General features: G+C 40.1%; 1 protein-coding gene across 8 annotated transcripts; it reads right to left on the bottom strand.

Annotated features, from left to right (window-relative positions):
* Positions 1–18,644: 18,644 nt before the first annotated feature.
* Positions 18,645–63,234, bottom strand: USP12 (ubiquitin specific peptidase 12). 8 transcript variants are annotated; one of them, XM_086739470.1, is made up of 9 exons: positions 58,800–58,899; positions 49,830–49,910; positions 40,998–41,211; positions 36,545–36,771; positions 31,292–31,368; positions 31,004–31,087; positions 28,414–28,611; positions 25,258–25,336; positions 18,645–18,678 (listed from the first exon to the last, which is right to left on the bottom strand). In XM_086739470.1, exons 1-9 carry the CDS (start codon positions 58,866–58,868, stop codon positions 18,673–18,675), a joined length of 1,035 nt encoding a protein of 344 aa, XP_086595596.1. In that variant the 5' UTR covers positions 58,869–58,899; the 3' UTR covers positions 18,645–18,672. The 8 variants fall into 8 exon arrangements, with proteins under 8 accessions (XP_086595596.1, XP_086595593.1, XP_086595597.1 ...); XM_086739467.1 differs by lacking the exons at positions 18,645–18,678; positions 58,800–58,899 and adding exons at positions 20,516–23,181; positions 62,968–63,234; XM_086739471.1 differs by lacking the exons at positions 18,645–18,678; positions 58,800–58,899 and adding exons at positions 20,516–23,181; positions 62,968–63,234 and having other exon boundaries at positions 40,998–41,071.
* Positions 63,235–72,089: the final 8,855 nt, after the last annotated feature.

The following is a 72,089-nucleotide window of genomic DNA, read 5'->3' as shown; positions in this document are numbered from 1 at the left end:
TCTCTTTCGTTCTGCTGGTGAAAATCATTACTCAAAATACAATTTAAAAAAATTCTAAACAGACGAATGGAAGAAAAAAGCTACACATGACATCAGCAAAACAGTTACTAATAGACAGATATCAAAGGGATGCTGCCTTCAGCTACACTCGAAATACTGCTGACGTCAATCTGGGGCACATTTTAGCCTCCTGTGCTTTGCATTTAGGAAGCTGAAGTACATTACATATAATTGGTTCCACCTACATACAATTTGCTGAAGAAAAAAGGCAACAAGATGCAGGTTCTCACCAGGACTGTAGGCACAAGGCTTATTCCTGACACCCCAGCAGCTTTCCTGCAGCCCGGCCTCAGGTGAGCTCCCACGGGGGAGTGCTGGTAGGAGCTGCCACAACTCCCAGCCATCACCTCCTGGTCCTCCCCGACCTGAACCGCAGGCAGGGACTGACCTCAGTACAGACACAGGAGGGACCACAGTCTCATACCTACATACAGCAGATGACTGAAGTAAATAATATTACTACATTACTTACAGCTGCACTAATGCCGTCCCAGCAGGCAGGTCAGGATCCCTTGTGAGCTGATGGGAGGAAAGGGAAGGAGATAGGGGCACGCTGCTCTTCTGGTGGACTGCTCTTCTTAGTAAGAGCCTTGCAGTGAGGGGCTCCATGCTGGCAGGGAGCTGGCAAAAGCTCTGGCTTGCCAGGGCCCCCATTCTCCTAGCAGGTCAGAACATAAATGTTTTCGCACACTTACAGCGTGCTGCAAAGCCTCCCCCGAGGCCTCCAGCAAATTTGTGTAGCAAGAGTTATTGGCCTGCTCTTGCTGTGCTGTCTTGTACTCCCCACGTGGAGACAGCAATGTCAGAGGGTTTCATTAAAACCTTCACTCTTATCTGCACGTTTTGAAGCAGCAAATGCCCAGTTCTCTGAGGTGATCCCACTGAATTCATTCCCCTAGAGATGTGGGGGATGCTGAGGAGGGCTGCAGAGAGTTAGTGTGAAGACTTTCTGTCTTCCCACTGCTGGGCTGCTCCTCCGGATGAGTTGCAGCAGGATATTCCACTCTTGCTGTCTCATTTTAAGGTGCTCCTCCTCTCCCCTCTTTCCAGTTGCTGTTTTTCCCTCCGGGCCTCTCCAGCCTCCCAACAACAAGAGCCTTTCTTGGAGGAGACACTGGTGGGCTGACTCAGGGAACCCCCAGAGAGTACCTGGTCTGAGCTGACAGGCCCTAGTGTTTGTGTGTTGTTTCTCCATGTCATTCTCCGATGCTCCCCTGCAAAAACCCACAGCGGCCCATGGTTGCCTTGCGGTCATCAGCTTTCATGGCACTCATGCCAGCAGAGCTTCTCCTTTCCTCCACGCTCCCTTCCAAACAGCCGCATAAGGGTGAGCACTCCTCTGCCCGATCTCGCATGACAAGGTGTTGTGGTTTTGTTTAGTGAGGGGGGGCCTAAGGTGGCAGCTTCTGTAGGAAACTGCTAGAAGTCGCTCCCCTTTGTTCACTGGACTCAGCCAGGCCTAGGGCGGACCTGCTGCTGGCCAAGGCCGAGCTGATTGGTAGCAGAATGTTCCATGATAACGCCTCTGCGATAACGTATTTAAGAAGGGGAAAACAGAAAAAAAAAAAGAGAAGATGTGAAGAAGCTGAGCAGGGGCAGAGGCGCAGAGAGGGAGGCGCAGGCCTTGTGGGCCTTGCAGGCCTCACACTCTGGCCTCTTGCTAGGCAGCCGACTGGGCCCAACTCGGCCTGGCTCAGCTGCAAGAAGTGGAGAGGAGATGAGAAGTAAATAGGATGTAAAAAGGATCCTGAGAGGCGTCTGCCAGCCTGTTGGGAGGAACGACTGGAGATGCCAAGGTCAGTGAAGAAGGAGGGGGAGTAGTAATGCGGCTCCTGGCCAAGATTCCCCTGCAGCCTGTGGTGATGACCATGGTGGAGCAGGTTGTCCCCCTGCAGCCCATGGAGGTCCACGGAGGAGCAGAGATCCACTTGGAGCCTGTGGAGGACCCCACACCGGGGCAGGTGGAGGCCTGAAGGAGGCTGTGGCCCATGGAGGGCCCACTGGGGCAGCTGTTCTGGAGGGACTGCACCCTGTGGAAGAGATGACCCATGCCGGAGCAGTTTCATGAAGGACTGTGGCCCGTGGGAGGGACCTCACGAAGAAGCAGGGGAGGAATATGAGGAGTTCGTCCCCTGAGGATGAAGCAGCGGCATGAAACAACGTGTGATGAACTGACCGCAACCCCCATTCCCTCTTCCCCCCCATGCTGCTCAGGGAGGGGGGAAGGTAGTAGAGATAATGTTAAGCTTGGGAAGAGGGAGGGGTAAGGGGAGGTTATCTTGTTCTCTGTCTCATTATCCTGCTGTTTTTAGTAATAAAAGAATAGTTTTCCCCAAGTTGAGTCTGTTTTGCCCGTAACGGTAACTTTAAGGATTTCTCCCTGTCCTTATCTCAAACCTCGAGCTGTTTTTGTTATATTATCTCTCCCTATTCTCTCGGAGGGTGGGGGGAGTGAGAGAGAGACTGCATAGTCTGGTCCTGATTGGTGCTGAACACAAGGGATTTTGGGCCCTTGCAGAGCTACAGAGAAAAGGCTGTACATGCGGTGTACGGGCTCTCTGACTCTTCACGCACACCAGGTGCTCCTGACCTTTGCTGAAGGCAGCAGGCGATTCAGGTAATTTGGGCTTTGGAAATCAGAGCTTTTACCGTTCAACTGTATCTAAAGGGAAGGTGGCCTGTATCTGAAGACAGCAGGCAGAAGAGGGAGGAATTAAGTTACATTTGTGCTCCATCTGACCTACTACACCAAACAGTCCAATGTGAGTATTGCAGTGTAGTCCTATAGACTTGGATTTTAAAAAAGAGTTTTGAAAACCTTCCTGTAGGTCTTGCTGAAACTTTTACTTGTCTGTGCCTTAAAATATATGTGCTACTTTAGCCAACGCAAGCTGGGTCTGGCTCTCTCTTTGGGGAGATTCCAGCTGAGCCTCTGGAGAGGAATGTTACCTCTGCTCTGTCTGCTGGGGGACATGAACACCCTTGTCCAGACCAGAGCTTGGCTACCGGGCCGTGGGCCCAGGGCGGCAGCTGGGGCTCTGCAGAGCCGTAGGGAGATGCCTAACACATGCCCGCCCACAGCCAGCCCCAGCTGCCTGGTGTCGAGCTCCGCAGGGCTCCCGCGGCTGCAGGCAGCACCTCCCGCTCTTGCCTGCGGGCACTCATTACCACACCGCTGTGTCTGGGCGCCCCCATTCTGCGATTGCATCTCTCGCATAATACACCTGAAATAAGGATGTTTCCTGTGAAGCAGGAATAATTCACAGAAAGGTCTGGTAAGCGGCCAAGGCACTTTCAGTGCAGACTTCCAGCACCTGTCCATATCTCTTCCTACCCTATCCACTTATCTCTCTTCCTCCACTGGAATAAAATACACTCCATGGCATAGACAAGAGCAAGGAAAAGATGCTCAGACCCAGAGTTCTGCCCTCTGACCAGGGAGCTGCATCGAGCAAGGCAGCAGAAAATGCTGCAGAGAGACCCAAACCTGCCATCTCTTTTCAAGGCTCCTGTCTCCAACCTGTGAGGTGATGCTCGTGTCCACACGCGGCTCGGTGCTCTCACTGAGGCATCGGACAGGGGATGGGGGGCCGGCTGAGTGTGTGGCCTGAGCACTCCTCATGCTGAGCTGGGACACAATACAACAAATAATGCAGCACACAGGTGGAAACCGAGAAAGGGGAAACCTCATACCTACCTGGTGTTGCCCTCTCAGTCAGAAGGACAGAGGTCCTGTTCCTGGTCTCTGTATATAGTTTATACATAATAAACCTGGGTAGAAATGCATCTGCAAGGGAGACAACGGTTGACTTTAACATTGCTTCCTGCAAAAAAACTCTGACAAGGCTCTGGGGCACTGGGTAGGAGCACTTTGAGGTGGAGGCCTTCTTCACCCCCATCCCCGAGGACTTTTCATTTCATTGCAGATGGAGTACATCCCCCCCTCAGGTTTCAGTATCACTGTTAACACTGCTTGAAAACAGTTTTTAGCATTTTCAGATCAACCTGATTCTCACAGAGGCTCTGACTACTAGAGGAGAACACTCTGGCAGCCGCTATGTGTCAAATGCTGCCCGTGCTATCCCATGCTCATCAAGGCCCAGAGGTCTTTTCTTGCTTTCTTTCTGGTATTTCTACCTCGAATAACAGAATCATCCATCTCGATAGTCTGACAATTTGTCAAACATCAATCAATTACCTAAGAGGCGGGTTAACCACACAGACCTGAGCCATTGCGGTGCTAGTGTGCCTGTCCACTAGCGCGACCACTATATTTTTGCCTGGAGAACTTCTCCTCTCCCCAGTACTTCCCTGCAGTCATTAATTTTCTAGAAGCATTTGCCAGAAGAACAGGTTATTTTTTCCAGAGTTAAAGAGGGGAACAGTCCATTTTGCTAATGGCAGCCCACAATCCTCAGCTGCTTGGGGACTGATGAAGAGTCCCGGTCCCCAGTCTCTGCTGCGTCGAGTCCCTCCTCCTCCCCGCCGATGGCAGCGATCCAACAGACCACTTGTCTTTCCCTTGCCTCAGTCAGGGGCTGACGCAAGGCCATCACCAAGCCAGCTGGTGTAAACCATGGCAGCAAGGATCCTGAGACATGGTGAAAAGGATTTATGACTGGAAATCCAAGTCACTGCCTACTCCAGACAAGCAAACTGTGGCAGAGTGGGTGAATAATTCATATTAAGTGGAAAGATATTGATGGACGCAACCGCAAAATCCTTTCCATGGGTTTATCATCAGCTCTAAAAATAAGTGTCTGCCTACTCAGGTCTTCCTGCCTTTGATGGAAGCTGTAATATTTGTGGAACTTTAATACATACATCTAGCCTCAAAGCAGGAAATGCAATTTACAGGGTTAGAGGAGCATCTAAAGAAATGGAAAAGCCAGCCGGACTTGGCCACTTCGGATCACTGCTCAGCACAGCTGGGTGGGAAGTGGAGCTGGCTCTCGGCTTTGTGTGGAGCTGCAGTACGGTAGCACATCCTTGAGGCTGCCCTAAGGCAGGTGGGCAGGTCTCAGCCAAGGTATTGGACTTGGATGCTGACCTTAATTTCAATGACATTGTGCACAGCAGAGGGTTCGGAGGTCAATTGAGCTGCAGATTCCTGGGATATTTACTTAAACCAAGAGTATGCCCTAGTTTAGGATGTTTCTAAGAAAGCTACACACTAGCCGAGCACTGCAAGGTAGATTGACCAGAACTAAGGTCCTCACACTGGTACCAGGTCATACCTGGAATCAAAACATCCCTGTCATTATTTAACCCTGCCCCACCTCTGAGCATCCTCCCCGTGATGATGTTTAAAGGCCCCTAATGGAAGCTTCTCAGAAAAGACCTAGCATAAATGTAATGAAGGACTATAAATAATCAGGAAAAAAAAGAGTGCTGACGTGTGTTTTGATAGAGCTATTGAGGAAAGTTTTTTTAAATGGAAAACCTGAACTAGGATCCGAACCTGAGCTGGAAGACAGGGATGTGGAGCAGAATGAAGCCCATATAATCCAAGGGGACATGGTTAGAGACCTACTACACTACTTAGAGACACACAAGTGTATGGGGCCAAATGGCATTCAACCAAAGGTACTTGAGTGTGTTGGTGGAAGTGCTTACTTTCTATCATTTATCAGCAGTCCTGGATAACTGGGGAGGTCCTAGTTGACTGGAGGTTAGCAAATGTGATGCTCATCTACAAGAAGGGCCAGAAGGAGGATCCAGGGAACTACAGCCTGTCAGCCTGGCCTTGGTGCCAGGGAAGGTTATAGAGAAGATCATCCTGAATGCTATCAGACTTGATATACGGAAAAAAATTTTTACAATGAGGGTGGTGGAACACTGGAACAGGTTGCCCAGAGAGGTGGTGGATGCCCCATCCCTGGAAACATTCAAGGCCAGGCTGGAGGGGGCTCTGAGCAACTTAATCTGGTTGGAGATGTCCCTGCTCCTTGCAGGGGAGTTGGACTAGGTGACCTTTGAAGGTCCCTTCCAACCCAAACCATTCTATGATTCTATGATTCTATCACATGGCATGTGCAGGACAACCAGGTGATCAGGCCTAGTCAGCATGGGTTTATGAAAGGCAGGTCCTGCTTGACCAACCTGATCTCCTTTTATGACAAGGTGACCTGTTTAGTGGATAAGGGAAAGGCTGTGTGTGTTTTCCACCTGAACTTTAGTAAAGCCTTTGACATTGTTTCCTATAGCATTCTCCTGGAGAAAATGGCTGCTCATGGCTTGGACAGGTGTACTCTTCGCTGGGTGAAAAACTGTCTGGATGGTCGGCCCCATAGAGTTGTGGTGAATGAAGTAAAATCCAGTTGTCAGGAAGTCACAAGTCATTTCCTCCATGGCTCAGTACTGGGGCCATTTCTGTTTAATATCTTTATCAATGATCTGGAGGAGGGGATCAAGCGTACACTCAGTAAGTCTGCAGGCAACATCAAGTTGCAGGCACTGTTGATCTGCTCAAGGTAGGAAGGCTCTGCAGAGAGATCTGGACAAGCTGGACCAATGGGCTATGGTGAATTGTATGAGATTCCACAAGATCAAGTGCCGGGTCCTGCACTTCGGTCACAACAACTCCATGCAACACTACAGGCTTGGGGAAGAGTGGCTGGAAAGCTGCCCAGCAGAAAAGGACCTGGGGGTGCTGATTGACAGCCGGCTGAACATGAGCCAGCAGTGTGCCCAGGTGGCCAAGAAGGCCAACAGCATTCTGGCTTGTATCAGGAACAGTGTGGCCAGCAGGAGCAGGGAAGTGATCATGCCCCTGTACTCAGCACTGGTGAGGCCACACCTCAAATGCTGTGTGCGGTTTTGGGGCCCTCAGTACAAGAAAGACATAGAGGTGCTGGAGTGCATCCAGAGAACAGCAGCAAAGCTGGTGAGGGGTCTCAAGCACAAGTCCTGTGAGGAGAAGCTGAGGGAACTGAGATTGTTTAGCCTGGAGAACAGGAGGCTGAGGGGAGACCTCATTGCTCTCTACAACTACCTGAAAGGAGGTTGTAGTGAGGTGGGTGTTGGTCTCTTCTCCCAAGTAACTAGTGATAGGATGAGAGAAAATGGCCTCCAGTTGCACCAGGGGAAGTTTAGTTTGGATATTAGGAAAGGCTTGTCAAGCATTGGAACAGGCTGCTCAGGGAAGTGGTGGAGTCACCATATCTGGAGGTGTTCAAAAGACGTGTAGATGTGGCAATGGTTTAGTGGTGGACTTGGCAGTGCTCAGTTAATGATTGAACTCAATGATCTCAAAGGTGTTTTCCAACTTCAATGATTTTATAAAGTACAAACACAACTCCCCAAATAACATCCATTTCACAGGAAATTTTAAAATCTAAAAATTGGTGTGCTGAGGCTTTCTGACTCAGAGGAAGTTTCCAACATTTGTTCTCAGCTGGGATAGAGAGGAAATAAAATCCAAATATCAAAATCTCCCACAAGCTCGTAACATCCATTTTGCCCAGCGCAACAACCACCAAAGCTGTCAGAGGCTGTTAGAGGTAGGACCAATGTCTGACATCTTCATCCTACCTACAAATTAGAAAGTGTGGTCTGTTTGTCTCTGCCTCAATTAATACCAGGTAATTACCACATCCCTACAGTAATGCTGCACAGGCATCAGCTGGAGGGAAAAATTACAGCTCAGGAGCCGATTTCCCAAACAAGCCGTGGCAGGCGCGCGGCACAGGCTGGGGCTGGAGCCCAGCCAAGCGAGGAAGCGGCGCTACTGCCATCGGCCGTGGGGAAATAACAAGTGCAATTTTCAGCAACTGTTTATAAAAAAGATAGCAATGTATTTTCATGTTTCAGTGCAATTGGAATGAGTCCTCTTGGCTTTGCCAGAGACTGTTCTTAGATGTGTAACAGCTTGAAGTGAATGGGTTTTGCCATAACTTTAGGTGATTACAACTGAATGTCACTTTATTTATTCATCAAGGGAGATTTGTCAGGGGAGGAATACCACATTTTGAATTATCACTGGAGAGAGAGGTGCTGACAACTGTGCTCAGGTTTTTAGTACCTAATTAGCAGCATGCTGGAACTGCACCTCCTCTCATTAGTCCTGATTACAGCCTCATGCCATTTTGCAAAGAATTAGCGCAATGTTTATAAAACCCTTCCTCAAGAGTCTGTTTCTGAGGTTTCTTGCCTTGCTGCCAAGCTGTTCTCCTCCCCTGGGAGGGACAAGAGCTGATATTTTGACAAGGAAAAGGGATGTGGTGCTGGGGAGATGGTGGTTAGCCATCCCGGGGGAGCCGCCATAGCAGCTGGCTGGAGAGGCAGCATCCCATGAGCAAGTGACTGGGAAAACTCCATCTCTCTTCATTGAAAACCAGTGTGTCGAACTGGAGCGTTGTTTGGATGAGAACAACTCATTCCCCATCATGAACACAAAGGCGTGACTTTTCAGGGATCCATCCTGCATCCCCTCATTACTCGCCAAGAGGAAAACCAAAAATTCTCAGCGCTGGTTGTGCACTCTTTGTTAGGCAGAAGGCGATCCTCTAGCAACCTCTGTTTGTTGCTGCAGGAGAGATGAGACAGGCCTGCTGTCAAACCCAGCAGCAGTAAGACAGCTGTATGCAGAAAAGCTGTTGTAACACGCAGTTTGCTTTATCGCAGCTTTGCCTCCTCCGGCATCTGCCAGGTTTATGGGTGATGCTGTTTGGGCAAGCTGCCCTGCCCTGAAGCCCTGCGTCCACCTCCGTGGGATCCCCCACAATGTCCCCAGCCTCCACCATGGCTTAATTACAGCAGCAGGAAACCCCAATGTGGCCGCTCTGCAGGACAGAACATTAAAATGGCAACGCATTACATGGAGCCGAGAATGAGGAGTCCCACAGCAGATGGAAATCATCACCACCACCAAAGGAGGAAAAAAATAAAGGAATTAGATATAATACTGAACTAAATTAATCACAAAATAAAAAGTATATCTTCTGTCACTGTCATGGGGAATACAAGTATAAATCTGAGCTCAACAGTAAGGAATGCCTCCTATTTGGGTGTCCGACACCCTCCGTAGATAACGATTGCTATGATTGACCTCCCACAGCATACAGGGCCCCAGTCCCACTGGACCCATGCTGTACAAACAGGTGCTGATAACCCGGGCCCCCCTACAATTTCAGGATAACACTGCGAGATATCAATGGGTATGAGCTGTGCAAGTCTAAAATTAGAAAATGAGGAAAATTATATTATTAGCAGCAGACACAGCACAGCAGATGATTTTACAGGTGAGTTTCAAGGATAATTTTGCTTAGCAAGGAGATAATGAAGTAATCTTGCCAGTGCTTTTGGTTTACAAATGACTAAACTTTAAGCAGAGCACTCATGCTATGCATCAATGAAGATGAAGGAAAGGGTATTGTGACTTTTTTAAGAAAACTAAGCTGACGTGATTGTCAAAGCCAGAGCTCAGGCAGAGATGAGGATCAGACCACTGACAGGTAGGAAGGCTTGTAACTAAAGCGCATAACTTTTGTACTGTACAACAAAACCACTGCACAGCAGAGGGGGAGTCCAGGCTGAAAACCGAGTAAGTGGCAGTGTCCCCTCTGGCAGGCAGCGTTGTGCAGGCCCTGGCAAAGGGTAACCCCGTGTTACAGGAGAAGAGTCATAGAATCATCCAGTTCTACCTACCTTGAGTCTGTGAATTGGCAGCTCTCAAAGGTGGGACTCGAGTCACAAGCCAAAGGCCCAGGATTGGGGGTCCGACTTGAATCTGCAGCAGAAGCATGCTGCTGCTAAGGCGGGTAAGGAGAGGCCAAGCACTCCTAGGCAATGGAACAAGTCTGAGACCAACTCCAGAGGAGAAGGGAGAGAGAGCAAGAGGAGAGCAGGACTAGAGCTGGTGGAACGAGTCAGGCTGGGAGTCAAGGCTGAGGAAGGCAGAGGGAGGAATGGAGAGCAGAACCATGTGGGTGCAGACATCTGCCCTGAGATGCAGGTAGAACTGGGAGGTGTGGAGCAGGTTGTATGGAAGCTGAGACTCACACACACAGACAAACTGGAACCAGAGTCAGTGAAAGTGAGGTGAAGGCAAACATGGGAGGGAGAGACTAGTCAGACAGGAGGGGAGGAAATCGCTGGTTCAGACAGACCATACATGAGGTAATATGAGAAGTACAAAGGTAGCAAGAGAAGGGTACTGAGTTCAAATTCTGAGTCTGGTTAGAAACACCAGCAAGAGGGACCTTAAATGAAGAGTCATGTACCACTTAGGGGTGTCCCACAGGAGCATCAGGCTCTGGAGCCTGGACTGAAGATGATCAGAGGGCTGGAGCACCTCTCCTATGAGGACAGGCTGAGAGAGTTGGGGCTGTTCAGCCTGGAGAAGAGGAGGCTCTGGGGAGACCTTATAGTGTCCTTCCAGTAACTAAAGGGGCCCTCTAAGAAAGACGGGGAGAAGCTCTTTCGCAGGGCCTGTTGTGATAGGTCAAGGGGTAACGGTTTTAAAATAAAGGGAGGTAGATTCAAACTTGATATAAGGAAGAAATTCTTTACAATGAGGGTGGTGGAACACTGGAACAGGTTGCCCAGAGAGGTGGTGGATGCCCCATCCCTGGAAACATTCAAGGCCAGGTTGGATGGGGCTCTGAGCAACCTGATCTTGTCTCTGCTCCTTGCAGGGGAAGTTGGGCTGGATGACCTTTAAAGGTCCCTTCCAATCCAAACTGTTCTACGATTCCACGATACTATGAAATTTATAGCTCTGTAATACACAAGAGATCACTTTAAGTAATAATAGTTCTCTGGTTTTAAAACATGGCAAATGGAAGATAAGCTATTCTCTGTGGTACACGGGGCGAGGATGAGAGATAATTGTCACAAATCGAAGAGAGAGTAGTTCAGACTTGCAAGGAGAAACTTCTGCATGGGGGACAGTCAAGCAGTGGCAGAGGCTACCCAGAGAGGCTGGAGAGTCTCTGCCTTGGGCGTTTTCAACACCCAAATGGAGAAAGCCCTGGGCAATATGTTCTGACCACAGACACTGCCTCAACACAGCGTTGGGAAGGGAATAGAACCTGCTCAATCACTAACCAACTGTTTAACTCCTCAGAGTTAAAAGCAAAAAAAGAGGATGGCATGGGAAAGGAATTTTTAAAAATTGCCATGGGCAGGCACGAGACAATGGAGTGTTAAGTGGGAAACAATCTCCTCCAGCCTGGAGAGTCAGAAGCTTGCTCTAAGATCATCTATTTTCTTCAGAAAAGTCTCTGTGAAGCCCACGTGCTATATCATATGATTCTTTTTTTTTCATACCAAGCAGTTCAGAAGATAACCATCCTATCTATTGTTCCAGTAGCTCAAATGCCTTTTTTTTTTTCAGACAGATTCAAAGTTTCCTGTCCTTCTAGGGACTGATAAATTATCAGCACAAGAGAACACCTCTGCTTCTCCCTGTTGCCTTTCATTAAAATTCAGAGAGCTACAAACAAACCCCAGTGAATAGTATCATGTTTGTAAATTCAAGCATGCTAAGGGTAGAAATGGGGGGAAGGCAATCTTAATCCAGCCTCCTGGTGCATATGCAGTAACACTGAAATGCTCAGACTGAAGCCACTGTAGCTCGTGGACATCTTAAACAACCACAGCAGCCTCAAGATATTTATGTTGTCTTAAACCCTCATGACTATCCAGTAGCCTGGTGGGCTAAGGGCTCCAAGTGGGATCTACCACTGAAGAGTTCACATAGCAAAGTTATGCCAGAGTCCTAAAATCTGGGCTCCCCATGAACCTGTGCGATGAGCTGGGAGGCAGGTAAATCGATTGCTCTCCTTGCTCTGCAGCTTTCACCACAAATTGGTGAATGACATTCCCATAAAACATTTCTGTTTTCACAAATCACTGATTTCAAACAAAACTATCTTTGCTGGAAAATTCCTACCCTGTCGTAGCCCTGAACACACAACTGCACAAGCACAATAGGAGCTGACCTTCAGAAAGCTCCATACCCCACTGGTGGATGTTACCCTGGCCCTTGATGGTTTGGTTAACTCCATTGCTGTAAACTCTCATGACAGAGAAAAGGATGAGGTTTGAGAAAGGTTAGGTGCATCCCACTGGCACTCTGAAGACCAGAAGTGGTGCGATGGATCTGAGCCAGGACATTACTGGAAGCTCGCACAGGGCTCAGAGTGCCAGGGTGTTATGTTTACCGTGACGAGTACGGCTTGGTAGGTGGCCCACTGCATTCTCAACAAGCTGGAACTTCTCCAGAGCTCCCTCCTGCAATCCCATTGTTTGCCCAAGCAAATTGTTGGATTTCATTTTTGACACCGAAAGAGAAACATGTTTCAACAGAATTAGAGTCCCTCTTCTCACCAAGCTGTTCCAGTCCTGTTTTTAAAAGTATGTATCAGAGACATGAAAACAACTGCTTTTCCTCACAACAGGCACTGTAAGCCAAAAAATCCCTAATACACAATCAGTCATCAATGAAACTCCAGATGACAGTCAAACACTTAGCACATATCGTATGTGGCGTTGCCTAGGGAGGACTGGTTTCAGGAGAGTGTTTGAATTCTGCAGCAGTGTAATGTTCTTCCTCTGACAAGACAGCCAGCACTGTACCTGGAGCCCCGGTAACAGGGGATCCTGGTGGGACAACCTGCTCTCTCCAGTTGGCATCGCTTGGGAGTCACTGAAGGTGAGACACAGGGTGAACGTTCAATTGCCTTTTAATGAAATCATGAATGTGGATAAATCTGTTCCAAACACTTAGTGTTTCAGTTTGCCTTGTTCTTCAGTAATACGGGGCAACACTAATCACGGTTTGTATGAAATGGAGTAGACATGAACAGTGCCAGTATACCTCATAGTTTACCAGTTCTAATCCAGCAACAGCAGATTTATTCTCAGGGCTCTTTGAAAAGAGCACAAGACAGGCATTAGGGAAAGGCCAATATTTACATCCGGCAACCAAAGCATGACTTACAAAACAAAACCCCAAACCTTCCAGTCAGTCAGCCAGCCTATAGCTCAGAATTGCACTTCATTAATCAACATCATCATCAATGTTTATTTCAATATTTAATCAAAGACATACAGAGTTTCACAGAAATACATGTATATATTTAGGAAATGTTGTAATTTAGTTTATTATACATCATAGAAGGGGGCTTTTCTTCTCAAATAGCATGTATGCTTATCAAAACCAAAAAAGCTAAGGTCAGCACTCTAAGAAAACGGAATAAGCACAGTTCTCCAAGTAATATTAATTCAGTTCTGAAGATTTAAAATCCTGTATGTAATAAGAGAGCTATTAGTGAACTGTGAATGAACTAATTGTAACTGTATTTGACTGCATTTTTGAACTTAGTTTTAGTTTGAAATTCATTCGCGTTTATAAAGGAATCTAAATTTATTATGAACGTTTTCTGCAAGCCCCAAACGGTATTGGAAGGAGACTAGATTAAATTCTGGTGAAAGATTTGTGCAATTAATAGAGCACAGTATAGTTATGAGCAAAGACTGTTTTCAGAGGACTATTTAAAGAAGATAGAACTTCTCTCCCACACGTAGTTTATGAAAGCTCTTGCAGCTGATGTTAGTATTTTTGTATCACTAGCATTAATCATCCATAAACACAAATCTGTGCTCGCACAGCAATATGCTATGCTATTGTGCCACACTTAGAATATTCTTAACACTTTGACCATTGCTACTACTAGCTCCAGTGATTTTAAGAAAATTGGGATTTAATAATGCAAAAACTTGTTTTGAATTATATGGCACTGTAGATTTCCACCATGATCTATGAGATGGATTCTTCTATTAACAAATCAGGCCCAAATTGTCAACTCTGTGTAAAAAGTAAGGCTTCCAACTCTGTATTGGGCATCTACATTAAAATGACCTTTCCAAACACATTGAGATTATGTAGCTCCTTTCCATTTTAGGGGACTTTTACTGTTAACACTGAAAAAATATTCAGAAGACAAGTACAATCTTAATTCATATTGAGGTGATTAGGTTCAGGCACTTGCATTTCAAAAGTTTTTGTTTTTAAATACATAGCCTGTTTTCCAGTATAAAAGTAGCAGTTTGAAAAGATCCATAGTTAGATACTGCAGCGTTTAAGTATTTGCATGTCTGCATTCAGCTTACATTTGCACAAATACATCAAAATATTTTTTAATTCCTCCTCACGCTTTAAGAAAAATGTTCAAGAACTGACAGATTTGTAGAAAAAGACCCTCAAGTTGGCCATTAGCAAGAGCCAGTTATTTACATATAATGATCTAGACATCCACAACAGACCGATCTCCAAATAAATGGAATGCTAATGCAACAGCTGACTTCTAATATTCACATCTTCCTTACTAATTTAAAAAATAACAGCAACAATGGGAAATCAGCATTGATATAAGGTGACTTAGAACTTTAATTCTCCTAACTTAATCATCTATGAGAAATATTTCAGTAAATTATTACTCACAAAGCATCAAACTACTTTTCAGTGAAAAACCTCTCCAGTCTCAAAATTCATGTAGACCTTGCTTACAGAATAGGAAAAATGCTTCATTACTTTCCATTTCACCAGAAAAGGTAAGTCATCTGCATTGAATCAGCATCTCCAAGACTATGCTCTGGAACAGATGTTGCCTTTTGAGGGTCCATATGCTCTTACAGAACACTTGAAAGGTTTTTTCTCGGATATCCAAGGCCACAAACTTTCAGCACTCCTTGCTTTCGTGGGAATTATTACGGCTTTTGCACTATACTCTCTGTGGTCCTTATTGACAAAGGTGTTTAAAATACAGAACTCCTGTTAAATTTAACGATTATTTCAATTTTTGTGATCTCCCTGTATGCTGACCCCTACGATCTTACCCAGCGCTTGGTGGAACTGAATAGAAAAGGCAGTGCTGCTCTTAATACTGACGTAAATGGCCATGAAACATCAGGAAGTGCTTTCTCTTCGTGCCTCGCCAGCAATGGAAATTGGAGTCGGGTCATGGTTTAATGAGATAATCCTCATGAGCAGATGCTAAATGCCCCAGCCAGAAACCACCAAACAGAGCAAGTTAGAACAATGACTTGAATACGAAACCCACCAAAGATATGAGTAAGTCCAAGAAGCTGCTGTACCTGTTGCACACAAGTGGAAGAACAGGCAACTAGCTTATGCAGCCTTCTACCCAGTCTTACCTCTAATTTTGCCAGGAATGTTTAATAAGACAGAATTTTTATGAGCACGTCATGTAGGGGGCACAGTGCCAAATTCAACAGCGGCTGCCATGCTAGACGGCAGTGGAGTGACAGGCAGGTCAGGGTGCTCCGGGGAAGATTTGGGGCAGCTCTCTGAAACACACATATTTTCTTGAAGGGAAACACCAAAGCAAGACTGAATTATTCAAGATTCTGGAGAATGACACTCACCATCCCCAAAAACCCAAGATTTCTCTTTTTTTTAGGGATACATGGTAGCTGTGTTTTCACACTATTCCTTCTTAATTTCCAAAACTGAAGCTGATATGTATGCAGTTAAAGACAAATATTCATATGCTGTAAGTATCATCACAGGTACGTTCTTTACAGAGGTCTTCCGTTGAATGAACAGCTGTGTGTTCTGATATACGTAGATGTACCTGACACACAGCGTAAACATCAGGAGTTGCCATTTTTTGGACACGCAGGCTCATAGTGCAGGCTGGTATCTGTATGATACAGACCACCCCTATCAGCCTGCACAAACAGGTTTTTTTCTTCCTTTTTTTTTGTCTTCCAGTCTGGCAGGATGGTCACTGTTTTCAGAGGATTTCAAGGCTCTCGGGCTTTTTTTCACCTCACTCTAATCCTTACTAATAAGCTTTCAGTATGCTATTATTTTTTAAAGTTACCAATTTGGCCAAAAAGGCCAAATTCACTGCTTTATATTCTTTAACAATTACTACTACTCACTGAAGCACAAAATTATCATGCATTGTATCTTTTTTAAATGCCCAAGTTCTTTTTTAACCTTTTTTTTCCCAAAAAAATATATATTATCTTGCACACAATCTCATTATGATGAAACACAAAAGACAGTTTAGGAACTATATTCACTTTGTCTCATTTCTCCTCTGGTTAATTATGATTTTTTCTACATGCAATATATAGAAAAGAGGCTAATTGGTGTTGCAATGTGTGTGGAACATACTTCTCGATCTCAGCCTGTAATCCCTTCCCCTAATACTTGGCAATTCAGGAAAAGTTACCAGAATTTTATCACACACACACACAAAAAAAAAAAAAAAACCCAAAAAAAGAGTGAATACATAGCCTATACATATCAAAATTCTATCTTTAAAATAGTCCATGGGAATGAAAAGGAGCCATGGCCAATCTCAGGGCCTTGTACATGCATAGCAAGTACAGTCCTACTAAATGCAGTTTTTCCTCTAGATATTCACTGAAGGTTCTTGGTGGGTGCTCTGCAAAACTTGTGTCCTGCTAGAATACACCAGGATTAGCAAACACAGTGATAGCTCCTTGGCACCTAGCTCCTAACGGGTCTTAGCACAACCTGCTATTCATTCTGATAGATCTCTGTGTAGTATTGCCATGCCTCCACACTGAACGCTAAGCAAACTCAAAAATAATCTATAGAGTATGTCCTATAAAACAACTGTTTCCTTTTTCAAATATTGTGTAACAATCTTCAGGAGAAATGCTGAATACCTTTCAGAGGCTCCTTAAAAAGAGGAAGAAAGAGGTTTATCAAGGTTGTATTTGTTCAATCCTATGACTCCAAAAAAGTGGTTTTGATATTGAAGAGTACTTTCACCAGAGAGGCATGAGGATTAGAAGACAAAAGGCTCCATATATTTTCAGTGCAAAAATCTTAAACATTGATCTCATCTCTGAAATACAGCTCAGTAATTGAGCAAACATTGCCTGTAGCTGTGTATCAGCAGTCTTCCTTGACATGAAAGATGCAGAGAGAAGACTGACGTGACATAACATTAAGACAATCAGCTTCTAGAAAGGCAAATGTGCACGCATGAAAGTATGTAACACGAGCTGAACGTTGTTAGCACATCTCATGAGAGCTGATTAAAGCAGTCATTACAATAAAGTAACATTTAGTGAAATTGAGTTGAAATAATGTAATGATCACAGCTCAAAGCAGTTGATGTAGATCAACTTGCATTACGATGTGATGACATTCACATTCTGAGCAGCCAATACTTGACAGCAGTGAGATTTTTAGGCATCCATGGATATTGAATCACTCAATAATATAATACTGCTAATAAAATTTTAGAGCTTTTCCTAACTGAAAAACAGTAACAGAAAATACAAAAATGGATCCTAGGGAATAGCTGAAAATGCTTTGTAGATCAGACCATTAAAGATTACATTCTATTTGATTGACATATATGTATAAATTGTTTCTGGAGGAGCACTCATCAATACAATCATATCAACCTAACAAATCTGTGTACAGATGGACATTTCAAATATAGGCTTAAATAGCAAATTAAAAACACACACAAAGGTATGATTCTTTAATAAGCAAAAAAAAAAAAAAAGCCTAGAATGGCAGGAGGTTTTGAGCACTCCCTGAATTCTCCAAACACCAGAAATCTGCACTAAATGTAATATTTTGTCTTTTAGGAAATGCTGCTTTTATATCTAGTATGTTACTAAAAAATTGTAAAGTTACTACTCCCTGTTTCCTGACAGATCCTGCTGTATGTTTTCTCTCCTGGATTACATAAACTGCGGAATGCAGATCAAGGACACGACTGATGATCCTTCCGTAATTAAAGCTCCCAATGCTGCCAACATGAGTTCTATACAAAGAGCTAGGTACAAAGTACCTTGCCCTTTTCCGAGCCCTTACAATCACTTGTGCAGGCAGCAATCACAAGACATTAGATGAAAAGACAGAATATAATTTATTTGTACTTCTGGGAAAAACACTGGAAGATTTCATTTTCATTCAAACAGTTCATTTTCAAAACTGGTGATGTCTACAAACAATTCTCCTTATATATTCAACACATTCTTACACAAGTTTCACCGAAGGGGTGCATTAAACATAATAGCAGATTCTTAGGTTTAGCCTAAAAATTAACTCACTTAAGAAAAAAAAAAACGGCAAGAGGCAGACAATATTGCAGACATTGGTTAAATACAGACCAAAGAAAGTTTATTTCTGCCTCACCATACTGTATCATTAAAACTGGAAACAATAGATTTCAGAGATCTCTGTGCTTAAAAGATGAAGCCTGTGTTTGTTTGCATGGTGGTTGACCTGCATAGTTCATTTATAACAATCAATCAGTAGCAAAGCTGCTGCAAAATGAACAGCCTTGAATACAGATTATGTAGAATATTAATTCCAGTAATAATGGAGTACTTGGAAGCCTGCATGTAAAGAGACTCATGTATTAAACATCTCACGTTATGCTGTGAGAGGTTAGAGGACTGTGAATCCTTAGAAGACAGAAACCATAAAGTGTACATTGCATTATGAACAGGAAAACAAAGACTGAATGTCTAAGACACACAAACTTTAAGAGAACTCAGACAAACATGGGAGGAGAAGTGGACAGCTTACCCTGTAAAGTCACTCTTTGCGAGCGAGCAAACAAACTGTATCTGCAATATTTAAACCTGTAGAAAAAAAAAATCACAGAAGTATCTGCAATGTAATACTGCAAGCTACAGACTATTAACATGTACTGAAATGAAGTTCGCTCCTCTTACAGATAAAGGTAACTGAAGAGATACAGGTTCTGCTGGTGTAAGCTATTAATACATCTAAAAGGATGACAAGGTAGTGTCAAATAATTGCTCCCAGGCAACTTAAAAGAAAATCCACCCAAAAATAAAAAAAAAAAAAAGAAAAAAAAAGGGAAAAACCAAACCCAACTCTTTTTGGCATCCTCAGTTGTTGATTCATTTGCAACCCTTTACAAATTTCCCACTGGCAGCCTTTCAGCGCTACTGAATTTGGTCACTGAAGAAAGCAGTTAAACAGCAAAAAAGATGTCACCTCTTCATGTGCGTAAGTAGACATGGCTTTGTGTAGAACTGAGTTCTTCCCTGTTCCTGTTGTAGAGGTACACTACGCTGAGGGGCAACTACTAAGTTTGAATGAACAATTGTGAAGAAAGTTATGAGGAAAGTTACAAGAATGTGTTTATGACATTAACTGTACACAGTTAAGATTTTTCTGGTAAGGCAATTGGAAATTTCTGTAGAAAAAGGTAAGAAGAAACAAAGCTGAGTAAATTCTGGTAAATGAAGAATGAAGATTTCACCTATCAACACTTCTTATAGTTACAAGGATGAGGTTCCTAAGACCCTACATGATCACCTTAAACGTACAGCTGAGAGACTGGCTCAAATAGTACAAGATAAAATTTATTTGATTGTAAGAAGGGAGTTAGGAAATTAACTAGAGGCCTCAGATACTTCAAGTCTTAAACTTTACAAACACCACTGCAAAAAAGTAACCAACCAATACAGACTTCCACCTATACATGCTCCAAATAAAGAACATGCAACAGTGCTTGTGGAAACACTGAGACAGAGACACGTGCAACAAGTCAAGATGTCCTGTCTGGCTTCAGGCTGCTGCTTCAGAAGGATGCAATCTTCCACGGATCTTGTGTTATACCTGCCAGTCTACGCAGAGGTTAAAGGGTATGGCAGAAGATCTGGAACAGCATCAAATCCCTACATGCTAACATCTGAATGTGACCTGAAGATCCCCAAACCGATTTACGACTAACTTCTGAAAACACAATTCAATTTAACCATTCACACAAGTACCTGAACACCTAGAAGTCACTATTTCCATGCAATGAAAAGCTATGGATGTGGTCGTCACAACTACAAACATGGAAGGCATGAACTGTTTGTAAGACCATAACCACATATATTCACTACGAACAGTGGTGGTGTATACTCCAAGTGAAGAATGACTTGACACCAAATCATACATGGATGCTGTAACCAGTAATATATTTTCCTTCTGATGTTGGACTCCCATTCTTCAGTCACTCTCTCTCGATCAGTGCTGTAAACACTCCTATTTTTCTTTCCTTCTCTTTTCCCTTCCACAAGGTGGCAATCCAAGAAATCCCTTAGATAACTCAGATGTATATTTTATAGCAAGATACAGATTTTTTTTTTGAGGAAATGGAAGTCCAGAAATAACAGCATTTCAGAACACTCCCTTCTCCTCTACCTCAGAAACCAACAGCTTACTTAAAAAGTAATTCTAGAGAAGTACACCACCAAAACCATGGCTGCCACGGAACTATTTTCATAGCAACACATCTAGAAAGACATATAATGTAGTGTATTTAAATACACTTCTCTCTCCTTGGCTCAGGGCTGTCAGCTTAATACAGGAAATTCCAGATATTTTTCAGGTTTAAAAATACTGCAAAGCACAAAAGACAGCTGACTGACCATTCAGGCTCCAAAAAGGATACAGTACTTACCTTTAGAGAACATACTTTATTTAATAGAAGTTTTTTGTTCCAATATACAAAATAGAGGACTGTAGTCCCAATTAACATTTACATAGTTACACAGCAAATAATTTCCACCATTTACAACAACTGACAACTTTCCCATACTCCCCACTGTATTACAGCCAAGAAAAAAATCCTATAACTTTTTACATACCAATCAGTTATATTTTGTACTTCCCTGCCTCTTTTCTTTTTTTTTTTTTTCAGTTACAGTTTCTGACATCAGTTTAATTAAGAACTTACAATTATTTCAGCTGCACTAAAAGAAAAATGAAATATATACTTTGGAATACTATCTCAAAAAACCCTATACAAAATAAAAGTCAGTATCTTATAAAAATACATTGCAGGAGTAAAACCAGTGAAACAACAAAAATGTTTTAAATTTTGCTAGGGTATAAAATATTTAGCAACTAGCCTCAGCTTTTAACTACATTTAAAAAAAAAAAAAAGAAAAAACCCCACAAACATTTTCAATTAGCAAAAAGTAATGTGACAGTTCTTTTACAATACTGTACCTTTAGTATGCAAAGGACTTCATCCTTCTAACATGCACCATTATCCAACTGATTCACTCCTTAACCCTTTTCCCACTGAAAGCTGAAAAGGGTTTTTTAATTATTTGAATCCTTTTAAGAAAAATCCAATCATATTTTCTGCATCTCCCACAATATTTAAGCTTTATTTTACAATGCTGGTAGTTTAATCATGACACATAATCTTATATAAAAGAATTATAGCCAAAACAAGGCTTTAGAAACTTTGCATTTTACAAAAGCAATTTGTTACAGTATGACAGTTGCTAAATAGCCCAATTTATTTAGTGACCCTGTTAAAGATTTGTTGAACTGAGTGAATAGGTGAAGTCATTTCCTGAGCTAAAAGATACAGGTGAGTAAATAGTCAGTTATAGCAGCAAACAGGAGACATTCTTTTTAAAAGTTGTAACAGTATCAACAAAATAACCTTAGGAAATTACAATAATGTAAAAATCACTAGCTGAAGAGGGAGTGACAAGGACATCCAAGACCTGATTGCCATAATCTGGAATGCACATCCCATGACTTTCCAGAAATTACATTCAGCCACTGTCAAACAACATACTGGTAAATGGAAGAATGTCAAATCACAATAGTTCACATTTCTTACAGATCAGGCGTTTTGTCAAGATCTAATTCTCAACACTGTTTATAAACCTAAAGCAATGTAAACTGCTTATTTTCAGAAATTTTCACCCTACAGGACTTTTAAAGGAATGTGGTATCCCCAGTCTCATGAAATTCCAAGTCTATTTCTTTTTATTACTCAGACATAATTTATACTTGAGACCTTGAGTGGTTTTCAAGGTAGTCAACCATGCCACTGGGAACAGAACTGGATCCATTTTTATGAGAGGGAATAATATTCTGAAAATGTTTCACTTCAAGCCAAATCATTCTAATTTGCTTAGAGTACAAAAAATTAACAAATTATTAAAGAACGATAAAGACCAGTATACCACCACTGCGACACCATTTTCTTATGATATATATTCTTAAAGTCTTCTATGCAATAGTTTGATCACTTTTTTTCTCTCACTAATGGAAAGACGATGTTCTAATTCAATTAAATGAAGTACCTCACTTAGATACCAGTTCCTCCAGAAGGAAATCTCTCTTCTGTGTTACTCATTTTTTACAGGCATTGTAGGTATTTTTTTAGAATTTATAAATTATCCTTTGTAACATTTAAACATAATTAGTTTTAATTCAAATTAATATATAAAATTTCCAATACTTGTTAGAATAAAGGACAATACACAAGATCCTAAGTTACAATATTTTATAAATAAAAATAAACTATCACAAACCAAATCTTTCCCCATACGGAGATTAAAAGCCATAATCTTGACTGATTGTTCCCGATCATACATTATAAATAACGTAAGCTTCTTCAGAGAAGCAAAACATACTTGCCTCCCTGACACCAGTTTATATCTTCAGTTAAACTACTACCATCAAGAAGGCAATTGTGTTGGGCCCAGATATATCTTCTTGCTTAAATGTTAACCCTCCCAGCCTCATTCTTTTAAACTTAAGCACAGGAAATTAGGTTCACAAAGAGTCCTTCACCTTTTAGACACAAAGTCTGTATAAAATACAGATTTCTAATACTCCTATTGCACCAATCTGGCAGTGCAGTTAGAACTTGATTCAAATTCCACTGAAGTCCACAAAAGGTTTTCCAGTGACCTTAATGGGCTTTGAATAAGGACCACAGAGATAGCATTACCTAACAGAAAACTCCTGCAAGAGTGCCTGGTATCTCTCTTTTTGCTTATGGGATGCAGTGGAGATGTGTATTCAGTATGATACCTGAGCAAATAAAATGAAAATGATACAAAGGTTTTAAGAAACCCAAACTCTTTGCTCTGTGCAAACTGTGCTACTGCCTCTGGAGCTCCCGGCTTTCCTTTTTTTCAGTGCTTGCTCCATTCCACTTAGAGAAGACGTGAGGCATAAATATCTCTCTCCACCACAGTTCCCCCTCAATCCCGAGACTGATAGAAGAGGATGTAACCAGACTCAGAGTTCTTTGAGATGTCTGATGTCAACCCGTAGAATTCTTCAATAGCTTGTGCATCAATTTTCTGCATGTAAAACCCCCCAAATTTAAAGTAAGAATATATTGCATAACATATACATGGCATTAAGTTCCACTCTAAAAACTACTGTCAAACAAAAATAACTTTCACATAATTACATAAAGTAATAAAATCAAAATAATTTTAAAATTTGTTATGTTTTGGTTTCCCCTCTGCCATCAACTGCACAGAGGGTAGCGGCTATATATATTATATATATATATTTTTAAAGTATTAAGCAAACCCTCTCTAAGTGCAATCTTATGTGCATTGCCTGCACAGGTTTCACACAGAAAAGTTTTGAAGACAATGATATCCCACTGAGACTTTATATCAATATGAAGAATGTAAGTACAAACTATCATTTCTAACCTTAAGTAGTGTAAGCCAATCAAATGCAAAGTAAAATAAGGAGAAGGTAGAGAATGAAAGCTAACTTTTTCTATATTTTTCACACAGAATGTTTGCTTGTCATCCTGTTAGCTTAGAAAGCCTTCTATAGCCAAGATTTTAGGGGAAAGATGCAAAAGTTCTGTTCAGAGGTGAAAAGAGTATTGTCTGGTTTTCACTATCATCATTTTCAGCTACGAAAGAAACTGAAAGTGAAAGTAAGCTCTTGCCACATTTAAAACCAAGGCCAATTAGGTTACAAACAACAAAAAGGCAGAAAGATAAATTTTCCTTCACTTAAGCAGATTTTATGTAATTTCATGCTCATTATTTGAAATAAAGCCTCTCTCACAAAGTGAGCCATTTCAACTCGATGAACTATGGGCCTAAATGTCAAGGAGATGTTTTAGATTTAACAACAAAAAGATTATTTCCTTCCTCTTGAGGAGGGCTAAGAGAAAAAATATATTAATGCCAGGTGTTAATGCTCTGGAACTGCAGAGATTGTCCCTGATGTTTGTGAAATTATGTGAGATCTACTACAGCTCTCTGTTTTCCCTGGAGGAAAGTGAACTTTTGACCCTATCGAGACATTTCAATTTATTGTATATCTTGATAAGACACAAAGACAATTCTTTTACTTTCCCAACAGCTCTGTGTATTTCCACGTTTGTCATTCCCTGTGTGAAAAAACGTCCATAATGTGGCTTGGAGAGCAGAACTCTTCAACACCTTTGACTCATCCTGCCAATTAACAATGTAAGTTCAATACCTGTCTCACTCATTTTTCTTCTTTTTAATTATGCAGATTTTGTGTATTGTAAGGAAAATGTAAAGTATTCATTTTATAGATTTCATTAATTCAAGTAAAGTCAGGAAAAGGACTTGGACAGCACAGTCATACTTCCGTTCGTGCATATGCATAGACAAAGAGAAAAAAAAGGAAGATGACGGAACAAGTAAAAAAATGGAGATTATATAATATAGGGACATCAGCAGTTTCTGCTCTTTCTCTCAATGAAGAATAAAAGATAACTGACAAAACAGATGACAAAGTCAAAACTGGGTAAGGGAATACTGTTGTTCCAAGAAATTAGTTAGAAACTTTTTTTTTTTTTTAAAGAAAGCATAAGTCCTGGAAGCACAGCTAATATTAGCAAGAATACCACCAGAAGCAAAAGGCTCCTGTTTCAGGGATTAACTTTTAAATTTTAGGGTGAAATCTAAAAAAAATTTTAAGTTTCTGCCTATTTTGATATTTGTTACACCTTCACCTGCAACAATCCAGGATACTCAATAAGACTGATCCATTCCATTAAACCTCCCTAGGAAATATGAACAAATGGCTTGCTCCAACACATTGCCCTGAGAAAACAATTGCAGTAAACCCAATTTAGCTGTACCTTTATTTGCCGTGTCTCCTAGCCACAGGAATGGCTTATTAAACAAAGGTGAAACACAGCGGCCATAAACAAGAAGCTTCTTTTAAGAACTATAAAAACCAAAATGCAATGCAAAGTATTGTACAGTAAGGTGCAGCTCTGCAGTCACAGTTACTGCTCATTGAGACTGGAGTTGAATCCTCTTTTCATTAGCATACCAGTCCTTTTACTTTAAGCAATTACACACACAAGGGGGGTGCATGCACTCTAGTTGGTATGAGAAAAAAGTCCAGGGTTATACAAAGCTTACCTCAACAATATCATCATCAAAAAGCAACCAAAAATCATGACTCTTCACTATTGCAATATAATGTCCTCTGTTAGGGCCACTGTAAAATAAAATTAGAAGAGAACACAGACAATAACACACGTGTATGTTGAAATGTATTTCATTAAATTGCTTTTTTATTGTAAAAAAGCAATACTTAACAGTAATTAAAATGGTTACTATTACAATTTGTTTGAATGTTTCTTTTCTTTTTTCCCCTCCACTTATATCAACTTCATAATAAGGTCTTACTTATCTCTACATTTAATATTGTGCTAAAAAAAAAAAAAGGATTATAAGTTCAAATGAGGAACAAGCAGCATAGGCATTGAAAATATAAACGAAATTTATACATAAGCATGGCCAGCAGGTCAAGGGAAATTATTCTCCCTCTCTACTCTGCTTTGGTGAGACCTCACCTGGAGTACTGCGTTCAGCTCTGGAGTCTCCAATGTAAGAAGGACATGGACCTGTTGGAGAGGGTCCAGAGGAGGGCCACGAAGATGAGCACCTTTCCTATGAGGACAGGCTGAGAGAGTTGGGGCTGTTCAGCCTGGAGAAGAGAAGGCTCCGGGGAGACCTTATTGCAGCCTTTCAATACTTAAAGGGGGCTTATAAGAAAAATGGGAAGAAACTTTCTACCAGGACATGTTGTTATAGAACAAGGAGTAATGGTTTTAAACTAGGAGGAGGTAGATTTAGATTAGACTTTAGGAAGATATTTTTTACGATGACAGCAGTGAAACACTGGAACAGATTGCCCAGAGAGTTGGCAGATGCTCTATCCCTGGAAACATTCAAGGCCCTGATCTGGTTGGAGATGTCCCTGCTCCTTGCAGGTGGGTTGGACTAGATGACATTTAAAGGTCCCTTCCAACCCTAACCATTCTATGATTCTATAAATCTAAAAAAAAAAACCAAAGAGAGACAGAGAAGTGAAATCAAGAAAACATTCCGATGTTTCATAGGGACAGAACAGATCCCAAACTGTTTCTGACCTTAAGAAAGAAAAAAGCTGTAGAGTCGCTGTTCATCTATAGTCTCAATCAGGAATCTCTTTATCTGGCCCACTGTAAACAAAAACTGAATTAGACTGACAGTTTAGAAGTCTCAGGAATCCTCACAGCAATGAGAAGGGCTCCCAATTAAATTTAAACTGTTACAATGCACAGCTCTTCAGTTTATGGCAAACAAGAAATTTCTCCACAACAGAAAAGAAGAACCCCAACTTTAAAAATGTGTCTTATTTCTAACCAGACTTGAAGTAAAGAAATAATAGACTTTCTAAAATAGCTGGATCTTACAACTTAAAGTGAACAACTAGTTAAAGCAGTTCTAGAACTGCCCTAACCAGCTAACAGCACTCATACAATTTTTATGTCTAGATAAGAGAGGGAAGTTGTCATCTGTGAGGGACATGTCTGTGTACCAAATCACAAAACTCAATGAAAACACGGTTCATTTCCAGCGATGGCTCTGAGAATGGATAAGTTCCCAAGACTGCAGCTTGAATGAGGGAGACAGAAATGGTCACAATTGGACAGAACGGTCAGAAATGTACTGAATGTATTTTCCCTAAAATCCAGAACAAAAGTGTCCAGAAAACTATAGCACAAAGGCTTATTTTCCAAAATTGTCCTGACCAACTTGAGATCTAGTCATCTTTATTGTAATCCTAGGTCTACCTAGGGAGAAATGGGAGTGTGGGTAGAACAAAGGTCAGTAACCGGCAACTAGAAGGCAGGTCCACCATTTTGAGGGACATAAAGTTGGAAGGATGGGCTGATAAGAACCTCATGGAGTTAACAAGTATGAATGCAAAGTTTTGTGCTAGACTAACTCCATCCAACAGCACCAGCTGCAAAACAGGTGGCTAGGTGGGCCCAGGAGGTCAATAAGATGAGGTGTTAGCCAGCAGCACATCATTTTGGTGACAGGGCTATGAATATGTGGAGCTGTACTGTAAGAGTAGAGCCAGAAGTGAAGCGACAATCCTCACCACTCTGCGTTCTGGGGCCCAGAACTGGACATGGGATTCCAGACATGACCTTGTCAGTTTAAGGGAGAGACTGATAAACTGGAGGAAGTCCAGTGGCAGTCCACTACATTTGTCAGAGTGCTATAGCACCAGATGGATGAAGACAGGCTGAGGGATCTGGCTTTATTCAGCCTGGAGAAGACTAAATGAGGAATCCAACTGCTGTCTGCCACTACCCAAAAAGGAAGAGTTATAAAGAAATCAGAGCCAGGCTCTTCTCAGAGATGCACAGTGAAATGACAAGAGACACTGGTCGCAAACTGCAGCAAGAGAAATTCTGACTGAATATAGGAAAAATAAAAAATAATAATAATAAAAAATCACTGTGCTGCAGAACATTGATGCACTGGAACAAACAGACCAAAGAGGAAGTGAAATCAGCATTCCTAGTCACGAAACTCAGCCCACTGCAACCTAATCTAACGTCAAACTTAGTCAAACAGCTTTAAGCAGTTGATCTCAAAATGTAAATTATTCTATGATGGTAGATATTAAATCATAACTTACAACTTCGGGGCTTTTATCTACTCAATCAGCAGTTTATAAAGCAGCCCTGACTTTAAGACTTGAAGTCACAAGAACATTTGTTGAATATAGCAAAATCAAATACAAATCTAACAGTCATATTTTGAAAGCAAGGAAACAAAATAATTAACAAGACTCATAATATATGACTGTATTTCAGAAAACGTTGCTTAAGCCTTAAAAAAAACCAAACACACTATAAAGGAAATGCTTTAGAAAGGAATTTGTTCTATAATGCTTTTCTTCCTAAGAACTCTTTTTAAAAAATAATCTTTAAATGTTATTAGAGTTATATGACATTGCATGTTTTGTGGGGTTTTTTAAACATAGTTAAGTTCATACAAAGACCTGTGATGTGAAATAAACTGTTACCACTTTTCACAATAAACTATCACAGCAAAGCCATAGATTCTGTTAGGATTGGTAGCATCTCTCCACAATGCCTTCTTTCCTACGAAACTTTTATTTTAAAAGGTCTTTAAATGTTATACTTACGTGACACTGGCTGCTTTGTTTTGTTTTTTAAACATAGTGATGCTTAATCAAAAATCCCTTACAGAAAATAGAGTTATTACCTTCCACAATGAACTACCACAGCAACAAGGTCATACATTCTGTCAGGATTGGTGGCATCTCCTGAGGTGTTAAATAAACGAAGCTCTAAAGGAAAAACTACTCTATAAGAGAGTTTTGTGTATCGATGCAGCTGATCCATGTATTTAAATCTCTTCAAATGGAGAGCTAGAATCATAGGCAGCTTTTTTACTTTCATCCTGAAAAAAAATCCACAACAGTATTTCCAATATCCATCCAAAACATTAAAACATTCAGTTGGTATCAACAAACAGAAAACCTGTCTTACTGAAGTCTTTAAAAAATTTTGCAAGCATTAAAATCAATTCAAATAATCTGTTTAATAAATATGTCCTTTGTTAATAACTGAGAAAATTGCAAGTGTATTTAAAATAATAAGCTATCAGATACAATAAGAACAGCTATCATGAACTCACATAATAATTTAGACATAATGACCACATAGCACAGAATTTAATTTTTAAACATACCTAACCCATAGCTTGCCACTTGGTATACAGTAGAAGTATTGCAACAAAGTTGTTCCAGAGATGCTGTTCCAGTTGAATTTCTCAGTAAACCAACCAAGTAAAACAAGCTTTTTAAAATAAGCCTTGTTACACCACTTTGTTACAAATCTATTACTCCAAATTTTCATATCAAGCCACTCATTTAACATTGCCACAGCATACAAATAGTCCCCTGTTATCACCTTACCTCATGCTACCAAAACAACATAATGCTGAGCTTTAGTACAATAATTTTGTACAAATGTTGCAGCATTATTTTATGGCAGTCAAAGCCAGACAGTGATAATCTAGTTTTACTGAGGGCTCACTGGCCCCTTTCCCTGATTTGAGGTATTGAAATCTCGCATCAGTGCCTACAAATCCTCATCAGCCAACCACAGATGGCCTGGCAGCAAACACAGACTTCCACTCTCTGGGAAATAAATTTGCTCATACTAACAGAGCAACCAAGGTAGAGTGCTCTGCCTCTTGGCACAGCTAATTGCCTTATATCAGCACTGTGCTGAAGTCTTCAAACTGCCTTATGCCCAAAATGTAGCTTGAAAGTCTCAACAATACAGCCCAGGCTTCAGACATGTCTTTAAGACTGTACTTTCAGAATGTCAGGAAATATGTTTGTAGAAGACAATCCTTTTTCAAAAGATAGGGGGGCTGGGGAAAAAAAAAATCCTTGAAAACTCACCTTCCTTCCCTTTTTCTTACTAAACTTAGACTGATAGTACCCTGTATGAAACCCTGCTAGACTCAAATTTTCTTCATGGCCTGCAAGGGAACTAGGAAATGAAAAAAGCAGGAGAAGGACAGAAGGATAACAGAAGCAACTATTTTTAGGGAGAGTTACATTCTTATTATATTACTGAGATACAGATACAATTTCTGCTCTATTTCCTTTCTCAGAGTGAAGTCCTCCTCTTATAATGCAGCTGGTGAAGAAATTCAGTACACCACCTTTGCTAGTTGAGTAGATGCTATTATGGATAAGCTCCACGTTACAGAGATGGAAGAAAACTATGACTGTAGTGAAACTAAAATTAAGCCCCACATGAAAAGCAAAATATAAACAATAAAAGCTGTGTTTTGCCAATATGGCAGTGCCTACAGTACAGGCAGGTTTATGTCAACACAACTTATACTGGTCAGGGATCACATTACCTCCCGCACAGAAAAAGAGCTACAGCAACAGAAAACAACAGGACAGACCTGGCTTCACAACCCTCTAAACACACCAATTAGTAAGCTTAGGCAATGTATGAAGGCAGACTTTGCAGATGAGGTGTGCCAAAAGCCATGTGCGGAATCTACGGTAAACCAAATCACCAGAACCAGTGGTAAAACCAGTAGGGTACACCAGTGTTCCCACTCCTTCAACCAAATACTTTCTCAAATAATAAATATCACATAGTACACAAAATCAGAGGTTTTTCAAAGGTGTAAACAAAGCTAGAAGAATTATTAGGCAGACAAGAATTGGTTTTAAACACAACAAATTCCAGGCTTCCACAGAGTTTCTGATGCTTTTCAGAAGTGCTCTCAGGCAGAAGTTTAGCAAAACAAACTACATGCTTTTAAAAATCCAGACACACAGTTAAAAGAATTACAAGCCTCATTCTGACTGAATCAGAAAAAAAGTGCTATCAAACAGATTCTTACAGCAACTAGAAAAATTATTATCAAGACAAAATCAAGTTTTAAAAGTCACATTAAATCATTGACTTTTAATCGCTACCCATAATCTTTGATTAGCCACTGGCAATTTGTTTTAACTTGTCTTTTAAATTTATTTTTGGTCTTAAGACCATTTTTTTTCTTGTTTGTAAAATAAATAATGATCAAAGGGGTCCCAAAATGCTTTACATGGATTCTCCTTACTCATGGAAGTACGCTCATTGAATTTGAGCAAGAGGAATGCAACCAAGTTAATCTTAAGTGGAAGAAGAGCGAGAAAAAATGAAGGGAAAAAGAATATTCTCCCCCTGCCTCATACACACACACACACAAGGAAATACAAGAGTATTTTCATGAAATGCAAGGGTTATTTTTTCCCTCCCTGAGTCTGATGTACCTTTTATGTGCTTCTTGCTTACTGCGACATTCTTCACAGTAATATTTGTATTCACTGCACAGAGTTTCTGTATTGCTGAAACCCCTGAATATAAAAAAAAAAGAAATGCTATAGATACTAGTTTCTTATCTGAAATATACTTATAAACACATACAATATAAACATAATTTTATACTCTAAGTCTACATATGCTAGAATTTGCTAAGCTTGTGAGATTTTAGTTTTACTTCCTGCTTTCTAGGTAACAAATGGAAGAGAAATTACAAAAATTCAGATTTTTGCATCTACCTTAAACAATGAGTGATCGAAGTATTCTGCTCCACATCAACTGAAAGGTCTAAGAAGTCTTCATCTTTGCTGCTTATCTGCAAGAAAAAAAAGAGACAATAGATTACAGTTAAAACAAGTTATGTTAATTTACCTCTGTTTTTCAGCACGATTTTCTATTGATAGAATGCATCTTTTACCTTTTAACAGCCTTTTAAAAATTCTTAAAAGTGGCCTTTCTATTTCAAAGATTTGCTAGATCTCTGTTTCTGATTTTGTCCAGGAAGAACAAAGTGTATATGTGTCTAAAGGGGTATATAATGCCAGCTGTCACTATGCTGTGATTTTAGTCCAACAATATTAATGCCAAGTTCCTTCTATCCCACTTTTTTTCCAAATAATACAATCACTGGGATTCTTCTATTTAGTGCTCTCACCTATGTTCTTCCCCTATGATTCCCTCCAACTTAAAGTTATGTATTTGCATAGCATAGTGTCCCTACTAAAGAGTACAAATATTTTGAAGCCTCTTCCTGGTTAGATTCACACTGTTAAATGAGGAGCAGATAGCAAATTTGTTGGTAAATGAAAGCTTGGGACTTGGTCTCATAGAGGCAAAACAGTGCAGAGCCATTTTTTATGAAAATACAAGAATAACAGTCAAAGTAAAAAAGAAATTCCTAGAGGCAGAAAATAAATTCCACCACAAATCCTAAAAAACAGTGATGGATGAAATTCACAGCTTCCCTGAAAATCAACTATGTTATTAAAGGTTTAGGAAACACCAATCTGCAACCTTAACTTTCATCTGCTGGCGTTTCCTCTCTGTATCTAGAGATACTCGGTGCCACTGATGAGAATGTCCTCTGCCTTTCATGACTCGTAGGTACAAAAATAAATGCTGTTAGAAAAGATGCCTGGCTGCAGTTTCTTGATTCAAAGCAGGAAAAATTAAACAGCTAAAGGAGAACTAATGTAAGTTGATCTTTAAAACATGTATGATTTATGTTCCCTTTTCAACTCAGAATAAAAATAATTTGGAAAGTTGTTCTCTGATTATCAAGAGATGAGAAAGACATAGTTCCTAAGGGCAGCATACATGGGAGAATAAAAAGAAAAATATAGGTGGTCAAGACAACTATTTTTGAGACTATCATAGGGCAAATCCAAAAACCTAAAAAATTAAGTTAAAAGCTTCTGTTAATATCTATGAGAGAACTAGGCAAGAATTCCTCCAACTCATCCATAGCTAATCTTTCCAAAAGTGTACATGTAAAAAAATGTCACTATGCCAGTATACATCACATCTACTACACCATTTAGATGCCTAACTGTAATGTTCGGAATATAGATGGAAAATTTCCAATATGTTTTTAGGGTGAAAAAAAAAAGCCACCTGCACCTTCAGTGTCCTGCATGTTTCCTGTCTTCAGGGATGTAATACGGTTTAAGTGTGTGGACAATTCTTCAAAATATCCCATTTTAAACCACTTTTGGAATTAGCAAACTTGAGTTCACAACACTAAGAACTCTGGTGGAAATCATCTTAGCCTAAGGATTAAGAACGGCTCAGAGGAAAAAAAAAAAAAAATCAGTTCTACAAAATACTCTGCTGTAGTCTTCAGCTAGGACAGCTGGAATTAAGGAGTCATGTGATCAGTGTTATTCAGACATGCAATTAGATAATTCTTCCTCTCTTGGTGTAATAAAAAAAAATTCCATTAAACAATAAAATTTTCACAGGCGGCTTTATCCCACGCAGAAGCTGTAAGGGTAGCAAGGAGATGGAGAAGAGGAAAGGGATGTGCTGTACTTTCTTAAAAAGAGATTGGTAGTGAAATCGGAAGTTCACAAAAGAAATTCTTCCTTTCTTAGTGATAATACTGATAATACTGCCTTAAAGAACCTCTCTCAAGTTAGCCAGTCCATTGTGCACTTAGGATCATGAGGAATCATTAACAGCTTTATAGAAAGAACAGCCAAGGGGATTTTTTCCATCTATGTTGATAATTTAGAAATTGCTACTCTTAATTTTTAAGATTACTTGAGCACTAGTGTTTGAATAGTACTTTTTTTCAACATTAACTCGTACAGTTTTAATTTTTTAAGAAAGGAAAATTATATAAAGTCAATCCCTAACCAGTCCCCCTCCTCCCTCTTCTGTAGAGGTTCTGTTTCAGATAAACATCACTAAGCTCCATAGACTAAAGTCACCAATTATATATATTTCAGTCATCTATAGAATAAAAAAAAAAAAAGATGAACGCATCAGAAAACCTCATCACTTGCAGAATCAAGACCTGATGTATTCAAAAAGCCATGTGAATGCTCCTAGCAGGAGCATCTGAATAATAGTGAAGAATCTGGGTGTTCCAACATTCTGGCTAACAGTGATGGGATGTTGTCACATCAAGGCCATAACTTGTACTCAAACAGCTCAATTGTACTCTGACGACCAATGCCACACTGAACAGAAAACTCAGAAGGCTAACACTCACGGAACCTGTATTTCTTCCAGTTTGGAATTTCACTAGCAATGTGAGTCAGCTCACTGACAAAAAACCTTTTGCAACTATAGGCTCCCATATGTGCTAAGATAGAAATTATTTTTAAATCAAGTAGAAACAAAGGGCATGATTTATCTTGGTTTAAAAAAAAAAAAATGTACAGCATAGTTAAGGCTTCTATAGTACTCCTGTAAGACTGACCACTGAGATTTTCCTTATTGCCTTCTTTCAGACTAACGTAAAATGGAGCCAAAGAATGTTATGCCTTGTAGAGCCATTTGAACACTAGAGTAAGAACATCAGCTGGAGAAAAAAGTTATCAATATGTTTGGTGGTTTGGATCCAAGACAATTTCCTATTTTTCTCTGTAGAAGTCCTGCTCACATTTAGCCATTTCAAATCTAATCTTAATGAAGTCAACTACATTATTTTCTGTTTTACGGTTATTCTTTCCTTAAATTGTGAGAGAATTCTGTAAAACTCATGAACTTGTAGACCATTGTTATCAATTAGCCACAAAAATTTGTAACATCCACTTCATCATACTGCCTCTGTCAAGGAAGGAGGAAAGCATTATAACAAGAAATCACATTAAAAGCATGTAAAGACAACTTACAATTAATTTTGTAATTTACTCATTGTACAGTGTGGCTTGACCCATGGAACAAATCTTTGTCAAAGAATCATACCTATATTCCTTATATTCCGCTGTCCATACTTAAACTGAGGATAAATCCTTAGTCAGTTAATTTTTCATCTTAAAGATGGACTAATGAGACAGCGTGCTCCAGAAAGAAGCTCCTTTCTATAATCAAGATAACTGAAATCAGAATAAAATCTTGCCATGCTGATTTTAGGAATGTTGAGTCAGTTTCGCCAGTTAGAAGATGATCATTCTCACTTAGAGCAAAGATACATTATGCTTTATATTTAAGTATGGATTACATTTAAAATTTAAATAAAAATATACTAATATAATTAAGAAGCACTAATTAATCCACTACTGCTGTGTAATCTTCTACATGAGCTATATCCAAGTACTCCTGACATTTTAAGTTATATTTCTAAACACAGGAATACTCTAAATGCCAACAGCTTCCAATAAACATTAAAACAATCATATATGTTCACTATATTTCAAAATAAGACACTAAATAAGTAGTATTTCTGTGAATAATGTGTCTAAATGTGTTTCTAAGTGCCCATTTTCAGGTCGCTGTGTTTTAACTAGACACAAGCTGATACATTGGGTAGACAGAAGCTGATAAAATAGTTTCCAGATTATTAAGACTTGGAAAATAAAGGCCCTAATATGCTAAAAAACATTGTGTATTAGAACACCGAATTTCAAATTCAACTATCCAAGGAGGCACAGTGGCAAGCAGATATGGTGTAGCCTGTTCAGCAATAGCTAACAGAAAAATAGAACTGAGCAATATTAGTAAAACTCTCAAAATGGTAATAGCCCTGATAACTAATAAAATATGCTGGCAAAGAGCATATCAGCATTTTAAAGTTGTATTAAGGATTGTACCTAGATCAAAATCCTGACAGTAGTAATTCCCTATGCCATAGTGAGGAAAGGTAATGATGTCAGTCACATTAAAAGACTAAGCTAAACTCTTGTTTCAAGAAGGAAAAAAAAAAAAATCAGTTCAAGAACTAAAAGAAAAGCAACTGACAGTTGTCATGAAATTGTTATTAGAGAAGGGAAATCTAGCAGGAAAGAAAATATGGTAGCTAGAAATCAGCACCTAAATTACTCACAATACCATGATCTACTGATGTCTACAGTTACATTACATATGTCATTAGGAAGCTATTTTGTTTGAAACAAAAGAGAGGCAAGTATTTCTAGAACACCAAGAAAATTATATATGAAATATATAGATTTAATCCGATTAATTCTCCTTTCCAACATCATACTGAAACACGCGCACCATCTAATTAAATAGAGGAAAATAGGTATGAAGTCACACAAAAAAATATAGTAATTTAGCTTTTTACAATATCTAAGGCACAGATCATGACAGAATTACCGTAATTTTAAAATTATGCTGCTTTTTTGTTTCTCAAGTAAGTAAAATTCAATTATAAGTTTTTTTGAAATATATGCTTTCTCTTATTGTAGAGCTATTCTCAAAGAAAATTTTAGTATAGCTTACTCAAAGATGTAGTATTATTTCTCAGGGTCTAGTATTAGAAAAATTTCTGTGGACAGACATTTAGGAAAGGATTACTTTTCCTGAACATTAAGTTATGTTCTTTGAGAATCCCAGCCTACTGTCTCTGTGCTGAAAGCCAACCATAGTATCTTGATTTCAATAGCTTTAAATTCAAAAACTAGAAATCAGTGGAAACTGATTCAGAATACTTATTTATAGAAAGTATCAGTAAGCATGACATTAAGCTACCAAGACATTAGATTTGAGAATAACTCCACATCTCCAAGTAGCAGACATCACTGCTCTTCGGAATACATCAATTTAGAATTTTCTCATCTAAATTTTGAAGTTGATTATGATCACAGTGACAAAAACTCAATTGGGTATTTTCCTAACATTGACCAAAAGCCTTTTCCTACAATTCATGCATCAGCTGCTGAAATTTTCTCACTAACAAAGAAAAAACGCAAATGTTCATAGAAAGTAAGATTTATAAAGACAGAAACTAATCTAGTAGGTTAGCCTCTTGAAATAAATGAATTGTGAAACATGACATTCTGAAACATGGAAGAATTCATTTTACAAACTATATACAGACTTACAGTTTCACATGTAAGACATCTGGTTTCATTAGTTAATGTTCCCTGAAAGATTTCATGAACCCAGGTTGGGTCTGGTGGGCTGTTATGTTCATTGTCGATGTTGCCATTAGGTAGGCGACCATTTTGTTTCTCTTGCTTTCTTTCCTCTTGTAAAATATCCGCAATTGTATTTAATAGATAGTTTAAGAACTCATGTGCATCCTGCTGCATATAGTTATCAAAAAGCTCTACAAGATAAAACAACAGAAGATGTTTTAATTAATCAGGTAATGCTATAGTACAAAAAAGTTTTTAAAAGAAGTCAAATTTCAAAACCAGTCTTTATTTCACATCTTCAATCATTCATGAAAATACAACACCAACCCAAAATGCATACTTCATAAAACAAGACAAAAAAATAGGCAGTGGGAAGAGGGCAGGGCAAGTCAGCTTACATTCACAGATATTTTTAAACAACTATTTTTTTTCTCAAAGCTCTTTAAGTAAGGTAGTATTTGTATAAGCCATGACAAATTAGCCTAAAGTTCTAGCCACAGCTAGAGCAAACAGGTTTCAAATTAGGACCTCAACTAATAAACAGAAGTGTCTTTCAAGATCTGAAATATTGCTTCTGGACACTGGCATATCTGGCACCTTTATTACTGGTGGACTTGTTGGACACATAATAAGGGATTTATTATGCTTTCCACTTCATATCTTCAGATTGTCAACATTTCTAATCATAACAGTTTTAGGATCAATTCAGTGGAAGGGGAAAAGTTTCACTGGCACATACTTACGATGCATAGCAGTGATGCAGATTAAAGCACAAAGTTGAACTCTCTTTCTTACAAGTCTACTCTCCTGTTTATGTTAAATTGGTACTATCCTGAAAACATTGTTTATTGTAGTCCCCTGGGATAACAACCTGATAAATCCTCTGCTGCTACAAATCTTCACATTAGAAACAGGACTAAGAAAAACATACAGGCATTGAATCGGATTTAGTAATAGCTACTTCTTTGCTCTCTGACCAGTTATTGTTACGAGGAAATTTACCTGCCAATGTAAAACGCATTCTATATCACTGGCTAATATCATACAAGTCTTTTAATGTGCAGTGTTCTGGTTTTGTTGGGTGAGGGAGGGCCTAAGGTGGTAGCTTCTGGAGGAAACTGCTAGAAGTTGCTCCCCTTTGTTCAGTGGACTCGGCCGGGCCTAGGGCGGACCTGCTGCTGGCCAAGGCCGAGCCAATTGGTAGCAGAATGTCCCATGATAACGCCTCTGCGATAACGTATTTAAGAAGGGGAAAACAGGAAAAAAAAAAAAAAAGGGAGAAGATGTGAAGCAGCTGAGCGAGGGCAGAGAGGGGGAGGCGCAGGCCTCGTAGGCCTCACACTCTGGCCTCCCACCGGGCAGCCGACTGGGTCCAACTCGGCTCAGCCTGGCTGCAAGAAGTGGAGAGGAGATGAGAAGTGAATAAGATGTAAAAAGGATCCTGAGAGACGTCTGCCAGCTTGTTGTGAGGAACGGCTGCAGACATCAAGGTCAGCGAAGAAGGAGGGGGAGGAGTAATGTGGCTTCTGGCCAAGATTCCCCTGCAGCCTGTGGTGATGACCATGGTGGAGGAGGTTGTCCCCCTGCAGCCCATGGAGGTCCACGGAGGGGCAGAGATCCACCTGCAGCCCATGGAGGACCCCATGCTGGAGCAGGTGGAGGCCTGAAGGAGGCTGTGGCCCATGGAGGGCCCACTGGGGCAGCCGTTCTGGAGGGACTGCACCCTGTGGAAGAGATGACCCATGCCAGAGCAGTTTCACAAAGGACTGTGGTGTATAGGTGGGACCCTACGGTAGAGCAGGGGAGGAATGTGAGGAGTTCTTCCCCTGATGATGAAGCAGCAGCATGAAACAACACGTGATGAACTGACTGCGACCCCGATTCCCTCTTCCACTCTGTGCTACTCGGGGTGAGGGGAAGGTAGTAAAGATAATGTTAAGCCTGGGAAGAGGGAGGGGTGGGGGGAGGTTATCTTGTTCCCTGTCTTATTCTCCTGCTAGTTTTAGAAATAAATGAGTATTTTTCTCCAAGATTAGTCTGTTTTGCCCGTAACGGTAACTTTAAGGATTTCTCCCCGTCCTTATCTCAAACTTCGAGCCGTTTTTCCTTATGTCATGTCCACCTATTCTCTCGGAGGGTGGGGGGAGTGGGAGAGAGATTGCGTAGTCTGGTCCCCATCAGGGCTGAACTACAAGAGCAGTTACTTCAATGAATCAAAACCTGCAATTTGCTTGTAGTTCCAAGAATATACTAAGAGACCGGCCTTGAGTGGAGGGATAGTTCCCGGGACTGGAGATGAATGAAAAAGATACTCAGTGAAGCTTAGGTTTTGAAGTGCATACAGGGACTACATGGAAGCTTTACTATCATTTACTTGATAGCATCCAGGAATAAACTTCAAATAGAAAAAAAAACGCCGAGTTATTAGCAAATTAGGTAGAATTTGCTGCTAATCTAGATCATCTGGAGACACTACATAGTACAATAGGTCAGCCAAAAGTATGAACTAAGTAGCTTATTTAATGAACTACTACACTATTTTTGAGAAGGAAGAATAAGTTTAAGTCTAAATCTAGCCAACTGTAAGGTCTTCATTTAATCAAGTAAGCTAAGGCAGAACATGAGCTACAAGTCTCTTGAGGTAAAATACTTCAGAGATTCTTCACAGTGTTATATCCTCTCAGGGCTATGTGCCCAGTCAGTAAATTAGCATTAAGTACAACAGAAAGAAAGTTACTCATTGCTCATTTTATTATTAGAACAGATTTAAGCAAACATAACAGTATACCTTCAGCTGACTTCAACCCAGCAGCTGCTTCCCAGCCAGTTAAGCTTTAAGGTCATTCATATATCTATGTTGTATTCAGACTTTGAAAATAAAGATGGAATAGCAGCATTGTTGTCTGGAATAAATTAAGATTATGTTCTGAGTCATCCCTGGTATATCTGGATACAGACTGGAACAGAATCTAGATTGGTGTTGCACACCTACCTGATTCTTTAACTCTTTTTTAAAGCTCAGAATTATATACCTTTAAAATACACACTTAATAGCATGCATGATGTCCATGTAATTGCTTCCTGACAATTTAGCCATTTACTTGTAAATAAAGTGAGAGTATCATCATTAAAAGAGACCTCAAAAGCCAGCAACAGCTGAACTTTCATATCTGATTTCTCCAACAAAGATTTTACAATTGCTTTCTCCAGCTTAGAATTTTAGTGTCATGACATAATTAAGCATTAAAAAGAACATTTTCTAAAAATAACTTAATGACTCCTGTGATTTACTTTCTGCTTTCCATTTGAACCATTCTCCACATTTGTCATAGTTAGTCAACAGTCACTGACATAATGAACTATTTCTGTAAACGTATCAACATATAAGCATACTTACTCAAGTATACTTACCGAAGAATTGAATGGCAGTTTTCTATTCTGCATAGGTAACAGATTGTACACTACTGGAGAGCTTTTTTTAACAATATTATTACAACTCACAGTGAGCATTTGCTGGAGGGGTCACTTTAAATTATGAATGTTATTATAATATTTTATTTCTTGGTTTTACTACAGAAATGGTCATAATAACATTTACACACTTTTTTTAGTCTGTATATATTGTCTTGGAGAGATTACAACAGTATGAACATTTCTACTGCAGCAGTGTTAAATATGGTACCCTATACAGTTTATTTAAATCTAGTCATTACTTTTTAGGAAAAAATTGTATTTTTAAAAAAGAGGATCCAAACTGAGTCATAGATTACAAGGTTTCATTTGTATTTTAACACTGAATTATTTTCTAAAACATTTCAACCAATTAGCCCTGTAGATAAGAAGCAAGAAATGTTAAAAATCTCTGGAAATCTCTAGAAATTTATGATATCAACTACACTAAAGAAAATTAGCCAGAACTACTTACTGATTTTAAAATTCATTAATCCTTTAAAAAGTAAGTCAAGCTAAGTATTGCATGAATTCTAAACGAATTTTAAAATGTGTGGGTTTTTAAGCTAGATTCTTGCAGGGAAGTCTTAACACCCTTTCTACACACTCAGTTTGGGAAACTGATTCCTGCATTCAAAGAGTAATGTTTTTATAAACACAGAACAAAAGCTTTACCATGAATTTTTATTATAAAAATATAATTTATAGAAAGGCAAAATTAGCAAGCAATTTTATAAGCAGCCACTGACAATACACTCAGTCCTACATGGAGAGAGAGAGAGAGAGACAAGGATTCTTTCTCAAAACGGCTCCAGGGTTACACCTTTATTCTAGGGTCACCTCTTCTTTATACTGCAGGACCAAGAACACCTTCCATAAGTAACAAATATGTAGGTATTTCACTATGTCAACTTCAGAATTAAATCATAATTGCTATGACTATTATGCAAGGAAAAAAATAAGTTACCATTTTCTTTTCGTAATCTTGTTATAAATTTCTTGGGAGGTATTACTCCGACTTTTTTCTTCTGGGTGGCTATACTGTGGAAGAGATCAGCTAAGCATGTAAGGAGATTCTCTTTTTTTCTTGGTTGACTCTTGTATGCTAAGACTTTATCTCGAAATGGTCGACAAAAATAAAGTGCCTGAAGAACTGAATTGCAGTAGCATGTATTCCCAAACTATAAAATAAGAGAGAGATTTATTAGCTTGCATAGTATTACTGTAGAGAGGTAAAATTAAATCCAAAGTGTAAAAGAATGTATACGCAGGGGCAAATTTTCTGCAAGTCACTTCTTCTTGACTTTAAGACAGTAAAGCATATTTCCATTTCACAAAGGATTAACAAGTACACTGTAAGCAAATGCAAAAAAAGCCTAGGTAAATTCGAACAATACTATATAATTTTGTCTCGATTGTAAATTTATTAGTAATATTTTGCATTTACTTAGGTCAAAATGTTCAACAAATACCACCGGTTTCACAGCTCTCAAAATGTGCCCAAGTAAAAATATCTCTCCATCTACCACAAGGCAGCCACAGCAGTAAAGAACAGGCACAGCATGACCTTGTACTGTGAAGAAATTCAGCTTTAAATTGATAGCTTCTCAGACACTTCGGAAATTGGATTCTCAAAATCTTATTAGTTGATATCAAAGTCAGAAATAACTGCTTCAACCTGTTCCTACATTTTCAGTTCTCATTTTAGAGTGACAGGATTGGCAGTCAGGAGTTTTATTTAAAACAGCACAACATAGCTTGTTCAGGATTCAAAGCTATGGCACAGGTGGTAGTTCCAAATAGAGACCGAAAGGAAAAGGATGTGCAGTTTGGATATGTGCATTTTGAAGGGAGGCATGCCACTGAATTGACATGGGGCAAGCTGAGTCAGCAAGAAAAGCGTCTGTAACCTACTCTGTACCAGGACACTCCAGAGGCCCCTCTTCCCCAGACACTTTCCAGCTCTTAGGCACTTGAATCTTGTGACCACTAACACTGTCTCCAGCTCACCCCAACACTGCAAACCTCCCCATTACCTCTGCAAAGGCATCATGAGCTGTCAGTGGATAGAGCCACTCTCATTTTATGCTGCCCTTCTCCGGTGAAACCTATTATCTAACACTGAAAGTGTGAGAAAAATCTTTATAAGGCCCTCAGCAAGTAATCCAACCTTTCAGCAGCAATCTGCAAATTGAAGCTCATACCTGCTACACACATTCCATAAATATGATCTTTATTTCACATTTTATGTTTTATATACAGACAATTGCATATAAGAGTAGCAAATTTGTTCTGGTTTTGTTAGTGAGGCGGGGCCTAAGGTGGTAGCTTCTGGAGGAAACTGCTAGAAGTTGCTCCCCTGTGTTCAGTGGACTCGGTCAGGCCTAGGGCGGACCTGCTGCTGGCCAAGGCCGAGCCGATTGGTAGCAGAATGTCCCGTGATAATGCCTCTGCGATAACGTATTTAAGTAGGGGAAAACAGAAAAAAGAGGAGGGAAGATGTGAATCAGCTGAGCGGGGGGGCAGAGAGGGGGAGGCGCAAGCCTCGTGGGCCTTGCAGGCCTCACCCTCTGGCCTCCCGCCGGGCAGCCGACTGGGCCCAATTCGGCCCGGCCCGGCTGCAAGAAGTGGAGAGGAGATGAGAAGTGAATAAGATGTAAAAAGGATCCTGAGAGACGTCTGCCAGCTTGTTGTGAGGAACGGCTGCAGACACCAAGGTCAGCGAAGAAGGAGGGGGAGGAGTAATGTGGCTCCTGGCCAAGATTCCCCTGCAGCCTGTGGTGATGACCATGGTGGAGGAGGTTGTCCCCCTGCAGCCCATGGAGGTCCACGGAGGAGCAGAGATCCACCTGCAGCCCGTGGAGGACCCCACACCGGAGCAGGTGGAGGCCTGAAGGAGGCTGTGGCCCATGGAGGGCCCGCTGGGACAGCTGTTCTAGAGGGACTGCACCCCGTGGAAGAGATGACCCACGCCGGAGCAGTTTCACGAAGGACTGTGGCCCGTGGGAGGGACCCCACGCTGGAGCAGAGGAGGAATGTGAGGAGTTCTTCCCCCGACGATGACACAGCGGCGTAAAACAACACGTGATGAACTGACCGCGACCCAAATTCCCTTTCCCCCACCCCGTGCTGCTCGGGAGGGGAAGGTAGTAAAGATAATGTTAAGCCCGGGAAGAGGGAGGGGTAAGGGGAGGTAATCTTGTTCCCTGTCTCATTCTCCTGCTAATTTTAGAAATAAATGAATAGTTTTCCCCAAGTCGAGTCTGTTTTGCCCGTGACGGTAACTTTAAGGATTTCTCCCCGTCCTTATCTCAAACCTTGAGCCGTTTTTCTTATATCATCTCCTCCTATTCTCTCGGAGGGTGGGGGGAGCAAGAGACAGACTGCGTAGTCTGGTCCCGATCGGTGCTGAACTACGACAAAATTCTAAGACTATATTGTGATGGGGAGACTGTTCTCTAGCAGAGTGCATTTAGAGATACTTTAAGAGGAGGTTCTTTTAACAGAGAAAAAGAACTAAAAGCTTTTACATCTTAGGAATAACAGGGAAGTAACTGGTTTTTGTGCTCTCCTGATTAAGACAATGACAAACAAGAGCACCATGCAATTTAACTAGAAAACTGGAAACTAAATTGTTTTCCTTAATTTTAAATTAATGAAATATGAAGAACTACTTTCTAAATACCCAAGACACACTCAAAGAATATGTAAGAAGTGTATTTTTAGAAAATACATTAATAAGGCTTAAGATCTCCATATTAAAATGTGAGGAAATTAATGTCCATTATTTTTATTTCTTTATGCTAGGGAAAATGCTTATATTAGCTTCTTTGTGGTCCAAATCTACACTCAAGTAGGTCAACAAACTTAAGAGGAAAACCAAGGCTTTTTTTTTCCTTAAAGGAAGCAGATGAAATCACACAGTAGTTTATGTCAAAACATTTAATATTGTAAGCTAACTATTTATGAGCTTATAATTAGAAATAGCCATAAAAGGAAAAGTATATTAAAATGTTAAGAAAGTTTTAAAAATTAAATCAAATGGGAAAAAGTGCTAAAATTTCTACAAGTGTCAAACGATGAAAAGGCAGCAAATTAGAAACTCTGTAACATTCCAATTTTAAAAAGGAACTGTCTGATGATAAATTAATTAGAATGGCAAACACACAGTGAGAGAAGACCAAAGCCAGTTGAAGCAATAGAGAACTCAGAACACTGAACAAAATTCAGGAGATTAATTTTATATGAATGCATGTTAACGTACATGCCTGTAGAGAGGAAAGAAAAGCAAACAGATTAAGTTTGTAAAAGCTTTTCTTCAACCAAATTTAGAAAGACAGTAGGCAATAGAAGATGATTTGAAAACAAACTCCTGAAGAAAATATAATTAGTTCACATTTGTTCTATACCTAAAGCATCACTCTTCACCTCTTCAAAACCTAAAATCTTTTTTTAATGATTGGAAGCTTTTATTTTAAAATTATATTGGTACATGTACTAATCAACAAGGGGGAAAAGGTGAGGAGGTTTCTACACTAAGCAAATAGGGAATTTGTTATGCGAATAAATGCTGGTCTTACCACTATTACCACTTTACCTCTCACCTTTGACTCCAATACAAAAGCACACCTCTCCTTTAAGAAAACACCCAAGACCTTGCTCCAGTCTCCTCATCCTCCCACCACCTCCTGAACACATATTCTTCACTTTCTAATTCTGCTTCTTCAATACTCAGCTCTCCTGCTAACCTGGCCAACAGACACCTGCCTTCTCCCCTCACTTTACAGTTAGCATGGCCCCAGAAGCACAACACTTGTAAGAAGGCGTGCAAGCACTGCAGTGTGTAATAAATTTGCAACCATAATCCACATGTTTTGTAGTGACAGTGTAAATAGTCTGACACCACTCTGAAATACAAAAACACTGGAAGCCCATCAAACTACTCAAAACAAGAAGGATATTTAGCTAGCTTTAGAAATCAGCTAGCTTTATTCAAAATATAATTGCAGGGAAATGAAACGCTTGTGCAGTCTGCCTCAGAATAACAATAGAAAAGTCTAAGACAGACCATCATTGTAATTGTATATCTTAAACTGTCAGCCTGTACAGACTACTGAAAGTCCTCTGTCCCATTAGGGGCAGGTTATAGAGACTATACAGTGCAGAGTTATTTTAACCTATGTTTTAAATTTGTTTATTGCTTGCCTGTTTCTGTGAGGATCATCTTAAGACATGCATACCTAAGAAAAGTAAAAAAAAAAAAAAAAAACAAATGTTCTCTTTCTTTCAGTTCATATGGTTCTGCTGTTCTAAATTCTGAGACATCAGAATATTTCCTTTCACAAAAATACTGCACTCCGTATGTTTCCCACACACATCTCTTCATTTTTTTTTTAATTCCAAAATCAAAATTACAGCACTCAAACCTGTGTGAAAATTAGAAATAAAACAACAAGTCAATCAGGAAAGTTGCAAAGAAACCACCACACACTCACTAAGGCTTTCAGCCTTTTAGCCTTCTTCTGATGCAATATATAACTGGGAAGACACTTGGTTGTTGAATCCCACAGATGTATAAAAAAGAAATTAGATCTGCTTAGAACACTGTCTTCGTGCAGCACTAGGGTTTCTCTCAGCTCTGATGCATTGGCAGCTCTGACAACTTTTATTTCTTGCAATGGGCCACGCCAGTAAACAGGATTTCTGCAAAGCACAGAGATCCATTGCAAGAGACGGAATAACCAAACTTTCTTCTCTAGAAGTCTGATAAACTGCTGAAGAGCTACTACAATAGCTCTTAAGAGACTAAAAATGTTCACTATTTCATACTCATTGGATAAAATAATTTATTTAATTTGTGAAGCACAGAGCTTCGAATAGTTTGTGTTACTGCACTGTAGAGGGAAAGAAGAATGATAGGCAGACTTCATGTTCCTGGTTGTCCATGTGCATGGGACATCATACATTTTCATCTTACCATGTATCTTAAATATTTCCTGCTGATTTAGTAAATGATATTGTCCTCTCAAACCTAAGCCGAATTTTCCATTTAGAGCCTTCATTGACAGAATCAAACATCCCCTCTGGTCTTCCATATGCTTCCCATAATTGCCCTTTCTTAATTCTTTTTACTTCTCAAATTGTTCTTTCAGCACATTCTCTGAATAATCCCTAGATTCCGCCACAAAGCTGGAGAGGAGGTAAGACAGTGCTTCTACCTTCTCTTCTTTTACACTACCTCTGGATAAACGCTACATTTAGAATCATAGAATGGTTAGGGTTGAAAGGGACCTTCAAAGGTCATCCAGTTCAACCGCCCCTGCAAGGAGCGGGGACATCTCCAACCACATCAGGTTGCTCAGAGCCTCATCCAACCTGGCCTTGAACGCTTCGAGGGCTGGGGCATCCACCACCTCTCTGGGCAACCTGTTCCAGTGTTCCACCACCCCCATTGTAAAAAATTCTTTTCCTAATATCTAATCCTAATATCAATTTACCACTGACAGGTCTCTATTTCAGAATTGCTATCCTTATCTAAAATCCTGTTCCGCATTCCAGACATCTCAAATCACACAGTGAGAAGAGAGCTATTGATTTCCACATTATCTCCAGTTTTTCCATTACTCTGAACAAAGTTAGGATAAACAAAATCGATAAACAAATTAGAAAAAATTAGCAGTAAATGTTAATGAACCTCTAAGCGCTTCACTTCTTGTAATTGCTATAAAACAATTAGAGAAATCAATTAAGGCAAAGATTGTGATTTACATCACTTCTCATTCTAATAGTACTCTTAATTTGTTACCTCATTATCTAATATTTCTTTTTAATTATCATTAGCTCTGTCATTCTTTCTGAACAGCCACTGGCCATAGTTTGCTAATTAAGAGGTCACTACCTTTCCTTTTCCTGATAGATTTTAATTCTGCAAGCTTATGACACATTTATGGCATATACATACTGTGTTAGTAAATACAATCTGCATAACAGATCTGCAAGGGGAACAAGGAAGACCCAGGTAACTACAGGCCGGTCAGCCTCACCTCTGTGCCTGGCCAGGTCATGGAGCAGATTCTCCTGGAAACCATGCTAAGGCACACGGAGAGCAAGGAGGTGGTTGGTGACAGCCAACATGGCTTCACCAAGGGCAGATCGTGCCTGACCAATTTGGTGGCCTTCTATGACGGGGTAACAGCATCGGTGGACAAGGGACGAGCAACTGACATCACCTACCTGGACTTGTGCAAAGCTTCTGACACTGTCCCGCACGACATCCTTCTCTCTAGAGAGACATGGGTTTGATGGACAGACCACTCGGTGGATGAGTTTGCTGGATGGCTACACTCAGAGAGTGGTGGTCAACGGCTCAATGTCCATGTGGAGACTTGGTCACGAGTGGCGTCCCTCAGGGGTCTGTGTTGGGCCTGGCCCTGTTCAACATCTTTGTCGGAGACATGGACAGTGGGGTAGAGTGCACCCTCAGCAAGTTCGCTGATGACACCAAGCTGTGTGGTGCCATCGACACGCTGGAAGGGAGGGATGCCATCCAGAGGGAGCTGGACAGGCTGGAGAGGTGGGCCTGTGCCAACCTCATGAAGTTCAACCAGGCCAAATGCAAGGTCCTGCACCTGGGTTGTGGCAATCCCAGGCACAAATACAGGCTGGGCAGGGAATGGATTGAGAGCAGCCCTGAGGAGAAGGACTTGGGAGTGCTGGTGGATGAGAAGCTCAACATGAGCTGGCAATGTGCTCTTGCGGCCCAGAAGGCCAACCGCATCCTGGGCTGCATCAAGAGAAGCGTGGCCAGCAGGTCGAGGGAGGTGGTTCTCCCCCTCTACTCTGCCCTGATGAGACCCCACCTGGAGTACTGCGTCCAGTTCTGGGTCCAAGGACATGGACCAGTTGGAGAAGGTCCAGAGGAGGGCCACAAAGATGATAAGAGCGCTGGAACACCTTTCCTATGAGGACAGGCTGAGAGAGCTGGGGCTGTTCAGCCTTGAGAAGAGGAGGCTTCGGGGAGACCTTATAGTGGTCTTCCAGTACCTCAAGGGGGCCTACAAGAAAGATGGGGAAAGGCTGTTCAGTAGGGCCTGTTGTGATAGGATGAGGGGTAATGGTTTTAAAATAGAGGGGGGTAGATTTGAATTAGATATCAGGAAAAATTTATTTACAATGCAAGTTGTAGAACACTGGAACAGGTTGCCCAGAAAGGTGGTGGATGCCCCATCCCTGGCAACGTTCAAGGCCAGGTTGAATGAGGCTCTGAGCAATCTGATCTAGTTGGGCATGTCCCTGCTCCTTGCAGGGGGGTTGGACTAGATGACCTTTGAAGGTCCCTTCCAACCCTAACCATTCTATGATTCTATGAAACCATCCAAGCAACAATATGACTGAATTTCCTTAGCCAACCACAGTACCTGAAAAACACAGCAGCAGTGTGCCACAGATGGAATACAATTTTACCAGGTTACAGTTCAAAGAATTTTGGTCCATAAAACTTTATAGTTTGAAGCTAAAGTAAGCAACATTCCTGTACTACACAGAAAGTGAAGAGCACTCTGAGATAACTTAGCTGCCTACCTCTTATGTGTACAGTTGAGGGCAATGACTTAAAGATAGATCTCCCCTCAAATTTCCTAATCCATCTGGACTACAGGAAGTCAGCAATTGGTGATACTCATTATATATTAGGGAGATTGTCCTTTATCTGAACTTTTCTTAAGAGTACAAAATATGTAAAACTTCAAGATCAGGCATACAATACAATTTTACTGTTAAGTCTTAAATAGTCTCTGGACTTGACTAGAAATCAGGAAAACAGGTTATCTGTCAACAGAATAATAGATTTGAGAAAATATAATAACAGCTTTGATGGGAAGTCTAAGCTCTGCTACAGAACTAATAACAGGTGTTAACAGGTAAACTACTGTATTTCCTCTTTTTTTGAAGGTATTTAAACTTTCATCAGAAAGGAAAAAACCACTAATTTAAGGCATGGCATTTGAGATGCATGTAAGTCAGCTTATCAGTAGGAGTGTTTACTGACTGCACAACATTTGGACTGCAGACTCTTGAACCATGTCAGTGCTAAGAACCTAGAGGTAGAGACATATGTTATAGTAACAGGACAGCATTAGAAGTAATTAGTTTCATTAAGAAACACAAGATAATAGCTCTTGTTAAATCAACTTGGTTTAAATATTCCCAAACAAATAAAATTGTTTAATATTTTATTTCAGAATAATGCAATTTCTATCCAGATATACTTTTCATGGGTAATACTACAAATTAAAGTTTAAATTATTCCTTAAAACTAATGATTGAATTGAACAATTCAGTATGTTTTTTCTACCATTTATTTCCCCTTTGGGCTCAGTATTTTTTCAAAATCTTAATACAAATACCAAATGTGAACACTTCACATAATCAGCAGTCTATCACAGATTTTTTACTTTTACTGTATTTATTCACTTAGATTGGCATATTATTAACTACAAGATTCATATTTAATCAGCTTTTTAAAAAAAAACTTATACATTTTAATAGCAACAAAGTAATTTTAAAAGTACCCTACAATTAGTAAAATGAAATAAAGTATTAAATACACAGTCCAATTTCAGCAATCACTTCAGTACTATATTTCAACAAATACACTGAATATTGAAACACACTTCAATAAGTATAAATATTCAATGGCTGTATCTTTCAGTGTTTTAATTATTCATTCAGTCACAGTCTTGTAATTTAACAAATCCACGCGTGGCATTTCAAAGCCATGAAACTATGGACTGAAACTTACATTAACCAAACCAAAATAGTGCTCATTGACTGGAAATTGTTCCGGACCAATCTCTTTCTCCAAGGCTGAGGCATTGGCGCCCTAGAAAAATCAAAAGCAGTAAAATATTAGTGTTGTAACTATGTACACAGTGAATTTAACTAGTTGTGAAAAAAAAAAAGTGTTGGGTTTTTTTTTCAAGGATAAATGATGAAAACCAATGAACCAAAAAAAAACCAAAAACCACCAAAAAATCCTTGTCACAACCATATACCTTGTTAACACCAAACCAGTATCTTCAGATCTCAGATCGTAAGACTTCAGCTTTATTAAACTTACTTACAATGAAGCTCTCTCTAGTCAGGAGGGAAGAAAACAAAAATAAATGAAAGACTAAATTTGAAAACAGATTAAAGACCTTCCTATCTATACCCTGGAGGGGGGAGAAAGTGGAGTGGAGTGGAGCTCAACAATCATACATGGCACGTTAACCAAACTTGTTTAGTTAGTCTACTGCTTAATGCAAAGACAAGCTCGTAGGCACGATAAAGTTAGCCATGAACGCAGAAAAATCAGCCCTTTGAGTTCTGTGTTGATTTGCACTCTCAGGATGTTTAGATTGTCCACAAATCCATTTCACACAGGTCTTAAAGCAGACAGCAAGTCTTCTTTGCCGTAACTTAATACTTACATACTTATAATAAAGAACCTAATACTCTTCTACCACAAGAAAATTATTTCAACATAATTGAAAATACCTTAGAGATATGTTTCTAAATACGTTCTATTCAAAAACACCTCAAAGTAAGTTGCATCATTTTCATGTATTTTCATGCAATTACACTGTTTTGATGTTCTGTATTTATTATTTTCAGAGTGGATCTTCTTTAATAACAATTGTATTAATATAGTATTGCAATGCAGGTGATACAAGGCGAAATTGTGAGCTCCCCTTAACAAGTGTAATTTTCATACTATGTAGCATATTTCAGAAAACATTAAGAAATGCAGATTATTCATAGGAAGCAAGAAGAATGGTCTCTTCCACTTACACCAAAACTATAAAATGTTCAAAGTGCTTTGCTAAATACCTTGAACTTTGAAAAATTAAAAGTCAGCACAGTATAACTAGCATTAGTGTGCATTACCAATGCTGCAGCCTTTGCCCAAAATCTCTTGGGTCTGATCCTGAAAAAGAAGTCAGAGAATGTAACTTTGGTTAACCTGTGGTTCCAACCAATCACTTCTGACTGAACTGGTGCAATAAACACTGAATTTCAAAGGAAAGAGAGGGTTTTTTTTCTTCAGAGACAGAAAAACTTCTACTCTTGAAAATTCAGAGAAAAAATATCCTTCTCTGGTCTTTTACACTGATTGCTTTTAGAGAAAAGCAGATGTATCCAACTCTAAATCCTTTTTGTTGCACACAACACTGATTTATATTTATATATATAAATATAAATAAATATATATAAATATATATATATCTCCTCTATCAAACTAATATATGAGCATGAATATTCCAGTCTAAAGTCAGGCCTAAGCGAAGCTAAAATAGCACATAGCATACAGTGAAAAATCTTAAAAGCAGATGCGACTCCTTCCCAACAAGTTCCTTCTTTACATCACAAATGTAGCAAATAGCCCTAGACATCACAACAGTAAAATTAAATCAAAATCACAAACTGCATTAAAAACAGCCCACAGGATTTCAGAGATTAATTACACATTGGGGGAAGGGAGTCAGAATTAATATTAAGACTGTACCAAAATGTATAAAATTAAAATGAAATTAAATGAATTCTATTATGAAATCTGCCATGACGTGATTGTGGTACCACAAAACTTACAAGCGGTTACACAGTCTAGGTCAGTAGTTCTGAAACTGAAAACCCATGGTCAAAGACCCATTAGGAAGCAACAACTTTAACTACAACAGAGCAAAAGACAGCATAATTCCTCACTTGAGACAGTACAGCTCTGCTCCATTCACAACACAGCCCCAGCTGATTTTTTATCAGTCATACCCTCTGCAATTATGATAAAGTCTCTCCTTTACTGGGGATCGGGCTCCCAGGCTTACTACTTTAGAAACTGTTCTCAAATGGTGATGATAGTGGTAAGGAAAAGAGGTTACAAACTCTCATTTAAGATTAAAGCACTCCACAACTTCTGAATATTTAGTTTTGCAGCCTTATTGAAAGACACCCATGAGCTCTGGCAAGGTGGATATTATTTTACAAATAAACTAGGAAAAAAAGGAACTGTGGAGGCCTTTTTTATCCTACTGTTAAAATCTCTCCTTCTTTAAAAATAAATAAATTAAAGAGCAGGCTTTTAGGAAATTCTTTCTTTCTCTTTTCAAAGCTAGGGTGGAGTAGCTGCTTTATTCTGTCTTTGGAAGGAAGAATATTATGGTATAAACTTTGATGTTTCTGTTTTGTACAGACCTGAACATGGTATTTAGTTTTCTAGCACAATAAATATCCTGACTTGGTAATCAGAAAGACATGCTAAGATACTCCAGTATAGTTATGGTTTTCTGATTATTCAAGGCTGTTTCATTCAGGGCTTAGACTTTCACATTATTTCAAAGCATGGCATTAGTTACGTTTGAAGGCAGTTGTTTATGAACGTTTTATTACTACAAACCAGCATGGATGTTTTACACCAATATAAAAACCCTCAAGCTACTCAGATTTCCCTCTACAGGTCTCTTTTCCTCTTCCATGCAGGATGTTATGCCGCCTTCCAAAGTAATCATTTATACTGGGCACGCTGTGTTGGTTGCAGAGAGGGAAAGCATAGCATGCAGCTGGGGCTTGAAAGAGTATGCTAAAATGCACGTTCACACCTGACCCGCAAAAGCTATTTTAAAACCTAACTATCCCTTGCTACAAAAGGTTTCCCATTCAGCATTACAGTACACATTATCAGTCCCAGCTGACTCTGCCATTATGCAAATACAGATGCAGAGGGGAAGCACTGTGACACCACCAACTACTATGGTACCATATCATCTTTTGGACAATAGGAGAGCAGAGGTTTATGGCAGACGTGGAGTCTCTCTCTTTCTGTCATCCAAAATTGACTTACTGGGCTTGGGATGTGGACTTGAGAGATTTCAGTCTGTGATGTATGCTGCAGAGTTTAGAATTCCTCCCTCTGCCACTTAACTGGGATGTGAGAAGATCCCCAAATGAAGCTCTCTTTTCTGGGACTTACTGAACAACCCATACAATAAGTGCTCAGTCCCCACACAGCAACTTGGCTTTGACATTGTGCAGGGGACAGAAAGAAACATCATCAGCTTTAGTCAGTACACCCACCTCCAGTTTCCATACCCTTCTGAGCGGAAGCACACAAGGTCTTTAGCCAGAAGTGGGAAGGAACAGAGGCACAACAGAAGTCCAAAAAAAGCTAATATTGCAATAATGCCAGCATTTACCAGTTTTGCATCATATTAGTATAAAATCTATACATCACTAAACACTGCCTTACATTAACCCCCTTCCAGCACAGAGATAATTATACAGGCATACAGAACATGTATTTGTCACAGTTAATGCGATATAGCTTTATAAAGTGGAAAGTTCAGCAACTAAGGTTCAGCAACACAATATGAAATCAAGATTTGCTTAACTTTTATTTGTTATTGAAAATTATTCTGGAAACAATGTTAAAATATCAATTATTATATAATAATGTTTTCACACATAATGAAAGTTAGGTGTAAAGCTGAACTACTGTACTCTTAATCTTGTGTTTAACTTCAAATTGATACGAGATAAATCATAAGTAATCTTAGTTTAACCATGTTCAGATCAGTTGAACATTTACTGCTTATCTTCCCCACCAAGTTAAAGAAAAAAGGCTATATTATTTTATTGGATGTATCAAAGATCCCCTTAGATTCTAATTTTTTTTAATGAAGGGATAATAACCCATGTTTATCATGAAAGGCCCTTAATTAAGTTTCTCAACTTTTATTTTCAGAAGAGCTTGAGGTTTCTATAAATTAACACATTTAACATTAACCAAATGAGTGTTTTATTTCAGTTTAGCGGAATTAAGGCCCAGAAAACACAGTGGGAGAGGAAACTGTAGCATCTTTTAATTAAGTACAGTTGAATTTTCCCAATTTTTAAGTTTTTCAGACATAGATTCTCCCAAAGTTGTTACATAAATTAAAAGAACTCTGACATTGTTACATTTCAATGGAAAAGAGTACAGACACATGATGGTGGGTTCAGTTTTTCACTTGCTAAAGCAATAACATTGTTAAATATCACGTCCGCCTTTACTATTCCCTTTTCTCACTGCCTCAGAGGTCACACTACTGTGGTGCTACATGTTGAACCAGTACTCCTGAGACACACAAACAGCTACCATATGGATAAGATAATTGGAGCCAATCTGTAAAGCAAATCAGTTGGTGCTTATGATCTAACGTACACACTTTGGGATTCAGAGGGTTTTTGCCAGATTGGTTCTAGGCCCCCTCTGTGACTGAACACTCAGTTGCAGCTAAACTATGTTGCTTGATTTAGTTTCCTCCAAAAGGAATCTAATTTGTGCACTCTAAGGCCATTCCAAGATGCAAACCAAAGTATGGTAAATTGGGATGCCTGGGAGAATCATTTCAGAATTGCACACACCTTACCTGAACTAAAACACTAATGAAAATGCACCCAGCACTTGTCTAAAGGAAAAAAAAAAAAAAAAAAGAATACAAGGCCACTTTATATTAAAATTTCTGTCTAAAAACATCAGCAAGCAGGCAAACAATTGCAGTTTTCAACTGTACATTTCCTATCTTGTTGTTACCATCCAACCTAGTAGGCAGCATTTCTCTTACAAATACTTGATTCATAACCAGCCTAGTGTGCTTTGAAGATTACACTGGTGTTAGTCGTACTGGAGGGTAACGGGGGAGGGGTTGACCTATCCCTTTCTACAATAAATATCAGTTGATACCTTGGTGGATCATCTTTTCACTAATTTGCTGTAGCTATTTTATCCTCTAGCTTTACTGAGTTGTAAATTTCAAAAGTAAAACCAAAAATTTCACCTTTAAAAGAAATTTCTTATCTCAAAACTTACATTTGTTGTCAAAATTCTGAAGATGTATTTCTCCCTTCACACGTGCACTATGCTAGATCCTTCCCTCCAATGCTATCCTCTGCCCTCAAGAAGCAGGAAACAATAAAGATAAAAGGTGACTCACCTAACTAAATCATGTTGCACAGGCATGTGTAAGCCCAGTTTGTTTAAACCTTTAGACCTTAGCTATAAGGTAAGTGAACAAGAACAAACCCCCCCACAAAACAGAACTTTTATTCTTCCTAATGACAGAAAAGCATTACAAGTAAAAGAGAAACTCAATAACCAGGAATAGCAACGTTTTCCTGAGCAAGAATAAAACACTACAAGTATAAAAATAATTTAATTATTGATAATTAGAAAAAAATAAATCTCGCTATAGCAGCACTCATTTACTAGTGCTTTCACTTGTTTTTTTGACATGTATTAGAATACTCTTTCTTGTCTGTGCCACTAGTGACTCATAGAACCATAGAATGGTTTGAGTTGGAGAGGACCTTTAAAGGACATCTAGTTCCAACTCCCCTGCTATGGACAGGGACACCTTCCACTAAATAGGGTCACTTAAAGCCCCGTCCAACCTGGCCTTGAACGTTTCCACAGATGGGGCATCCACAGCTTCTCTGTTCCAGCACCTCACCACCTTCATAGTGAAGTATTTCGTCCTTACACCTAATCTAAATCTACTCTCTTTCAGTTTAAAGCCATTACCCCTTGTCCTATCACTACATGCCCTTGTCAAAAGTCCCTCTCCAGCTTTCTTGTAGGCCTCCTTGAGGTACTGGAAGACCACTATAAGGTGTCCCCAGAGCCTCCTCTTCTCCAGGCGGAACAGCCTCAACTCTCTCAGCCCGTCCTCACAGGAGAGGTGCTCCAGCCCTCTGATCATCTTCGTGGCCCTCCTCTGCACTCACTCCAACTGGTCCATGTCCTTCTTATGCCAGGGGCTCCAGAGCTGGATGCAGTACTCCAGGTGGGGTCTCACCAGGGCAGAGTAGAGGGGCAGAATCACCTCCCTTGACCTGCTGGTCACACTTCTGATGCAACCCAGGATGTAGTTGGCTTTCTGGGCTGCAAGTGCACATTGCTGGCTCATGTTGAGCTCCCAACATTAACCAACATCCCCAAGCCATTCTCCTCAGGGCTGCTCTCAATCCATTCTCCACCCAGTCTCTATTTGTGCCTGGGATTGTCCCGACCCACATGCAGGACCTTGCACTTGGCCTGGTTGAACTTCAGGAGTTCACATGGGCCCACTTCTCAAGCGTGCACTAGTTAATGCACTGTGACTGATGGACTCTTCTGGTAAGGAAGAAATACACAATTCCACTCTTCCAGTTATGTTTTATCAACATATGTGAATTCATCCTTTTCCATGTATTTATATGAATCAAGTCTAAGAGCAAACAGAATAGCTACATTTAATCAGTTTATATCTGTTATTTTGCCTGCCAATCAAAATGGAAACATATTTCTTTTGATATTGTCTCTAGTCCAGGAAGCAGAAGTGAAATATGCTGAGTGGGATTCAATAATCCTTGCTGTTCATTTATTTGCAAAAGAACATGCGTTAGTAATATACAACTTGATAATCTAACTACAGAATATTTGGATTGTTTCAGTTCATATTTTTAAAACACTTACAAATAGTGTTATTTTCTTAATTAATTAAAGACATAGTGCTGTAATTCTAATCATGTGCAACTAAGACAAAAGATTTATTGAGTACAAAGTAAAAACATCTCTGCCTGAGTAAGGAAAATGATAAGATAGCACAGAATTACCTTCTCTTCACATTTGGTATGTCTATCACGCCCATCTTTTTGAGCCCCACTAAGAATAGACGGCATATTTTCCACCACAACAACTAGATACAGTCATATTTCCTTCTGTTTTGAATACTGAAGTCAAAAAATAAGTTACTCTCACATATGAAGCTGAGATTCAGCACATTAGGGCTCTGGGCTTGGCTCTTTCGTGGAATTGATCTTCAAAACATGAAAAGATGTAATGATGCTTCTACAGTTCTTCCCCAGTCACTGTCAGACTTGAAACGGACTTCATCTAGTACCCACCCAATACAGAATTAAATCATATTGCTAAAAACTAAAATACTGCCAACAAGACGAGTCGTATTTATATTGTATAATTCCAGAAAATTCCTGGGGTAACACTGTTCACAATATCAGGTGCCTTTGCTTCAGTTTCCTCCAATCAGACGGATTTTCAACAGCAACACATCTCATAATGACACTTATTAAGTGGGGTCCCAAAAGATCAAAACTATTACCTTCAAAGATTTTTTAGTTAAAGGTTGAATTACACTAGCAGACAAGATAGGAAGCCTGTGAGATGTATTTAAAACAGGATCTGATGGTGACCTTAGGAATCTTTCACTGCTTAAAAAGTACAGACAGGTATAAGCATTATATTCATCTTTTAGAAAAATCAGACTTACCTAATCGCACAAAATGCAGAGGGAGAGAAAAAAAAAAAAAAAAAAGGAAAAAAAAAAAACCAACACAAAACCATCACATTTGCTCAACTGGTTTTGTTGATAAACTGCACACTGTGGTGTGTTTCACATGCTTTGTTAACCCACATAATTCCTGTTTCATAGAAAGAAGTATGTTGCTTTTACAATTTCCCATTTTCATGGAATTATAAAAAGAATTTGAGTTTATGAAAAATCGTTAAAATGTTTTCCAGTTCTGGTCTACTTATGTTAACACACTATTCTGGTTCTACACTACAAAAAGGTCTAGATTTTTTTTTTCCTCAACTGAAAGATCAGATAGACCTTATTGAAATAAATCATTCATTAAAAAGCATTTAACTTTAGCAAACTTCCTAAGCTAAGAAAATAAAAGCTACTCTCTATACAGGGCTTTTATACATCTCTTTCTTTCAACAAATTTGAAAGAGAAAAGTAGACAATATGAATTAATAGACAAACATCCTTTTACCACATTTTTAAGAATCATTCCTAGAAGTCTTAATGCAAATTAGTTGCTTCAGTAGTTTAAAAAGTAAATACAAAGCCTACGTAAATGATCAACCTAAATATTCAAGCTTTTCTAGTAATAGGATCAGTTAATCCCACTGACACAGCTAGAAATTCTGTCAGCAAAACTAGAGTCCAAGTTTGTATTTCATTGTTCTTTGTGCTTAGAACTTGCAAGATGAACATATGTATATGTAGCAGTAAAAAGAAAAAGGAACATTTATATAACTGAAATTATCCAGCCCTGTGCTGTTATAAATACTGCTTTACAGCTACAGAACTTCAGGAATTTTTTCTTAGTGTCTCATATTTGACATTTGGTTTATGTTAATTTAGAGTCAAATTCATATTTTGATATAAATTTAAAACAAATTCATCTAAATTAATTAGTATACTAAACAGTGACACAAAGCCAGTATTTTAAAGAGCAAATGTACAGACTCATCTTTTATTACCATATTGTAGCATGTTGTATCTACAAAAATTATGATGACAAATGCCACAATCATGCTTCAGTCTTGATGTCGTATTTATCATTAAATACTTTCCTGATAAAAACTCCAACAGATGACTGAACCTCCCTACTGTGGTTTAAGCTCTTACCGCAACTGTCTAACAAATACTTATCCAAAAGGTAACATGCTTGTAACAGAATCACCACAACACAACACGTGTCTGAACACTCCAGTCCACCGGTCAAGGTGGATTCAGGTCAGGATGCCAGAGTGAAATGCAGTGGCTGAGACGCAGCACGTGTTCCTTCTTGCCAGCTCTGCTACATAAGCAAGTCAGATAGCTGGATAAAGGAATATCATAACACTGCTATTTTCTCTGTGTCATTTTAGTCCCCTTCTCTTCTGCTTTCTTTTCTATCACCTCCTCACTTTGAAGCTATGTTTTTCCACAACTTTTCTTTCCTTGCTGTAATTGTCAATTCTCACTTCTTCCAGCATGAGTCTTCTGTAGGCTTTCCTGTGGAATCTGTTAACCTGATCATCAATTAATGTTTAAGTATTTTAATTTGTGCTTCAGAGAAGACAGTGCAATTAGAAGGAACAGGAGTGAGTACCTCATAACCATTTCTGGCTGACTGCAAACTCTGGCAAACATCAATTTACATTAAGTGCAGATTTCACAATCAGGTTTGAAAATCCTACTGTAAACAAGTAATTCCTTAGGCAGTAATGCAGTCCATAGATGTACATCTATCTCACAGTTATAAAATTTTCCTGCAATTAAGTGTTTTTATAAAGCCTCTCTGCTATGACATCCGAGGTGGCTGCACTCCAGCCTTCCCTCAGCTGGGCACTTACTGGGTCTGTTTACTCTAAGCTGCCCTTTTTTCCCCAAGATGTTTGTTTGAACTTAAGTACCTCTGAGACCTCTTCATCCTTGTCAAATGTGACTGAAACAGGCAAAAGAGTACTGGTGAGAGGACCCTTAGACAGCAGACAGGCTGTTTGAAAGGACAATAGCCAGCCATTCAGCATGATTCCACAAGTCTTAGCCCTCTCAAAAACAAAACAAAAATTCAGACTCTAAGATACGCAGAGACTTACCATGCAGAACACACTGTTACATCATACAATCCAGATCTAGCCACAAACTAAGTATTTGATGTCAGCGTCGGGGGGCTGAATCGATCACTGAAGACATTTAGTGACTCTGACTCTGTATATAAGATGCTAAACTGGCAGATACAGAAGGGAACACGTAGACGAATATTGAAACACGAAGAAAGTATTGTCATGTCTAATGCTACAGCTTCTAGATTAGCATCATTTTAAAATTTCATTAAAACTCTTTCAGGTTGTGCTAACATAATCAACCCATTTCTAGAAGAAATGCTGAAAAACAAGTACTACTACCACTACAACTTCCTTCTGTATGTCCGAGACCAATGTCTTTGTAGCTTTTTGTAGTTTTTAAGCTACAAAGATAATTTCTATCTTCTCTTTACTTCAGCTACTGTAAGATTTGATATCTTTCAACTGCTGGCAAGCGTTTGCGATGTTCTAGACAACAGAAGCAAAAGTCAGGAGTACTAGATTCAATCTCTATTTTAAGGTGAGTACAGCTTGGGGCATATCTTCATTGTAGTTAGCATGGGTTACTTTTCCACTTCTCAGCCATGCACAAAAAAAAAACCAATATAATTCAGTCAGGTAAGACTTTGACTGCAATTTAATGCATGGATGAGGGTCCAAGTTCTACTTTTAATGCAAAGACATTTAAAAAAAAAAGAAAAAACAAAACCACACACTTCATCCATTTTGCAACAAGAACAGTGGCTAAACCACTCAAGGGCAAAGGTATTTTCCACTGCTTTTCCACAGTCTCCAGCTGCATAATTAAGACTTACTACAGCACAAGGAACCACAGGAGCCATGACGTAGAGCAAAGAAGTCCAAGGAAGCTCAAAGGGGATACAACACTAGGAGACAGTACTACAGGAAGAGCTCTGCCATCACTGGTATGAACACCAGAGTATAGATCAATGATCTAACGAAGCGTACAAAAGAGCCAACCCTTTGTAGACAGAATGTGTTCTTATAAGATCATCTCAAAAGACACTGTGGCTAATAAAGTAAAAATACTGGATATCACTCTTCACTGTACCCACACAACATGCCAGTACTGTAAAGCATACTATACTGCTTTCTAATATCCAGAGCTTGAAAAACAAGGACAAGATGCATAAAATATAAGTGAGTCAGCAGAAGTGAAATTTTAATTTGGATACAAAAAAAGAAAGTAATGAAACGCAGGACTGTGATAGAAGAGCTTCTTCAACAGAGTTCCAGACTGCTCTGTTGCAGATTATAAGCGTATGTGCGTGTTAGGTTTGTGTAGGCACAAACTGCCTCCTGACAAAAATTGCCTGTTACTGGTTTTGTACTAACCAACCACATGAATAGAAGCAACAGCCTGAGAGTTCTTGTAAGAGGCATGGGGAAAGGCAAGAAAAACTTGTAAGAATTTTTAGGAAGTTGTCTGGCAATTTATCAAAAAGATATGTCTGACAAAGAATTGTCAGAAAAGAATAGTATTACTCAGCAATTTTATTCCTTTTTAATTTTTTTGCAAAACATATGCTTAAATATGAGTATATGACTCTTGTTAAAACTAAAAAGATCCACCTGACCATAACCACATTCTTCTAAACAACTTCACAGTAAATATCAAATGCTTCTTCACACTATCTTTACTGAGATATTTTAAGCACAATCTTATATTATCTATTAAGTGTTGAAAAAACTCTTACAGGAGGTATCCTATGCTAGCTGTCCCATCTCACAGTACTATACATCAGAAAGGCACAGGAAAAACCTTATGCCTGGAGTTTATCCACCTCAGTGCACAGGATTATGATTGGGCAGACAAGATCTAATTGCCGTCAGAATTTCAGCTTCACAGATATAGACACTTTAGTTAATCCTAAGAAGATTTTAGTTGAAAAAAAACTATTTGGGATTGACCTACATGTCAACGACATAATGTCAATGATGTAATGTTATTTCTAACAACCATACATACAGAATAATCTTAAACTAGCTGCTTGGTCAGTCCAGACCTAGAAATTCTATGCTGTCCAGAAGCAGAAAAGTGAGGTCCCACACTGGACCTAAATCAAGGGGCCAGCACTGAACTTATGTTACAGAAGTGTTAGTGGTCAACTGTGAGTGAAAACATGTTAGCTAGAACTGCAGTAAAATGAGATCGTCCTAGCTCAGGAATCAATCACACTCAACAGTCTAACCTAGAATCTAACCACTTAACAGAACGAAAACTCCTGAAGTACGTGGTGCATGTCCTACAACACTTGGCCATATAAAGATCTTGGTATACAGCTCATGAACTCAAGAAGTCAGACTCTCCAAGTCCAAATGAAAAGATGTGATCTCCCGTACCACAAAAAGCATTACTCCAGTTGATCAACTGAGCAATCTCACACCACGGGCTTACAGACATGCATTCAAAATTCTCATGTGCCATCTCTGAAATGTGTTTGAGATGTTAAAGCCTCTTTGCAGCAAGATTTATGAAAGTCATAAATCAGTTTCCAGTAATACAAAACATCAGCAGTTCCCACTGTTTGACGTTACAAGATTCATTAATTCAGCAAATTAACAAACCAGGTGACAGAGTGCATTTTTCCCCTTAACCATCTCTTCCCTTCCCCTGTGGAAACAGATTTGTTTGTTTAGCCACGGAATAGGCAGAAAAGAGCACAAATGCAAGATCTTCGGCTATGAACCATCCACTCATCTCTTCCATTACAAGTACAGTGACTTCTACTAAGGGATAATTCCTTCCTTTAAATTCAGCTTTCCTCCATAAGTGAATCTACTGAGCTCTCCACCCCTTAAAAAAAAAATAGCCTTATCACATCTGTGTATCTGCTTATAACTCTAATTTATGAAGAGAGGGAGTAATGAAAAAGCAATGAGTGGAAGGAGCCTCCTATCAGGACCGGGATCGATGCAAACAAGCCAAATTACACGCCAACGCTTGGAGCGTGCCCGGCTGGGCAGATCCCGCGGGATGCGAACACTTTTCCGGGTGAGCAGAGGAGCACCCGCCTGCTACTGGGCCGGCGGTTAGAGCCCCACAGCACCGGAGGGAGGCACTGGGGGAGCCGGGGACAAACGCCGGGGGGTGGGGAGAAGGAGGGCGCTTCTCGAAACCCTGCCCTAAAAGTAGCCCGGCAACGAGCCACCCCGGACCAGAGGCGATGTCCTAAAGCTCTCCCTCCTGGCTCCGGGGAAAAGCAGTCCCCACGCACTCCTGTCCCGCTCACGGCCAGCGCTCCCCCCGCGCCCAATCCCATCCACACCCAGGCCGAGCCTCCCAAAGCCGATTAACCCCCGATCCCCACCCACACCAGCGCTCCCGGGCCTGGGACCCCTCCCCTCCCCGCCCCGCCCCACCCGCCACCGGGCAAGCCCGGCCTCCCCCCGCACGCCTCTCCCGCAGCCCCTTCCACCGCCCCGCCCCCGGGGAGCCGGCGGGGCGGGGGGGCCCGGGCCTGGGCCCCGGCCCCTCACTCACCATGGTACAGATGGAGGCGATTTTGGAGACTGTCATTAGGATTTCCATCCGCCCAGCGCCATCTTCCGCCCAATCACAGGGCTGAGCGGAGCCGGGCTGGGCCGGGCGGGAGTAGGAGGGCAAGGGGAGGCAGGCGAGGGGTGGAGGGGGGGAGCCCCCACCGCCCCCGCCAGCCACGGGCCACGCACAGCCCCGCTGGCCCCAACGGCCGGGCGCGCGGCTCCCCACCGCCGCCACACAGCCTCGCTCACCCTCGCCCCGCGCGCGGCCAGCACAGCGCGAGCCCGCCCGGCCCGGCCCGGCCCCGCCTCCCACCGCGCCCTAGCGCCGCCGGGTCACCAGCCGGCTCCTCGCCCCGCCCCTCTCCTCTCCGAGCCTGGCTCCGCCCCCTCCCCGCAGCTGCCGCCCGCGGGGCCGAGCGCCGCAACCAGGCATGCGCGGCCCGGGGGGGGGGCGGTTTGGCGGGGCGGGGTGGTGTCTCGGCCCTTTCAGGCCGGTCTGGCGTGGGCGTCTGGTGTGGCAGCGCTCAGGGTTTAGACCCTGAAAAAACCTTCGGCTCCTGTCAGCTCCTGCCACTCTAACGCCAAGCTAACTTCCGAGTGGCTTCTGACACCTGAACGGTGGCAGTTGTGCCAAAGCTGCTGCTCTAGGGTCCCTCCCAGGGCCCTGGAGAGGCATGTGGCTGTCTACGGGTTCCTCTCGCCTTGTGTCTAGATTACTGGCTCTTTGGTTTCTGTGAGTCTGGTTTTGGTTTTCTGCATGCCCCAGCCTCAGACTTGGAAAACAGAGCTGACCTGTAGAGCAGTCATCAATATCAACTGCTTGGAGTGTCTGCCTGGGAATGAGATGAATCACCTAGATGGGCCTGTTCGTCTGCAGACTGTAAGGGAACTCTGGATGGCTCATTCAAGATATTAAAGAAGCATATAGCAAGCTAAGAGAGAATCATTTAGGTTGGAAAAGACTGGTAAGATCATCAAGTCCAACCGTTAACACTGCCAAGCCCACTAAACCATGTCCCTAAGCACCACATCTACACATCTTTTAAATACCTCCAGGGATGGTGACTGCCGCTTCCCTGGGCAGCCTTTTCCAAGGCTTTACATGGAATGTTCCGCCCTATCTTTTTTTTCACATATGGAAAACACTGAGCAGATCCAGATGCATTATTATTAAAAATAATGTCTATGCACATAAGGCCTAGATCCTAAATGCAGCCTTTCACTGTAAAAAAAGATATTTTAGTATCTATAACATTAACTCATTATACTTTCTATGATCTTCAGAAGTAAACATTCTTTAATGGAAATAGTAAATTTTCCTTCAGCTGACACATAAAGAATATGACTTTAGAAAGTCTTATAACCGAACTCTATTGCAACCTGAAATACCCTCAAGCAATTATTTTATATAATATCTGTGGTCTAGAAGTGTATATTTCAAAAGTATAGTATTTGAGAAAATGAATGCCTCTTCGATGACTACATTCAGAAACTGTTGCCACAGAAACCATGGGGGAGGACAGCATCAGGGAATGAGAAAGAATAGAAACGAAAGAAGTGGATTGGCCACTTATGCGCAAAAAAAGCAAGGACGGGTATTTGGCTGGCTAGAAGAGTCAAACCTTCAGATATCCAAAAGTTCACCTACTGAAATACAAAGCTGCAAGATACACCTGTAATACAATTCCTTACAGTATTGACCCGACATGCTACAAGAGACACCCCTGTACAATCCAGAGTGGACAAAGTCTTCAAAAAATGACACAAGGAAAATATGACAGCATGTTGTCTCCTTGAATCAAAAACACAAAAAGCAATTGCACTATTGCAGAAGCTTGTAAGATTATCTGGGAGATAATTCAGTTTTGAACCAATTACATGGCATCAAGTGGAACCATACAGGCCATAGAAAACTGCAGGAATCTTGAAAGGCACTCAAACAGAAAGTCAGAGATTGCCTTGAAGTTTCTTCCTGCCCATAAATTAGAGAAAGAAAGCAAAATATACTTGGTGTGAAGTGCTCTTTCTGTCTGTAGTTCCAAGGAAAAATTTAGATACTGTGGAGTACTGGACCACATTTCAAAGAGTGGGGGATGTATGGTTACGCTGGCCTGCATCTGACAGGTGTGGGCTAATCATGGTTGGAGACTAGGCAGAGGAGCTGGGAAGATGCTAAATTAGAAACATACAGAGGGACTGATTTATTTTTTTTTAAATGCCGCATAAACTGAGATGCTGTGTTATGAGCAAACTGAACTCATGCCGCATAGAATGAGGGGAAATACAGAAACACTTTCTATACCATCAACCGTTAAAATGAGGTAAAATATGAGGAAAAGAGTAAGAGAATCGGAAATTATCACTTAATTGTCATTATTAAGCCCCTCGGATTGATCAGAATTATTTACAAATTAAGTATTCCAGGTATTTGACCAGGTAAGGAAAAGGATGGGTAGACCAGGATTGTGCACACCTGTTTGTGTACACCTGAGGAGACAGAGTTTTGAAAGCACGTACAGAGTCACTGTAATGCATATAGGTCAGTATGGTAACTACGCCTGTCTGAGAAAAGGTATCAGTCATACCTTGTATCATTGGGGAGAGACAAGATCCACCTGACAAATGTGACAAGAGCATCTTTTCCAACTGACTAGCCAGCCTGCTGAGGAGAACTTTAACTACGAACAAGGAAATCTCTTGATCACAGACCCTGGGTTTTGGGGGAATTTCAGCCTGCCTGACATCTGCTACGAGCACGACACATCAGAATGCAAGCAGTCAAGGAGATTTCTGAAAGGCATCAAGGATAAGTTCTTGATACTGGCTGGGCCAACCAGGGATGATTCACAGCTGGATCTGCTACTCACAAATGAGGAACAACTGGGGGATGTAGTAATCAATGGCTCCAGTATAAGCAAATAATGGAATCCTTGACTATGTAACCAGGGATGTGGCAAGTAGGAAGAGACATTATTTTCCTTCTACATATGGCACTGGGGAGATTTTTGTGGTAATACTGCACTAGGCTCTGCTGTCCTTGGTGTCAAAAGAATGCTGAGAAATTATTTCAGGCTAGAGAAAATTATTTGCACGGAGAGACTTAGAGAGCACAGTCTGTTTAGCTTATTAGAAAGAAGACTGGAAGGTGGCTACAGTGATCTTTAATCTTGCACAGTGAGAAGTGTAGCAAGAAAAAATATCTATAAACTGAAAGCAAACAATTTTCAATTAGAAACGATGCACTTTTTTAACAGTGGAAGACATTAATGATTGGAATATGCTGCCAAGAGAAATGGCCCACCTAGTATCTCCTAAGGGCTTCAGTTAAAGAATAGAGGTTTTCTCATAGAAGTACATTAGTTGAACAGATAGAATTCATTCCCTGCCCTGGAAGTCTCTCAGAGCATGTAGTTTGAATTTGAATTACTGTAACACCTAGAAACACAAGTCAGAGATCAGAGCCCTTCGCCTCCTTAGCCACTATGTAAAGCATAACAGAAATCCCCATTCTGTCTTCTGAAGGACTTACACGCCAAATGTATAGAGGCACCGATAGACACAGAGGAGCAAAGAGAAAATATAACAAGTGTAAACTGCTGCTGCTCATCCTGTGCCTCTCCTTGTTTCATAATCTTGTGGTTTGGCAGAAGCCCAGCTTACTCTAGGGTGTGTGGGTAGGCTGGCTTTAGAATTTGAAGAGTAGGCATGGTACAGGTATGTTTGTGCCTCTGTCATCTATTTGTGACTACAGATGGTTTTGCTGGGGCATGTCAGGATTTTATTAATGTTGCTTGATGACAGAATTGGCCCCATGAATCTATTTACCCCTCTGCTAACCCATCAAACCACCAACTGGCCGGACTACTGCTGCAGTATCTGAATGCAGATATATCACATCTGTTGTTAGACTGGTATACAGTATGATTGTGAGATCATAGCATAATAGGACCATAGGATAATTCAGGTTGGACAGGACCTCTGGAGGTCTCTAGTCCAACTTTCTTCTCATAGTGGAATCAGATCTGAAGGTCAGAACAGCTTGCTTTGTGTATATATGCCTCTTCACTTGTTCTGGAAACCCTTAAATTTGGATCCAGACATAATAGCAGGGGGGTTTGGTCCTTGCAAGAAAACCATCTGAATTCAGCATCTGTATTTTTATTGACACATAGCCTGGTGAAGGTCATCCACCATTCTCATGATAGATTAACCAGCCCCGCTATGGAAATGCTCCTTACCTTGTGGGCTGCCTTCCGGGCAGCATTTGTGCCACGAGGTAATGGAGATTAAGACATAAAAGAAATTTTCCCCAACTTGTATTTCATAATTTCAAGAAAACCTGAGGCTGAATAAAATTATACAGAACTGGAATCTTAACACGTTATATGAGTGAAACTGGATCCTTCTTGGAAACAAAAGAGAGAAACAGGAAATACATTTGGAAAGTTATATCAAACCACCTTGTACTGACTGACAGATAGTTAAACATCTATATTAGTAAATTAATCTTTGTAAATTTATGTTGATGGTACATTTTCAGAAAATACAACTATTTTCATAACAGTTGTACATGCTTTCTGGGAGCTATGACAAGGGGGCCATGGTAAGCTAGCTGGATATGGGAGGATCTGAGCAAGTAGTTAAGCGATACATTTCATTCATAGTTTCAAAAGTTTTCATAGCTTTACTTACATACATAAACAAGACAATTAATAAATTATGATCACAAAAACTATACAAACAATTAAGATTATGATACTACAGTTGTACAGTACATAAATATTATTTTATTCCTTAGTGCTTTTCATCAGTAAATCTCAGAATATTTTACAAAGAAGTGTGATAAATAATCATTATTAGACCTAAAAGCAGGTGGAATTCTAACTGAAAGTTATAGTCCTTTGAAAAAGGACGGTAACTCTTTTGAACAATGTAATCATTGTATTCTGCAAGAGAAATGGGTATCGTTTGGGTCTCAGTGATCTCGATAAGAAATGACATGAGCTAGGCACAAAAACAATAACTGTGCTTTTTGACATTGTTCTTAACAGAATCTTTTGGAGAAATAGTATATTTAGAGATAAGGTTGTTTAATATTATAATGAAATACTTTCAATAATAGAAACATTTTTTTAAAAAAAAAGAATGGATTTAATCCTTGACACAGGCACTAGGGAAACAATTGTCTCAGTAACTCTAGTTTCTCCTTAGTATGAAAACTCAGGACCTAGTGACAGTGCTCTAACACTAACCTGGAAAATCCATTACTAGAGGTAAGAAGTACCCGATGCTTCTTCAGTCTCTGTGTTCTCTACCAGAATACCAACGAAAGCTTCCAGCTGCAGTCAGCAAGATAGTATTTTTGTGATCTTCTCAGCAGTTCTCCAAAAGCAAGATTATCTGTCATGTAATAAGAACAGTGACACACAATATGACAACAGGCAGCCTCCAGGTGAAGAGTCTTTGTATCTTTACAGTCTCCCCCACTAATCACTTCTCTGCAGTACCAAGATATAGAGGAAGCTGAGGAGGAATGCGTAAAACAGCATGCAGATAGCTACACAGTGGAAAAAATTATCAATAAGAGGTATAAAAAATACTGGAAACAGCTTTGTGGAGATAATAAAATTGCTAAAGAACATTTACTGTTAATATTCTGTGTTTTTCATGACACTAATTGGTAGTTACTTATTTTTGTTTTAATTGAAACATATATCACTGTTAGCAATATTTTGTGCTTCTGCTGATCTGAAGCTATTGTTCAAGTGCATGTTGCAATCAGTTCTCAAACAATGCTCTCTTTGTCAGCAATACAGAAGTAGAGTGATTTTTATTTCTTTTCTTGGAAGATTTATACCCTGTAAAACCCATAGTTCCCTTCTGTACTTGCAGGTGGCCAGTTAAATACTCCCATCTGGTTATACTTGTTTTTCTTTGGTTATACTTAGTTTTTTTCTTAAAAAAAAAAAAAAAAAGACAAAAAAACCCACAACAACCCAAAACAAACAACCACAGGTTATTGCATGAGCAGCAGAACTAATACAGCTCAATTTCATATGGATTTGTGCCCTGTGCCTTTATACTGCAGTAACCCAGGCATGAGCTCTTTGTCCCATACGGCCTCATTTCCTCCTTCCATTTCCCCGCAATTTCATTTCCTCTTCTCCCCCTGCGGCACTTCATCTTGCTATTTGCCCTCTGTTTGTTTTTCCCTGTTTTGCCCCATCACCAGCACTGCCTCTCTCCCTTGGCTATGATGAGGCTGCCTTGGAGCAGCACATGTACTAATTAGCTCACAATACTCTTTTGCATATTCCATGAAGGGCTCCACAGCATTTCACAAATATTAATGAACAGATCATTAACAATAACCCTGCTCTGTAAATACGTGCTATTATTCCCACTATACGTATCGGAAAGTTGGTCTAGTTCATCCTTGATTAGTTGTAGCTTGGTCGAGTTTATCCTTTGTTAATTCTCCATTTCACCTCTTCTTGAGTGACCATTAATTTGTTTTTTTTTTTCTGGTTGTAGTGTTTCTTCAGAGCAGCTGTCATCTCATTGACAAGGGTTGTCAGAGCATAGCCAAGTCATTATTTTATCACAAGCCTTGTGATATTTGATAGCTCTCTTGCAACCACAGTTGCTGGGTTCAGGTGATGAGGATTACTTGAGAAATCCACCTTTTGCTTATTATAACAAGTTTCTGGCTCAATAAGCTAGAAAATTGAAACATGTGATGGCAGGACTGAAAATGTTCAAAACAGGATGAAAATAAAAGCACATGTATTTAAAAAAAAATACAACTATTTAAAAGCATCCTATACCTTGTGATGTTATGGGGTCAGTTGCAGGTTCATCATTCAAGATACTAGTATGTGTAAGACTGCAGAAGCTAAAGACCATTTCCCATTTTGGAAAGGAGGCTGGCCTGCAAAAAGCAAATCACCCAGTGAAGGCGGACATTTTTTGACTGCAAATTCAAACTCTGCTAAAGCACCTAAGAAAGACTATATAACTGGAATTATAATCACATGTGAAGTGCTTTGATGCAGAGAACAGTACTCCTGTAGTTTCTGTATTTGATTCTTCCTTCCTTTTCTTTCAAGAAGAGGCTATGAAGGCAGGTTAGGATTTTCTTTTAGCATCCAGAAGATATGCAGAACTAGAGTAAGATGATAATGTTTACTGAAAGATTGTTACAGTCCGCTCAGTACTTGAGTTTGCAATAACTCTGGTTACTTCATACATTATTAAAAAGGGCATTTGGTAGCACTATTAAAATCACAAACATTCTACTTTGTCTTTATGTATTCATACAGAAAACCCAATTTAATTTGGCACAGTTTGAAGACAAACTTAAATTTGTGCTTACTGAAATTCAGCTAACACTAAGTAGAAAACATTCCTTTACTTGAAATAAAACTAGCAATATTGTATAGTTTTTTCCTTCCAGCAACGTTCTTTGCCATTTCATATGCAATTAAAACCAATTATGTTAATGGCTCTGATTAGAACAATTTATGAGAAACACAAATGGCTACCTCAGATGCCAATATGCTAGTACAATGCTATAGAGTATTTATAGAATAGAGAATGATTCCGCTCACATTTTAACTTTATGCTGTTGCATCCATCAGGCATGCTGCTTTTTTAAACTACAGCACCTGATGTTGAGAAGTTGTAATGATCATAGACTCAAAACAATCTCTGGCACCTATGGAAGTCTTTAGTACAATCCCCTGCTCAAAGCAGGTCCAGCTACATCAGGTTGCTCAGAGCCATGTTGAGTTTTAAATAGCTCCAAGGATGTAAATTCCACCATCTCTCTGAGCAATCTGGTTGTGTTTTTGACCACCTTACATGAAAAACATTTCCATTATCTTGAGTCAGAAATTTCCCATGTTCTGACTTCTGTCCATTGCCTCTTGCCCTTCTACTGGACACCCCTGAGAGGTGTCTGTCTCCATCTTCTCTGCACCCTCCCATGAGACAGCAAAAGAGAGATAGAAGATTTCCTTATCCTTTGCCAGGTGAGCAAACCCAGCTTTTTCAGCTTCTTCTCATATGTCCCTGTGCTTCAGCCCCATGACCATCTTGGTGGCCCTCCACTGGGCTTGCTCCAGTATGTCCATGTCTTTTGTATCCTGGGAAGCCCCAAACAGGATGCATACTCCAGTTGTGGTCTGACAAGTGCCAAATGGGGAGGAAGAATCCCTTGCCCTACTTGCCAACCTCTTGCTAATACAGTCCTGGATGCAGTTGACTTTGCAGCAAGAGCATATTGCTGTTGTCCACCAGGACCCTCAAGTCCTTTTCAGCAAAGCCCCTTTCCCTACAGCCAGCCCCCCGCCTGTCCTGTCACATGGAGTAATTCCAACCTAAGTGCAGGACTTTGTGCTTGCCTGTCCTGAACTTCAAGGTTCCTGTCAGCCCATTTCTCCAGCCTGTTTCAGTCCCTCTTAATAGCAGCCCTGCCCTCCAGTGATTTGACCGCTCCCAACAATTAGGTATCATCTGCAAACTCACCTGAGGATTAGCACAAAAAATACTGTTCTGTAATATAGTTTCAGTGAGATTTCATGAGTTCAAACTTAGTGTGCGCTTATAATAAACTGTTCTTATATATGATACTTTACATCAGGTATTACATTTCAGCAGCAAAGCTCATATTCAGATCTACTGAAACCTAAGTCTCTTTGCCCTCCAAAGTTAAGCCTGTCTTGAAAAACAATTGGCATAGGTTGAGCTTCTGTTAAAATTACACTTTATAGTGAATAAAGTAGTCACATGCTAGAAATCAGATAAGGAAAAGGTCACCTAAGCCTGGCCCTCAACAGTCTGCAGTTTTTCCTAGAGTGTATTTGTTTTGTTTTGGCCAATGTATTTTAAAGTGATTAAAAGCCAATTCTGTCCTATTTATTCCTTATAGACAAAAATTATTTGAAGACACTGAAAGTTTTGCCTTAGCAAAATCATCAATATATAAGAATTGACATTGTGCCACTGAAATCACTGAGAGGTCTGCCGTTGCATGAGTGTTAGATTTAGAAATTGTCTCCTGGTTCCCAGCTAGCAGGTTAAGGACAAACACTGAAACATTTACAGCCAGTAAAAAAT

The sequence above is a fragment of the Chlamydotis macqueenii genome, chromosome 1, assembly GCF_036417535.1.
Source record: "Chlamydotis macqueenii isolate bChlMac1 chromosome 1, bChlMac1.mat, whole genome shotgun sequence".
Taxonomy (NCBI): Eukaryota; Metazoa; Chordata; class Aves; order Otidiformes; family Otididae; genus Chlamydotis; species Chlamydotis macqueenii.
This window is presented reverse-complemented; position numbering and strand designations above follow the sequence as displayed.

What these genes read in the sequence shown, in the direction of transcription:
- USP12 (XM_086739466.1), bottom strand. Translation starts at nt 58,868, where the DNA reads ATGCTGGAAGAAGTGAGAATTGACAATTACAGCAAGGAAAGAAAAGTT. An exon ending in TCGATCACTCATTGTTTAAG is followed by an intron (nt 31,088 to 31,291) that starts GTAGATGCAAAA and finishes TTTTATATTCAG; the next exon opens with GGGTTTCAGCAATACAGAAA. An exon ending in GTGGTAGTTCATTGTGGAAG is followed by an intron (nt 25,337 to 28,413) that starts GTAATAACTCTA and finishes TTTATTTTACAG; the next exon opens with TGGCCCTAACAGAGGACATT.